The sequence below is a fragment of the Epinephelus lanceolatus genome, chromosome 8 (genome assembly GCF_041903045.1).
Source record: "Epinephelus lanceolatus isolate andai-2023 chromosome 8, ASM4190304v1, whole genome shotgun sequence".
NCBI classification, from domain to species: Eukaryota; Metazoa; Chordata; class Actinopteri; order Perciformes; family Serranidae; genus Epinephelus; species Epinephelus lanceolatus.
Window position 1 is genome coordinate 24,248,056 of NC_135741.1, and position 72,089 is coordinate 24,320,144.

The 72,089-nt window shown below is 40.1% G+C and overlaps 3 protein-coding genes across 3 annotated transcripts; 1 reads left to right on the forward strand and 2 right to left on the reverse strand.

The window, feature by feature from the left end:
• Window positions 1-666: 666 nt before the first annotated feature.
• Window positions 667-28,900, reverse strand: b4galnt1a (beta-1,4-N-acetyl-galactosaminyl transferase 1a). The gene is made up of 11 exons (XM_033630185.2): window positions 28,575-28,900; window positions 19,278-19,486; window positions 19,009-19,191; window positions 14,715-14,821; window positions 14,540-14,577; window positions 14,251-14,431; window positions 10,720-10,812; window positions 10,426-10,613; window positions 10,197-10,337; window positions 6,826-7,063; window positions 667-6,655 (listed from the first exon to the last, which is right to left on the reverse strand). The coding sequence occupies exons 2-11, from the start codon at window positions 19,484-19,486 to the stop codon at window positions 6,444-6,446; spliced, it is 1,590 nt and encodes a 529-aa protein (XP_033486076.2). The 5' UTR covers window positions 28,575-28,900; the 3' UTR covers window positions 667-6,443.
• A 14,131-nt stretch (window positions 28,901-43,031) lies between these two features.
• c1galt1la (core 1 synthase, glycoprotein-N-acetylgalactosamine 3-beta-galactosyltransferase 1, like a) lies at window positions 43,032-52,595 on the forward strand. Its single transcript, XM_033628112.2, has 4 exons — window positions 43,032-43,288; window positions 45,931-46,185; window positions 47,958-48,622; window positions 51,700-52,595. Exons 2-4 carry the CDS (start codon window positions 45,975-45,977, stop codon window positions 52,042-52,044), a joined length of 1,221 nt encoding a protein of 406 aa, XP_033484003.2. The 5' UTR covers window positions 43,032-43,288; window positions 45,931-45,974; the 3' UTR covers window positions 52,045-52,595.
• Window positions 52,596-53,023: 428 nt separating this feature from the next.
• tac3a (tachykinin precursor 3a) lies at window positions 53,024-55,083 on the reverse strand. Its single transcript, XM_033629879.2, has 7 exons — window positions 54,916-55,083; window positions 54,424-54,539; window positions 54,209-54,308; window positions 53,964-53,993; window positions 53,808-53,861; window positions 53,601-53,667; window positions 53,024-53,321 (listed from the first exon to the last, which is right to left on the reverse strand). Exons 2-7 carry the CDS (start codon window positions 54,523-54,525, stop codon window positions 53,303-53,305), a joined length of 372 nt encoding a protein of 123 aa, XP_033485770.1. The 5' UTR covers window positions 54,526-54,539; window positions 54,916-55,083; the 3' UTR covers window positions 53,024-53,302.
• Between the last annotated feature and the right edge of the window lie 17,006 nt (window positions 55,084-72,089).

The window sequence follows — 72,089 nt, forward strand, 5'->3', positions numbered from 1 at the left end:
GAAGTAATGGCAAGACAGATGGGACAGAGATAAAAGCGGAAGGAAATATTATAGTGCTCAAAAAACCATTCCTACACGGGGAGTGTATAGAGGCAATAGAAGGGAGGAGATTGTCCTAACAAGATTAAGATTTGACCAGACAGGTCTAAATAAAACAATGTTTTTGATATTAAAAAGTACTTCAGATGAGTGTTTGGAATGTAAAATAACAGAAGATGTGGAACATATATTGATGCACTATCGAAAGTATAGGGAAGAAAGGACTAGACTAACTCAAAAGATAGGTAAGGCAGGTAGAGAGTGGAGTCTTGAGGGTATTTTGGGAACAACAGGAAATGGGGTACAGGACACACAGAAAGCTATAGTAGAATATCTGAAGGAGACAAGATTATATTATAGAATTTAAGGTTAGTTGAGGGTTTTTGGTTTTTTTTTTAATTAAAAATGAAGGATTATTAGTTAGGCAACCAAAGATGTACAGTAGTTCAGTTCATACTACATACTCTGGTACAGTAGGTGGCGGTATGCACCTAATAAGCGATGGTTGCAACCCGACATGAAACCAAAAGAAGAAGAAGAAGAAGGTTTAATTGCTTTATTTATCCCTGTTAACACCCCAGTTCACTTTCATATAGTGACAGGTCAATACAAAGTCAACAGTCAGTGTGGGTCAAAATGCCATAACAGGCTTTTATTAAATTCAGGGTCTCTCACAGCAATATTATTAAAGCAATTAAAAGTGATCATCATGAACAACGTTCAATACATATCCAATAATTAGACATCACAGGAAACATTTCAAATCATAATCTATATTCAGTCCATGGGCTGACAGGGTTCTCAGACGGTGGATCCAATAGTGTTCTCCCCTGTTACACATCCAAATGACCTGCTCTTGGGGAGAGGGTTACCTTCTCAATTACATATCTTGAAGAGGAAATAGGATGATTAAATTCAACAACATGAGCTGCTACTGGAGAATTCATGTTTTTACATCTAATAGTACTTCAGTGTTCAGTGATACGAGTTTTTAATGCTCTACTGGTCTTTCCATCATGCAATTTAACACATGGGCAAGTAATCAAGTACATAACAGATTTCGTAGAACATGAAATAAGTCCTTTTATTAACCAAGGAGGCCCACAGGACAAACATCATTAAAATAAAAGGAATGCATATGGAGCCAGAGTATGCGACACTTGTTTTCTACAATCAAGTCTACTGCCAGTGATCAGCACCTCATTGGAATTTTTGGTGTGCGTTACATTTATATTTGTAATATTAATAAACATTCATAACTTTCCTCTGTCTCTTCCTCTGGACTGTGAGGACCCTTTACAAAAATAAACAATACGTTGTTGGCAGACCCATATATTGTAGTTGTCATTTTTGCTATTGCAAATACAGCAACTTCGATTTAAAAAAAACAATAACTCAGGGTGCGTTTGCTGCCTTAACAATGAAATCTATTTAAAACACAAGGTTTGTTTGGATTACAGGGCAAGCACATGCACAGGAGCGTTGACAGATGAAGGGTGAGGCTCTTAACAGCTCAGGTGATCTCACCTTGATTGGCCAAATTTCATCTGGATCCCAGTGTCCTCCTGCTTCACGTGTTTGAATGAAATTCATGCACAGAGCACACCATCAGAGAGACATTTAATACCTGTACTTAAGTACAGTGTCACTTAAGTAAAAGTATCAAAACCCCATTGTACAAGGAATTCAAAATCCTACTTGAGCAAAGTAAAGAAATGTTATCAGCAATAATTACTACCAAAGGTATTCCTTAAAAAAGAAAAAAAAAGAAAAAAAAAAGGGTGCATACCATCAAAGTTAACAATGCCTGTAGAGCTTTTTCATTTCATTAAAATATGTTTGGCAATTCACTTTGGCCATTAAAACTGAATATCATTTAATAATCAGGGATACAAAACAAAATCAAAATTCAAACAACAATAAATATCCATCCATTCATCTTCTAACCGCTTCATCCTCTTGAGGGTCGCGGGGGGGGGCTGGAGCCTATCCCAGCTGACATTGGACGAGAGGCAGGGTACACCCTGGCCAGGTCGCCAGACTACCGCAGGGCTGACACATAGACAACCATTCACACCCACATCACACCTACGGACAATTTAGAGCTATCACTTAACCTAGTCCCCAATCTGCATGTCTTTGGACTGTGGGAGGAAGCCAGAGTGCCCGGAGAGAACCCACGCTGACACGGGGAGAACATGCAAACTCTGCACAGAGGGGCTCCCACACCCGGGATCGCACCGGGAACCCTCTTGCTGTGAGGCGACAGTGCTAACCACCACACCACCGTGCCGCCCACAACAATAAATATCTGAAAGTTAAATTATCATTACTGCCTTTGTATTGACACTATCATTCTAAAATATCTTTGGGTGAAGATGATTGAACCATCACCTCCTCTAATGAGACTTACAGTTTTAATGCCAGTAATGAAAGGATAGTGGGGCATGTTTGCAGAGTCCAGATTTTCTGTTCTGATGGCTGTTAATTGATCAGAAATATGGATGTTAAGAGCTCAATTAGTTTGCCCTGTAGAGTCATTTCGGCAAGGATGGGTCAACATATAAACCACAAAATTTCACTTTATAAGCTGTCTAATGGAAATGTTTTTTCCAGATAATGGATGTTTGAAGCTCCCACAGTTATAATAAGTACATCATATTTGGCCTAATGTTCAAATCTTAAGTCACTAGAGAAGTACATCAATGAGTAATTCAGGCTTCTGGACAGATTCTACTCACATTATAAAAGGATAAAGGAGGCTCTTTAGTGATCTCCTGAAACACACATACACTCAGCATGTACGATGGGCTGTTTGAAAGCCAGTGTTTCAATATGTGATGCAAAAACATTGTTTGCGAAAAGTCAAACCGTGTACCCTGCAGTTTAACCACTGCCATTTAACACCGCTGTAATCAACTCAATGAAAATCCCGCTTTTCTGTATGTTGGACCACAAATTTTGAACGGTCCTGATACTGTGTCCTTGACCAGCCTCCAACCAGCCACCTGGACCCAGGCCTGCCCCCCTTACCCTCACCCTCATCCAAAGCCTCTAATACTGTCAGCCCAGGGCGGACCCTGGATGCTGAATCAGCATTCACATCAACAAATATTATGATAACACTTGCAAGAACAATAATGTGAATGCTGAGTGCAGAAGTCAAACCCAAAGGTCATGGTGAGAGAGACAGAGTCAGCGCTAGTGTAAATAATCCTGGCCAAACCTGATCATCAAGTTATATAGCTTTGTACATCTCTACCTGCAGATTCAGAGACCATCACAGTCACCACGACATTTTCCCAGACAACCAAACATAAACAAAAGTATAATAGTAACAGGTTAACAACATTTATCTCTGGTGTGGAGACACCTCAATGGAATGCAGGCACGGTCAAAATACTTGTTTCACCTTGTAACACTGTGTATGTGTGTGTGTGTGTGTGTGTTATCATGAAAAAATGTGGTTCTGTTGACGTGTATTACAGCAGGAATTACCACAAAAGCAGTTTTTTTACCAAGTTTATATGTCTGTCTGTCGGTGGACAGACTTTGTCAACATGATAGCATCACAACTGTGCAAGACACAGTCACGAAAGTTTACAAGTGAGTGTAGTTGAGATGAAAATGAAGGGCAAGTTCGAGGATTGGCTTAAAACACAACCCTACGCATAATCAATCACTGCATTCAGGTCCTTAATAACTGAACCTTTTTTTTGCTACCAAATCCAATTTCTCAAAACTTTCATGGGAGAACACTGAGTTTATATCCGCTTTGCTTAACAACAAAGTGACTACAGCTGTCTAAGAAACATAACACAGTTGTACTTGAGTTATACCATGGAGATGGACACCTTTATTGTTTAGCTGTAATAATTTGCAATCCAAAACCTTTTCATATGTCTTGTTTTTTTAATTACACTGTAGTGTGCAGGAAAAGTCAGTCATAAGAGGAGATATGGCACTGACATGAGGAAGGACTGGGTGAAGTCATTACAGCTACCACAAAGGTACACAAAGACTGAAATGAGTAAAATATTATGTAAGATAAATGTCACAGAGATGGAGAGTGTGCAGAATTTTTAAATGATACATGAACTATAATTGCAAAACAACTAGAAGGTGCAGTGGACATATTACTTTGACTTACTGCACATATGTTCATCTATTTGGCAAAAATGATTTCAATACAGAAGTCAATTACACTGGCCTGATTGGCTTCACTATTTTCTCAAATGTTACATTTAAAGAACTAAGTGCGAGCTTATCAACAGTTCAATAGCTCCATTGTACAACAGCGTAATTAAAGACTCAATTTACAACCTTTATTATCAGTTTACTTGCACAGCAAGGCATGCTCACACCATTTTATCATATTGCACTTTAGAGACAAGTGCACAAACACAGTATCTTTCACAACACATTCAAAGCATGTTACAAGCATAAATGTTACCTGAGTAATAAACCCTGAGAATGCCATTGGCTGTGTTTCCATGCAGACAAAATATATTGAGCCTGGAGCATTAAGGGGCGTTTTGAACTGTTAGAACATGTTTTATATCACAACTCCGCAAATGTAGAGGCTAATTTAAAGTTACACTGGCTGCATCACCAAGTAGTTTTAAATCTAGTCTGTCTGCGAACCTCTTTCTTTAAAGGAACCAATGCAGCAATGTTTTACAATTCAGGAATAGGAAGATGCAGATAAAAAATAAAATCATTACAAAAACAAGGCAATTCATTTCATGTGTCATATAACCCTCCAATTTCTTATGAATATATGTATCATAAATATAAATAATAAATAAATACATAATATACATTTTGCAACAAGGACTACAGATGTAACTGTGACGTGACTTTTTTTATTATGAAGCATAATTGGGTTGTGATGTTATGTTTCAGATAAGATGCATTTACTGCAGTGTTTTGTTTTTTTTTTGGAGGCATATGTGCCCTGCAGTAAAGTATTTTTTTTCTTGCACTTGAATATTTTTGCCTGGATAAGATGCATTCAAGAGCTCTAAATTAACTCTACATAAGTGATTCCCAACAGGGGGGATGAGAGAGCTGATAGAAATTATGATCTTCTAAAGGAAATCTGAAACACATTCACAGTAGTGTTAAGATGAAAAATCAATATGATTTGTTGTCAATATGTATGTTTCCCAGTCAGTATTTGACTCAGTTACAACACCTTAACAACAAGCGGTATAAGTTGCGAAATGAGCAGACAAGTTAAAATAGAACTGCTGCTTTAAGTGGCTGTAGTGCAAACGCAACCTTGAACATACTGGGAAAATAGATCAAGTCTAAACATGAACAATTACTGGAGCACTACTTAAATTTTTTAGCAATTCATGCAACAACAGATATGTTCCACCACCGCTGTCTCTGTGGTGAATTACAAATAGACAGTTCCAGGAAACCCATCTCATCCTTTGAAGTCACAGTACTTATGGAAGTCAACTCAGTGCGATTAAAAACAAAAAGAAACATGATATTTTCAGTGCATTTTGTGAAGGGCAATATTTCATGTCTGCTAGAGAAAGGAGGATAGGATACTTTTTTCTATACTAAAAAATTGTAAACTGTTCATAGAACAAAATCTGTCCACAGTCTGTTTAACAGCAAGTGCTAACAAACTGTAAAATATAACAACATCAATTTCTGCAGTCTTAACCTGAAAACAAAAATTTCTCAAAATTCTCAAATGTCCAGGTAAAGTAAAATCTGAGGTTTCTCTCTAGACAAATTATACATGTTAGAAAATAGTTGTTGAAAATGTGATCGAATTTGAACTATAGAGTGCTGCGTTGAGCTTGAGCCTGAAATCATGGCTCGATGATGTGCTGCCATCTTTAACATGACCCCTCCCCAATATTTAAAAACTATATTTAAAAAATGTTACAGCACATAGCATCAGTGTTGTTTTATTCATCCCCTGTGTGTGAGCGGTGAGTTTGCTACATTCAACAAGCCTTCTTGGCTCTTTCAGTCAAGTACAGTTTTACATGAATAAACATCTTTGTTAAATGCCACAATCTTATATACATAAAAAAAAAATAGCCATCACTAATGTATCTTTCAGTCTTTCAGCCTGAATCAGCAGCCCTGCCTGCTAGCAGTTACTGCTCACTGCTGGAGGTGTGTGCTTAGTGCTAATGCTAGCTGCTGTTAGTTTCTGAACGAGAGTCTGTCGTAACTGCAGTGGCTCTGATTCTTCTGCTTCTTTTTTCATGATTTTGAAACCTAATTTGACATACTTTGAATTTTTTTAATCAATCAAATGTGTCTGGGAGGTTAGTGACACATTTTCTGTGGTGTGACAAACTCATAAAACATATGTATTTTTTCTTTACCTGGACTTTAAGGCAGCAAACAGACATGTGAGGGGCCAAGTTTCAGTGACTTGTTATGCACTTGAACCTGTTCTTGAAGTAGAAGACTTCATTAGAGATGTCATTTTGGGCAGTGGATGATGAATAGCGGAATTTGTCATAGGCCTTTTGTGAGACTGTTTTACTCCAGGGTAGTTTGATCTTTGATGCATGGCTTACGATGATGTCACTACAGGAGCCAACGTGGAGGGAGCCCAGAGCGTCGATGAAAAACTCTGCAATGCCGAAAGAAGATTTTGTTCTGGATTTACCCTCGAGTTGTTTCTTTTATATCTTTCCAGTCTGAACCAACAAAACAGTGTTATGACAGCCGTACTGTATAGAGAAAAGGGCTAACATAGCTGCTATGTTAACATTTGACAGCAGATGTTGCAGTCAGACTCACCCAGATGACCGCGCCGTGCCAGGCGGGGATTAAAGCCCACCTGCTGCACCTTGTCTGTCCTCCCCATGAAGAAGTTGATGCAGGCATCAGCTACCACACAGTTGGGAAATCCCTCGATAACATGGTGGTAACCATTTCTGATATGCAAACAGTCACCGTCCTCTCCTCCTTCCTCCACAGAAATGGTGTGACGGTATGTGGCAGTGTAACCTGTAATCTCTCTCACCGCACCACCCACCTGAAAACATTCAGACAACAAGAAAGACATGGGAGAAAAGCGTGTAGATAAACACTCACAAAGTCATGTCACACAATGAGTAACTATAACACTGTAAAATAAAATGTGAGAAAAGAAAAGAAAAGCAGCCTGTAGCCAAGAAAATGAAAGGGCTCGACACATCACTCCATGCCTGAAATATTTAGGTTGGAACAATCTGTTTGCACAGGTGGCATGGCTCACTCTCTGTATTCACTTTTTTTAATTCAAATAAGAACAGTTGCTGTGACAAGTAAGGCCAATAAGCAGTGACATGTCGAAAACATGCCCAAATTTAAAACCTGGGATCAGTTCATTGACATGTATTCATTTGACAAAATGAACTGACTGATTGATGTATGTTAGGCCACTGAGCCACCCTCTGAAACAAGGCACCACTATGAGTCAACATCAGAGTTTAGTTTCATTTCTAAAGGAAACTTGACCCTTACGTGTGGACACCTTCTTACCAAACACAGAAACAAGAAAGTTGTTGATCCTCACAACACAGACTGTGGCAATGCAGGTGATGGCATGTACAACATTTGAACTTTCTGCTCAGATCATACGTAGCAGGACTCGCTCATATTTCTCTTTTTGGCTCTATACTCCAGCACATGGATTTGAAATGAAACAATGACTGTAAGATGTATGTGCTAACTTTACTGTATAAACATATTATGTGTGTTGGAGCATGTTCTCACCCAGGACACTGATGGCAGGACATTGATCCTAAACATACAGACAAGGCATTTAGAGGACTAAAATAACCCAAACGATTCTTGGCACCTGACAGGGGCTGGGCAATATATCAATATTATGCTGATACCAGACTAGATTTCACCCTGCATTTTGGATATCATAATATTGTAAGTGCTGTCTTTTTCTGGTTTTAAAGGCTGCATTACAGTAAAGTGATATGATTTTCTGAACTTACCAGACTGTTTTCGCTGTTCTATTATTGCACTTTACCCACTTAAGTCATTATATCCATATTACTGATGATTATTTATCAAAAATTTCCTTGTGTGGATATTTTGTGAAAGCACCAATAGTTAACCCTACAATATCATCACAATAATTTGGTCAAAAGCATTATGATATTTAATTTTCTCCATATCGCCCAGCCCTACAACCTAACCCTAGTCCTCTAGAGCATGAGCAACTGAAGGCAACAGCTGTGGCATAAGGCCTGGCAGAGCTTCACCACTGAGGTTCTCAAGAGTGTGCAGATATTAATAGGTTGTAAACCTCAGGCAGTTAAAAAGCAGTTCTCTCTTTTAATGTAAGGTAAAGTTTATCTATATACACCAATCAGCCAGAACATGAAAACCACTGACAGGTGAAGTTAATAGCATCGATCATTTCATTACAATGCAATGTTCTGCAGGGAAACCTATGGTCCTGGCATCCACCAGCAAGGTGAAGCACCATGCCCAACTACAGAAACTGCTCAGGAATGATCCAAGTAACATGACAAAGAGCTCAAAGCATCGATCTAGCTTTCAAATTCCCCAGATCCCAATCTGATCGAGCATCTGTGGGACAAACTGGTACCCCAAGGTCCTTTGTCCAGGCCTTGACGGTTCAGGGCCAAGTCCAATCTACAGTAGAGCTTCTGACCTGTCAAGGCATTGAGACAGGACCTCTGGGGGTGTCCTGTGTTGTTTTGCACCAAGGCGTTGTTGACGGATCCTTTGAGTCCTGTGGGCTGAGAGGTAAAGTACCAGCATGCCCAATGGGTGTTCGATTGGATTGGGATCTGGAGAATTTGGAGGCCAGGTTGATGCCTTTACCTCTTAGTCACATATTCCAGGCCATTCCTGAGCAATTTTTATGGTGTGACATGGTAAATTGTCCTTCCTGGGGGGGGGGGGGGCACACACTGCCATCAGTGCTTGCTATGAGGGGGCATATTGGTCTGTACTGATGTTTGGGTGGGTGGTGTATGTGTCAGGACCCAAGGTTCCTCAGAAGAACATTGCATTGTCACAAAGTTTTAAAATGTTTAAAATTGTCCAAAGAACAGCCAGCAAGCTCAGTCACTTTTGGTTTTCAGTTTTGAGCACAGACTGTACAAAATAATAGATGTAGCTACCATGACACCACCCATACTTTTCAGAGTTTAGCATTTTCACTGTTGCCATCTTGGTATTTTGGAGGCAGAAGTGACCATACTTGGATGACAGGGTGGAGCTGTGTATAGGCGACAGATGGAGCTGATTCATAGACTGTTGCAATGCTGGGCAGACAGCCCATCTCCAGCTGCCACACCTTTATCTTGCTCTGTATGTTATTTTATGCTCTGTAAGGTGACCTCGGGTGACTGAAAGGCACCTTTTTAAATAACATGTATTATCATTATTATTTAAAATGCACAACTTCCAGCCTTTATAAAATGTAAACAGGTGAATTATATAACAATCCACTCCCTGTACAGTTATCATGAATGTTCAGAATGGCTCCAAAGACCAAAACTGTATTTGTACAAGACAGGAAACATATATTTCTGCTGTGAAGTTGGGCATTTTAACATGGGTGTCTTTAGGGACTGACTGGCTTCTGGAGCCAGCTGCAAGTGGCTCTTCAAGGATCTGCAGTTTTTTGCACTTCTATGTTGCCTTCATTTTTTTTTGGCTCTGGAAGGTGCTACTTAGTTTTTTACCAAGGGACAAAAAGCTGCAGCAGACCTTAAAGACCTGTCCTTAGAATAGGAGGTTCATGAATGTATCTGGTAGCTTGTTTATGGAGAACTTTGTAAGTGCTTAAAAGAATCTCAAAATGAATTCTGTATTTTACCGGCAGCAAGTGAAGCACATGCAGGTCTAGGCATGCGTGAGCTCTGTGAGAAGAGTTGCAGAAGAGCTGTGCAGTGGCATTCTGAATTTGTGATGCTATCAGCGTGTGGTAAAAGCTCATCAATGCAGTTATGTGCACATATCCGAGTACACCCTTCACTCTCATTTGTATGGTCAGGTGGGAGGGAGTAGAGGGGAGGGAACTGAATAATTGTGCACTTTTAAGTTAGTATTTATAGATCTAATAATATGCAGTCACTATTAAAGCAGTAGACATCTACCACACACATTAAACTGTCTCTGGGCATGCAACTCACCAGGTCCAGAGTGGTCTTCTCTAAGATGTCCACCATCCTCTCCAACTTGGTGTTTGCAGTGAAAATGAAATCATCATCCACCCAGAGCACATACTTGGTGGTCACTTGAGACACTGCCAGGTTTCTTCCTGCAAACCATCCCTGTGTACAGTAAATCAAGAGGGATGAACATATATAAACATATATAAACTATGTTGGTCAGTCATCACAATGCATAACAATTCTTTACCTTTCCAAAAGGCATGATGTAATGCTCAATGTGAGGCCCAGTCACTGGCTGAGGATGTTCATTATCATCTGCTATCACTATGGTGACAGTGGGATAGTGTTGTCGTATACTGTCAATGAGGTCTTTGAGTTTGTCGTAGCGTAGAAAAGTTTTGGTGGCGATGGTAACAAGAGCACTAATATTGTACTCTAAGTAGAAACAAACAAAAAAAACACATGATCAAAAAAACATTCAATGTGGCATTCAAACATTTTCCATTAAATAAGATTAATAATGATATAACTGCTCACAAACCTCTTTGATATCCTGAGTTGTAAAGGTTAGGTATGATTCCATGTCCAACTTTAATGTTGAAATATGACTGGTGACCTTCAGTTGCAAACTGAACTGCAGAACAAAATTGTGACAAACAGATGAAGCAGTACATATTTTGGTAACACTTTACTTGAAGGTGTCTACATAAGGGTGACATGACACTGTCATAACTATGACATGAAACTGTCATGAGCTTGTCATAAACATTAAGTACATGTCATAAACGTTTATGACTGCTGTCATTAAGTGTCATTTGTTTTTTGTAATGACAAGTTGACATTGTGTGGGTTGTCTTGATTATGACAACTTGACATTAATTAAAGTGACTGTGATGATCCCTGTGTCATCTAGGGGTGTGTCTGCTGTGAGAGTTTGTCAGGCCTGTCTCTCCCAGGCTGACTTGATTGCAACTCAGTGCACCTGGGCCTGGTGCACTGAAAGTGATAAAAGCTGTGCTCACTCATTCACTCACCTTCTGCTTCTCCCTACAGGCAACCACTCTGGTCTGGTTTGGTAATGTTTTAGTTTCTTTGCTTTGATGCACTCTCCAACACTTACACATACACACTCTCCCACACCCATCATTCAATACTCACACATAGCACTGATATCACTGACATTCACACCCCATATGTTATTCTTATTAGTTATTTGTTAATTTGGTCTAATTTGGTTTGATTTGCTTCTAATAAAATATCTGTTGTTAACCGTTCATCATGGTGTGTCTCCCTTTTGTTATGGCCACTTGAGCCGGGTCGTAACAGTGACATTACCAGAAGTTGTCTTTGTCATGACAAGTTGACATTAAATTTGTTATTGTCAGTGTATGTAATGTCACTTTGATTAATGTCAAGTTGTCATAATCAAGACAACCCAAACAATGTCAACTTGTCATTAAAAAAACCGAATGACACTTAATGACAGCAGTCATAAACATTTATGACATGTATATAATGTTCATGACCGTGTCATGTCATAGTTATGATAATGTCATGTCACTCTTACGTAGATACCCTCAAGTAAAGTGTTACCATTTCATGACAAGCTGTAATTACCTATGCACCGCAGTTGATGTCACTACTTTAGTTATGGTAGTTATGTTTCCAGCTAATTCAGAATGCAGCAGCACGTGTACTAACAGGAACTAAGAAACGAGATCATATTTCTCCTGTTTTAGCCTCTCTGCACTGGCTCCCTGTAAAATCCAGAATTGAATTTAAAATCCTATTGTTAACTTATAAAGCTCTAAATGGTCAAGCTCCGTCATATCTTAGAGAGCTCATAGTGCCATATTATCCCACCAGAACACTGCGCTCTGAGAACGCAGGGTTACTCGTGGTCCCTAAAGTCTCCAAAAGCAGATCAGGAGCCAGAGCCTTCAGCTATCAGGCTCCTCTCCTGTGGAATCATCTTCCTGTTACGGTCTGGGAGGCAGACACCGTCTCCACATTTAAGACTAGACTTAAGACTTTCCTCTTTGATAAAGCTTATAGTTAGGGCTGGCTCAGGCTTGCCCTGTACCAGCCCCTAGTTAGGCTGACTTAGGCCTAGTCTGCTGGAGGACCCTCCTATAATACACCGGGCACCTTCTCTCCTTCTCTCCTTCTCTCTCTCTCTCTCTCTCTCCCTCTCTCTCGTGTCCTATTACTGCATCTTGCTAACTCGGCCATTCTGGATGTCACTAACTCGGCTTCTTCTCCAGAGCCTTTGTGCTCCACTGTCTCTCAGGTTAACTCATATCGCAGTGGTGCCTGGATAGCGTGATGTGTGTGGTTGTGCTGCTGCTGTGGTCCTGCCAAATGCCTCCTGCTGCTGCTGCTATCATTAGTCATTAGTCATACTTCTACTGTTATTATACACATATGATTATTGTCACACATGTATACTATCAGATATTAATATATTATTATTAATTATAATATTATTACTTTCATTAATGTTGTTGTAAGCTACTGTCATTACCGTCTGTCCTGCATCTCTCTCTGTCTCTGTCTCTCTGTCTCTCTCTCTCTCTCTCTCTGTCTCATTGTGTCATACGGTTTACTGTTAATTTATTATGCTGATCTGTTCTGTACGACATCTATTGCTTGTCTGTCCGTCCTGGAAGAGGGATTCCTCCTCAGTTGCTCTTCCTGAGGTTTCTACTGTTTTTTTTCCCCGTTAAAGGGTTTTTTTGGGGGGAGAGGACAGAGGGATGTCGTATGCTGTAAAGCCCTGTCAGGCAAATTGTGATTTGTGATATTGGGCTTTATAAATAAAATTGATTGATTGATATATACTAACCAACTAATAGACATAATAGACTGTATCTGCATGTAGAATATTTCACAAATTAAAATATCCCTGTATTGCTTAATGCTTCCTTAAAGGGGACCTACGCTCATATTCTGGTTGTATTTTGGGTTTCTAGTAGAATATGTTTACATACTTTAACACTTTATTTTCCTCACACTATCTGTACTGGAACACTTGTATTCACCCTCTGTCTGAAACACTCTGTCTTACCACCTGTCTCTTTAAGCCACCCTACCAAAAAAGCCCAGTCTGCTCTGATTGGTCAGTGTTTTTGGGTTTTCTGCATCTAACACCAGCACTGCAACGGGGTAATAACTGTAACAAAGTAAAGAGGAACTTTTTGAAAAATTTAGACATGTTCCAGCAGGAAGTTTACAAGTTAGCTTCTACAAACATTTGCAGCAAGATTCTTACAGCAGACAGCCACATACATGAACCACAATCTGATGTCATCTTGTAGCCAAAGTAAAAAACAAACGCTATTGTAAGCAAAGTGTTCAGAGTGGTTTGAGATGTTTGCTGATAGGGATTACTTATACAAACATTTCAACATCCAATGTTGCAACGATATAAATGACAGAAAATGAACACAAGCATAATATGTCCCCTTTAACCCATTACCATAATGTCTGTTGAAGTGGAAGCAGACAATGTTCTTCTGTTTTAGCTTATTATAAAAAAATAAATGTTTATTGCACTATGACGTGGCTATAGAAGAATGATAACATTACCATTTACATTGGTTTCCTGTAAGCTTTGCTTTTAATGCTGTCTGCCGCAGGATCTGAAAATGAAGAAGCTTAGGACGGGCGGATTCACTGCTTAAAGAAAGTGTGACCACTGAGCAACCAAAACAGAAAGACGATAGCACCTTTGTTTTCCCTGGTAGCTCTTGGTTGCTATTCCAAGTAACCATAGAGTAGTATTACTGTAAGTTCTTTGCGGTTACAATCCCATCCCCTGTACCAGAAATGGCGGATGCTGGAACAATCAAGGGAACTGTGGTTTTCCGGGCTCTGATGAAAACAGAAAGTGATGCCAACAATAATACCTCTTGAAATTCTATTGAGATAAAGTTGAAAAATGATCTGTTTCCACTTCAATAAATTGCTTATTGGTCCAATTTGTTGTGTATTACCACTGAACCCAAGGCTTAATAGGTAAACATGACATTTTACTTTTCGTATTGAGATAGTATCCATGTAATGACTTTACCTGTGTCTGCTGTCTTTGGATGGAAAACAGTGTTTGTATAAGTGACAAACTGCAGCTGCCCGTTTAAAGCGGAGAGACTGGGACTCGACAGCGTCATGTGCTTCTCCCCTGCTCCTTTAACAGAGACCTTGTCCACTGTGGCAGCAACATCAAAAGTCCCCAGGATTGCTGTCAAATGCACCTGTTGCAATAATCACATGGTTTTGGGGAAAAAATAAACACAACATTTAACATTTATACAAAAGTGGGTACGTTAACCACAATCAAAACGACAAACTGAAGAAATTACCATATGGTTTGATCCTGTTTTTTCTTTAAGACCCAAACCTATGGAAAGAAAGCAGTTGTTACTGAGGGCATCAAGATGCGATGATGGTGACCAACACACTTAAATGCAAAGCAGGTAAAGATGTTTTGTTTCAGCTCTGATATCATGTGTAGTGTCATGGTAGATATGCTGTTACCAGGAATGATGATCGTTTTGAGGGGTCGCACCTCCACACCCTGGGTAGGATACTGAAGAGGACTGTTGGCCTCAGCAACGATAAGCACATCTGCAGGATTGTACGACCTTTACATACAGAACATGGAGAGAAAAGTACCTGCATTGCTTCGTCACTGTGAAATAAACACCTATTTATTTACTTTGAGTACCTAATTTATGTCAGGATCTCTCACTTTATTAGTGATCTAGAGGTACTGCATTAAAATCAGTATCAAGTAGCTCATATGTTGAATTGATGAAATCTTGTTACCCTTAATTTGTACTGTGAGATTTTCTATGACCTGTATGAGAATAAGCTCTGAAATGTGAAGATTTCCTGCTTTTGTTAGTTCTCTCATTGCGCAGGCCCAAAAACGACTGAACTCATGAGTCCCTGAACTCATCACTTGACACTGTCACTGATCTGTATTCCTTTTTACAGTTAGGTTATTCATTTGCAATTACTGTCTATAGCAAATTTCTGTTACTTTCTTTTATATTTTATTTATGTTACATTTTATCCCAATATTTTAAAGGTCTACAGTGTAAGATTTAGTAGCATGTAGTGGTGAGGTGGCAGAGCTGAAGCTTCTCTGGTGTGCCAAGTGTGTAGGAGAACTACAGTGGCCGGCTCGAGAACGAGAATGGTTCCATCTAGAGCCAGTGCTTGATATGTCCATTCTGGGCCACTGTAATACAACATGGCGGACTCTGTTGGAGAGGCACATACATTCTCTCTCTCTCCCTCATTTTTTTTTAACTCTAGTAATGTCCTTTTCATACATATTTTATCAGCATTGTTGGTAGACGTCTCAGGTCCATGATTAGATGACAGCTTCTCTGTAAAGCCCCTTTTTCCACTGCACAAAAAACTGCTAACATCTGGCTTATTTAATCAGAGAGGTTACAACTGGCATTCACACCCACGGCATTGATAGAAACATATCACATGGGTGAACTTGCTAATTTTAGCCCTGTGATGCAGTAACATGCCACAACAAAATACTGTCTGTCTTAGTTTGATGTTTGAAAGAGAGACTAAATATGAAAGAGATATATAAAAAGTAGTAAGCACCAGTGCTTAATTTGTAAAATTAGAAGTAGGGGAACACTTTGGGCCTCTGAGACAGCAGTGTTCCCCCACTTCCAAAAGTGGAGGAACACTTTTTTAAGCGGCACCCGAGCCGCCTCACTGCGCGATTCCGAATGGAATGGTTGTGACATCTAGTGTTGTCACCGTACCAAAATTGGGACCCACGGTACGATAGCTACCAGTGAAAGTATCATGGTTCTGAATAGTATCAGGATACCACGGCAAAAATGAGGCAGATGTGCCTTTTGTCATTTATAAAAAGATAAATCACTTTTCTATAATACATCAATGATATTTCAATAGAATAAATTACTTATTGACTTATTCATACTTCAAAAACAGCATCAATAAGTGATTAACATAGGGGGGATCAAAATAAAATAAATAAATAAAATAACAATCAACCAGCCACCCTCCTCCCCTGACAAGTAAAGAACAGTCCCTAAAGTGCGGTGAGGTTTGTGGACCATTACCTGCCACAGAGAGAAATGTGAACGGCTCGTTTCTCCTCTGACACATCACATACCTGTGTGCCGCCATGGCTCAGTTGTCCAGGTACTACTGGGCAGTCATGACACCAACAAGAGGAAATTACTGGACCTGGAGTCGGACTCACCGGTAAGCTGTTATGTTGCGGCACGGAGCACTATGAGCCTCCGCCGTATTTGACCACCGTATCCTGTCTGTGACCCCCGTTCAACCCACAACCGGCAGGATTTGATTTTCCTTTCTGCTGCTGAAATCTGTACTCACACAGCAAGCTGAATGATTTAATTTGCGCGCACAAAAATATTTTTAGTCGCAAATGCGAGTAAAATGCTTGCACGTAGAGCTCTGTGGAAAACAAATCATTGCTGACAAGTAAAAATAAATAAATAATAACTTTCACTGCTCAAAGATACTCACATGCCTGGAAAACAAACCACTACAGCAGCATATTGAGTGCCAGGTGGCCGGCGCGCGCTGGTCAATAACGGCGCATGGACACTCACCGTCTTGCGATTGGACTTTGAACTATCATATGTAGGCTACTGTGGAGTTTTAGTACCGCGGTCTACCATTACCAGTATACCCTGCAACACTAGTGTCGTCAGCCAATACTGTATGTAGTTTTTAGATGCGAAAAGTTCTAGACCCATGCAAATTAGTTCCGGAACGCACCAGGGCCTTTTCTGAAAAGATCCTGGTACGCGTTCCAGTACGTACAAATTCAGCACTGGTAAGCACTATAAGGTTTTCACATACATCAATGCTGCTTTCTACTGTTTACTGACCGTGATGTCTAATGTCACACACCAAGGCACCAAGGCATGCTTGTTTGCTTCAGACACTTGTGCACAGCTCTGGTCTACTGGCAATGGTACAGGAGTCTATAGCCTATTTCTTAGCAGGTTTACCTGTGTTTAAATAACCTACGTACACATGCCAATTTCTGTGGTTTAATTGTTGTGCATATGATAATAAAGAAACTGAAACCTGAATACCTTTAGGTTTTGAAGGAAGTGATGGTGTTTGTCTAACTAACTGTCAGTTTTCCAGTCATACGCTTGTTTACATCGTGGCACTTGTGAGTTGGGGTCTTGGGCAACAAACAAGCTTTGTTTAGTAAATTTTGCTGAGTAGATGTCATTTGACTACTCATTGTATTATATAATGACGAAAACTCTGTCTGTGGGCGTGTCTGTCTGTGTCTCTGTTCCACGTGTTTCTCCTCACTGACTTGGTCAATCCATGTGAAATTTGGCACAGTGGTAGAGGGTCATGGGAGGATGCAAATGAAGCAATATTACATCAATTGGCCAAAGGGGGGCGCTATAGCACCTGATTGAAATTGCAAACTTTGAATGGGCATATCTCATGCCCCGTATGTCATAGAGACATGAAACTTTGCACAGAGATGCCTCTCCTCATGAGGAACAAATTTGCTTCAAGAACCCATAACTTCCAGCTATACAGATTTTCCGCCATTTTGAATTTTTTTAAAAACACTTCAAATCGATCTCTTCCTAGGAAGTTTGATCGATCTGCATGAAACTTGGTGAACATAATCTAGGGACCAATATCTAAAGTTCCTTCTTGGCAAAAGTTGGAAAACTTACTAACACTGAGCTTCTATAAGGCAATGAATATTGCGGAGGGCATGGCTCATCACATAAAGGTGTATAACATCTCAAGGGTTTCACCGATCACCACACAACTTTGTAGGCATATGACCACACATAATCTGAGGGGACCTCTCCATTATTGACCCCATCAAACAAAATGGGGGCGCTTGAGAGCTACTTTCTTATCTAGGCCTAACCGCCATATCGATTTTTACTAAACTTGGTAGATATGTAGAACAGGACGCCTCAAGGTGACTGGAGAAATTTAACTCTAATTGGCAACTGGGTGGCGCTATAACAACAGAAAAATGCTTAAAAATGGCTAAAATGCGACCGATCGCTGTGGCTCCCCCTGTGGCCAAATGTTGTTGTTTTTTTATTCTAATTTTTGGTATGACTAAGTCATGGTATGGTATGCTGTACATAATCACGGAAACTGTCAGTGTGTCATTCTGTCAGTCAGTCATTCTGTCTGTCCCACATTTTTCTACTCACTGACGTGGTCAATCTATGTGAAACTGCACATAGGCATTGAGGAGTGGCATAGGTAGAAGGTGACAAAGCTACCAATGGGTATGGACTAGTCTAACTTAATTTTGTAACTCTGATTAAAAGTTGAGAGCAACCAGTTTACTTAAGTCCATGCACAGCATCCACTGGATACCTATTATGCAAAGAGCATTGCAAATAACCTCTCAGTGTGGATTAACTTAGAAATATAGACCAGCAAGTGCGCAGGCAAAAGATTCAAATCAGGTGGAGACTAGGATAAGGGACAGTAACAACAGCAAAGCACATGTCAGTGTACAACTAAAAAGTGAGTGAGGCCTTTAAATAGACTGTTATGTCAGTGTATTGAAATGATAGCTGTGTGGTAGGTTAACTGTCAACTGATACTGCACAGCATGACTCAAAGGGTCTTGCCAAATTTATGTTATCCATGAGAAAGTCCATATCCTGTAAAGTAGTTAATCATTGCATTGAAGGCAAAAGTTTTATGTGGTGAGGCAGACAGTTACATGAGTAAACAAGGGGATTTTCACTAAAAGTCAATTGTATCATCATTTGAACTTTACCTCCTCTGAAAACTTCTGTACTCCTGAGCTCTGTGATGCTTTACGCCCTCTGGGTCAGGATGGGACTCTAAGAACGCAAGGTCAACGTTGTGGGCCCACACATGTGGAAATAGTAGATTGGCTAACGGCAGGTGAAAGGTCTCCTCATCAGCCAGACACACACATGTATTTTGAGCCAGATGACTGTAAAAAAAATGGCACTGAGTGAGGTGGTATAGATAAAAATGAGAATTCAGAGCAGAAGTTAGACATGTTGAAGAATAACACACCGTGCCACATCATCCTTCAAATGGTAGGCAATGTCGTGATAGTCACTGATGGTGTCTCGAATTTTCTCTTCGAGAAGTTTTTCTATGTGACCCCTCTGTCCTGGCCGTATGTCAACGCCTGAGCTGGTCCCAGGGCTCCAGGCACAAAACAGGGCAAAAGACAGAAGCCCAGTGACCAAAATCACACACTTCTTCTTGGTGACACGCATCTGGAATGGAGAGTAAAGGAGATGTCAAAATAGTACACATGGTTAAGTAAAACCAAGGTGGGGGGTTCCTTCCTGGTGGAGCAAAAGACATAGCTGAGGACTCTAAAATCCTGGAGCCAACTCATTAGACTGCCATGTCATGTGGGGGATTTAGGTTTAGTTAGTTTTAAATTGGGTTTAGTTGCAGTTGTTGTCCATTTTGGTTACCCCTTGTGTATTACTACTCCCTCGTGCGTCATTTTGACAGGTCAGATTGTTCAGTAAACACAGACAGGGGAAGTAGAGATTAACTGTCCAACGGTGATTTTTTTAAAACAAAAAAATTGATAGGTCAGCAGGTTCGGATCAGCAGTCAGAGACCCTTCAGTCAGCTGAAATTCTTCAAGTTGAGGAGTCTTTTTTTGTGTCTGACAGTGTGCGCCTGTACGGTGTACATCTGGGGACGATTTGGTCCCAGCTGCAGGTGAGCGCTCCTTGCTTTCATGCTGCTCCTGTACAGGCAGCAACGGACCCAAACCAAGGGCTGAGTCAGAGTGAGACAGAGGCAGCTTCCTGGAAGAAGAGGAGTTTGTTGCTCAGAATCCTCTGTCTTCTGCTCAGAAGTGGTGAATTTACAGCTCACAGCAACTTTATATGACACAGTCTCTGGCTTTTGCTTGATAAATAGTGTTGGCAAAAAATGGTGCTGCTCTAAACTGCACATGCAGCCACCATCTGGTACGGAGTGGGGCTGACCAAATGACAGCCGGCTCCACCTCTGCTCAGTCCCTTCCTGCTTTCTGTGATCATTTACTGTGTTGCAATTCATTCAAATATAGTTGTTATGGTTCACCACCAGCCTGTTCACGTTTCCAACCGCTTTTCCCCACTCAGCGACACACCCGCTGAGGATAAAACTCTGGTTATTGGCAGCTCTATTCTGAGGAACGTGAAGTTAGCAACACCAGCGGCCATAGTCAAATGTATCCCTGGGGCCAGAGCGGGCGACATTGAATCAAATTTAAAACTGCTGGCTAAAGCTAAACGTAGATTCAGTAAGATTGTTATTCACGTCGGCGGCAATGACACCCGGTTACGCCAATCGGAGGTCACTAAAATTAATATTGCCTCGGTGTGTGAATATGCAAAAACGATGTCGGACTCCGTAGTTTTCTCTGGACCCCTCCCAAATCTGACCAGTGATGACATGTTTAGCCGTATGTCATCATTTAACCGCTGGCTGTCCAGGTGGTGTCCAGCAAACGATGTGGGTTTTGTTAATAATTGGCAAACTTTCTGGGGAAAACCTGGTCTTATTAGGAGAGACGGCATTCACCCCACTTTGGATGGAGCTGCTCTCATTTCTAGGAACCTGGCAAATTTTATTAGTAATTTAAATCCCTGACAACCCAGAGTTGAGACCAGGACAGAGAGTTGCAGTCCTAAACGCCTCTCTGAGCTTCTAGTTCAGTTACCCAGCCATAGTTTTCATAGTTTTATACAAACGGTGTCTGTCCCCCAACCACCTAAATTATTTAAATCTAAAATTAAACAAAGAGGAGTTGTGCATAACAACCTCATAAAAATTAAAACCTCTTCTGTGACAGAAAGACAAAACAGGAGAATTAAATGCGGACTGTTAAATATCAGGTCTCTATCGTCTAAAGCAGTGTTAGTAAACGAATTAATATCAGATAATCATATTGATTTACTCAGTCTCACTGAAACCTGGCTGTGTCAAGATGAATATGTTAGTCTAAATGAGTCCACTCCTCCCAGTCATAATAATACCCACATTCCTCGAGGCAGCGGCCGAGGAGGGGGAGTTGCAGCCATTTTTAACTCTAGTCTGTTAATCAGCCCTAAACCTAAACTAGATTATAATTCATTTGAAAGCCTCGTTCTTAGTCTTTTACATCCGACCTGGAAAACCTCGCAGCCACTTTTATTTGTTATAGTGTACCGTGCTCCTGGCCCGTATTCTGAATTTGTATCTGAATTCTCAGAGTTTTTATCCAGTTTAGTTCTTAAATCAGATAAAGTTATTATTGTAGGCGATTTTAACATTCATGTCGACGTTGATAATGACTCCCTGGCTACCGTGTTTATCTCATTATTAGATTCCATTGGCTTCAGTCAGGGTGTACATGAACCCACTCACTGTTTTAACCATACCCTCGATCTAGTTCTGACGTATGGAATTGAAATTGATAACCTAAAAGTCTTTCCACAGAATCCCTTGCTATCAGATCATTATCTGATTACTTTTGATTTCTTTTTACTCGATTACACACCACTCAGCAACAGTTACTATACTAGATGTTTATCAGATAGTGCTGTCACAAAATTTAAGGAAAAGATTACTTCGTCGTTAGATTCAATACCAATACCTTCAGTAACAGAGGTTTCCCGTGCCGACTTTAACCTCTCCCAAATTGATCATTTTGTTGATAGCGCCGTAGGCTCGCTGCGAACAACGCTCGACTCTGTAGCTCCTCTTAAAAAGAAGTTAACAAAGCAAAGAAAGTTTGCTCCTTGGTATAACTCTCAAACCCGTAGGTTAAAACAAATATCGCGAAAATTTGAAAGGAATTGGCGATTAACCAAACTGGAAGAATCTCGTTTAATCTGGACAGACAGTCTCAAAACTTATAAGAGGGGCCTCCGCAATGCCAGAGCAAACTATTACTCAGCATTAATAGAAGAAAACAAGAACAACCCCAGGTTTCTTTTCAGCACTGTAGCCAGGCTGACTGAGAGTCAAAGCTCTATTGAGCCTTGTATTCCTTTAGCCCTTAGCAGTAATGATTTTATGAGCTTTTTTAATGACAAAATTCTAACTATTAGAGGCAAAATTCATGACCTCCTGCCCTCAGATGGTAGGCCTACCTATCTAACCTCAAACACAGCTGTAGAATCTAATATATATTTAGATTGCTTCTCCCCAATTTCTCTTCAAGAATTGACCGCAGTGATTTCTTCATCTAAATCATCAACATGTCTCTTAGACCCCATCCCAACTAGGCTACTTAAGGAGGTCTTTCCTTTAGTTAATACTCATATATTAGATATGATCAATATATCCCTATTAACAGGCTATGTACCACAGTCTTTTAAGGTAGCTGTAATTAAACCTCTCCTAAAAAAGCCCACCCTGGATCCAGAGGTGTTAGCCAACTATAGACCAATATCTAATCTTCCCTTTATGTCAAAGATCCTTGAGAAAGTAGTCGCAGACCAGCTGTGTGATTTTCTCCAGGATAATAATTTATTTGAGGAATTTCAGTCAGGATTTAGAGTGCATCATAGCACTGAGACAGCACTAGTTAAAATTACAAATGACCTTCTGATTGCTTCAGACAAAGGACTCGTCTCTGTTCTTGTTTTATTAGATCTTAGTGCGGCGTTTGACACAATTGACCATCAAATTCTACTGCAGAGACTGGATCACTTAATTGGCCTAAAAGGTTCAGCACTAAGCTGGTTTAAATCTTATTTATCTGATCGTTTTCAATTTGTTGACGTTCGTAATGAATCATCCTTACGTACCAAAGTTTGTTTTGGAGTTCCGCAAGGTTCTGTGCTCGGACCAATCCTATTTACTCTATATATGCTTCCTTTAGGTAACATCATTAGAAATCACTCTATAAATTTCCATTGTTATGCGGATGATACACAGTTGTATTTATCGATGAAGCCTGAAGAAAGTAATCAATTAACTAAACTCCATAACTGCCTTAAAGACATAAAAAATTGGATGAGCACCAATTTCCTGATGTTAAATTCAGACAAAACTGAAGTTATTGTTCTTGGCCCCAAACAACTCAGAGACTCTTTATCTGATGACATAGTTTCTCCAGATGGCATTGCTCTGGCCTCTAGCACTACCGTAAGAAACCTCGGAGTAATATTTGATCAAGATTTGTCTTTTAATTCTCATTTAAAGCAAACCTCACGGACTGCATTTTTTCATCTGCGTAATATTGCGAAAATTAGGCCTATCCTGACCCGAAAAGATGCAGAAAAATTGGTCCACGCTTTTGTTACCTCAAGGCTGGATTACTGTAACTCTCTATTATCAGGTAGCTCTAGTAAGTCCTTAAAAACTCTCCAGCTAATTCAGAATGCAGCAGCTCGTGTACTAACAGGAACTAAGAAACGAGATCATATTTCTCCTGTTTTAGCTTCTCTGCACTGGCTCCCTGTAAAATCCAGAATTGAATTTAAAATCCTATTGTTAACTTATAAAGCTCTAAATGGTCAAGCTCCGTCATATCTTAGAGAGCTCATAGTGCCATATTATCCCACCAGAACACTGCGCTCTGAGAACGCAGGGTTACTCGTGGTCCCTAAAGTCTCCAAAAGCAGATCAGGAGCCAGAGCCTTCAGCTATCAGGCTCCTCTCCTGTGGAATCATCTTCCTGTTACGGTCCGGGAGGCAGACACCGTCTCCACATTTAAGACTAGACTTAAGACTTTCCTCTTTGATAAAGCTTATAGTTAGGGCTGGCTCAGGCTTGCCCTGTACCAGCCCCTAGTTAGGCTGACTTAGGCCTAGTCTGCCGGAGGACCCCCTATAATACACCGGGCTCTCTCTCTCTCTCTCTCTCTCTCTCTCTCTCTCTCTCTCTCTCACTCTCATCCTATTACTGCATCTTGCTAACTCGGCCATTCTGGATGTCACTAACTCGGCTTCTTCTCCGGAGCCTTTGTGCTCCGCTGTCTCTCAGAATAACTCATACCGCAGCGGTGCCTGGACAGTGTGACGTGTGTGGTTGTGCTGCTGCCGTGGTCCTGCCAGATGCCTCCTGCTGCTGCTGCCATCATTAGTCATTAGTCATACTTCTACTGTTATTATACACATATGACTATTGTCACACAAGTATACTGTCAGATATTAATACATACTTTCAACATATTGTACCACAGTAGCCAGAACTATAACTATAATATTATTACTTTCATTAATGTTGTTGTAAGCTACTGTCATTACCTGCATCTCTCTCTCTCTCTCTCTCTCTCTCTCTCATTGTGTCATATGGATTACTGTTAATTTATTATGCTGATCTGTTCTGTACGACATCTATTGCACGTCTGTCCGTCCTGGAAGAGGGATCCCTCCTCAGTTGCTCTTCCTGAGGTTTCTACCGTTTTTTTTTCCCCGTTAAAGGGGTTTTTTTTGGGGAGTTTTTCCTTATCCGCTGTGAGGGTCTTAAGGACAGAGGGATGTCGTATGCTGTAAAGCCCTGTGAGGCAAATTGTGATTTGTGATATTGGGCTTTATAAATAAAATTGAAATTGAATTGAATTATGATTTACATATCTTTCTGTTTCTCATATGAGACAACAGAGCAAGTATGGTGCTTCCCCTTACAGGTGTGCACATGTGGCAAGGCTTCTTTAAATCGCAGTACTTTGCCAGTTGAGCAATTTGCTGCAACCTCCGTTTTTTTACTGGGTTGTGATGAAAGTCTAAATGACAGCTAAGCCTCAACAGAGCTTAAACCTCACTTTTTCATCATTACTTTGAAGTTTTGTTTTTTTTTTGTAACTTCACACAGGAAACACATACATTATAGTGACTATCCTGATTTGCATGAGCCACTCAGCTGGGGTGAAAACCTGTTTTAAATTAAATTGAAATGGATGCTAAGACAGTATTTACTGTTGGGTGAGGTTCCTGTTTAATTAAGAATTCATGTTAGAACTGAATTATTATAAACTGCAAATAACACTTGCGTGGTGATATAAAAACTGGCTTGGCTCTCTGGTGTGCTGTGCGAGTGATAAAAATCATGTGAACTCCCTTCACTCATGCACCTTTGCCTCACATACGTTTCCTCTGCCACACTAAACTCAGTTGCCATGCCCTATTGATTTAACTTGATTTAGGCTGGGCAAGTATAAGCAGACATAAATACAAAGACATAATTAATGGCTCCTACTGTGTTGATGTGTTATCTGATTGTTGAGTTGCTACATCTGTCAAGCTGAGCATACAGTGTATAAGTTGAAACCTTTTTTGAGCTGCACGACTCATTTTTGAGTTGAGCCAAATTTCAGCTGTGTCGAGTTTTGTTTTGCTGTGCAGGGTACAGGGGAGAGCAACAACCATTCATGGCCCACTTAACTGCTCCCGACCAGCCAGCGGACGTTGAGGTGCATTTCCGACATGTCTGCTGGCATCAGGTTTTCACACAGTTGAAGCACAGCCATGAGTCAGTGCCTTTTACTTTTTCTCAATTAATCGTGACACACAGACCTGCAGCTCGCATCCACAGGGCAGAGGAGAGAGATCGAGAGAACAATGTAACCTGGTCACTACTTTTTTATAGAGTCCCAACCTCGTGCTGCTAATGGCCTGAGGCTACACACCATTATCCAAAGCTTGACACGCAGAAACATCCCAAAATACTAAGAAAATAATTAAAAACAGGAAGAGGGCAGTGTCTCTGCAGATACAGACACTGCCGCACAATGCTACTGGGTCTTGTGGTACTTTTGTGTTTGTCTATACACTCGCTAGCCACTTTATTAGGTACCCCTGTTCAACTGCTCATTAACGCAAACAGCTAATCAGCCAATCATGTGGCAGCAACTCAGTGCATCTAGGCATGTAGACATGGTCAAGATGACCTGCTGAAGTTCAAACTGAGCATCAGATTGGGGAAGAAAGGTGATTTAAGTGACTTTGAACATGGTTGTTGGTGCCAGACGGGCTTGTCTGAGTGTTTCAGAAACTGCTGATCTACTGGGATTTTCACACACAACCATCTCTAGGGTTTACAGAGGATGGTCTGAAAAAGAGAAAATATCCAGTGAGCAGCAGTCCTCTGGGTGAAAATGCCTTGTTGATGCCAGAGGTCAGAGGAGAATGGCCAGACTGGTTCAAGATGATAGAAAGGCAACAGTAACCCAAATAATACCTCATTACAACCAAGGTATGCAGAGGACCACACTGGACGCCACTCCTGTCAGCTAAGAACAGGAAACTGAGGCTGTGATTCACACAGGCTCACCAAAACTGGACAATAGAAGATTGGAAAATGTTGCCTGGTCTGACGAGTCTCAATTTCTGCTGCAACATTCAGATGGTAGGGTCAGAATTTGGTGTAAACAACATGAAAGCCACTTGGCCAAAGCAGACGAAATAACGGATTTCGGGTGGCTGGGCTCAGCCTTAGAAATAGGGTAAAAAGCTCGGACATCTGGAGCTCGGAGTACAGCCGCTGATCCTTCCTGTCAAAAGGGGTCATTTGAGGTGGTGTAGGCATCTGATCAGGATGCCTCCTGGGTGCCTCCTGTTGGAGGTGTCCTGGGCGCATCCCACTGGTAGGAGACCCCAGGGCAGAGCTAGAGTATTCTGGAGGGATTACGTATGTCACATGGCCTGGGAACGCCTTGGGGTCCCCCAGGAGGAGCTGGAAAGCGTTGCTGGGGAGAGGGTGTGGATGAAAGTGGATGGATGGATGGATGGATGGAACATAAAAGCATGGATCCATCCTGCCTTGTATCAACGGTTCAGGCTGGTTGTGGTATTATGGTGTGGGGGATATTTTCTTGGCACACTTTGGGCCCCTAAGTACCAACTAAACATCATTTAAACACCACAGTCTCCCTGAGTATTGTTGCTGACTGTGTCCATCCCTGACCACAATGTACCCATCTACCTCAGTGAGGTGCAAAGCAAACTTGACCCACTGCAATTTGCATACACAAGGGGTAGAGGGACAGAAGATGCTCTTTTGTATGTGTTATATATAATCTACTGCCATCTTGACCAACCAAAACGATATGCCCGTGCTATGTTTATGGACTTTTCATCCGCATTTAATACCATAAGGCCGCATATTCTAATGGAAAGACTGTCAGAGTTAGAGGTGAACAGCAGGATCATCAGATGGGTGGAGTCTTTCCTCACTGATCGATCACAATGTGTACGAGTAAACAATGCAGTGTCCTGCCCTATTACTACCAACACTGGGGCTCCTCAATGGAGTGTCATTTCTCCAGTCTTATTTACTCTATATACGAATGAATGCAGGGCGAACTCATCTCAAGTTTTCAATGTTAAATTTGCTGACGATACAGTGATTGTTGGTTTGATAACTGAGGATGAAACAGGTTATCGGGGATGTGTGATTTTTTTATTTTTTTTTTATTTTTATCTATTTGTTTTTTTAAACTTGGGCCATTCAGTGACCTAGTGGTCTGTTTTACTGGACTGTGCATAACATAGAAAATTGTATGTTGTTGTGGTCGATGCTTGGGATGAGTATGCTACAAATGAATTGCCTCATGTGGGATCAATAAAGTTGTCTGAATCTAAATCTGAATCAATAAATAATATTTTAGGGTAGCCTACACCAAATTGTGAGAAAACAAGCACACATTTGCAGTAGCTGTGACCAAATTTGCTACTATCACGCTATCAATGGATGAATCATGATTCTTCTTTCTTCTTTTTGAGTTATTCACAAAAAGATTTGAATTGGTTAGTATAGGGCCACCTATGGACGAATCGTGGGCATTCTTTCTGAAATAGTTACTCATGGTCTCTAGTTGCAGTATGCAAATTTTGAGTTATTCACGAAAAGCTTTGTGGACCAACCTACCGATAGAATGACCTATAGAGCTGCGGGTCGCTGCTAAAAAGAAAAAAGAAAAAAACTGTATTTCTGTATTTAAAAAAACAAAATACTTGTATTTTATTTTGACACATGTATTTGAGGGGTATTTTGTATCAAAATACATTTTGATGTATTTTTGCCCATCTCTGGTAGGGACTACTATTTAATATATTTTGGCTGATAGAATGACTAGTTCTCAAACTTACTGGCTGACACCCTGTATATCCTAGACCTTACATTTATGCACCAAACTGTACCCCTTGAGCCACTTGAAACCCTTCCCATTCTTCAAAAATAGCGGATAATAGCCAATTTGTCAAGAATATGACGAAAAAAAACGATGAAACCAGAATTATAACGCGATATGTCAAACAGTCACAGCATTTCTTTTCATAGCGCGCGCGCGCGCGCACTCACACACACACACACACACACACACACACACACACAAACAGACAGACAGAAGAGACATTTCTTACCTTTGTTGTTTCCCGTGGGATAAATATTTCCTGCGCCTTCAAGTCAACTTTTGTTCGGTTTTTCAACTGTCTTGTGACAGCTGTGTGTGTGACACTAGACAGGCGTGTTCCAGTGGGTTCCTCTGGGTCCGGAGAGCTGAGGCGGCTCAGAGCCACTCCTTCTGTGCCACGCGTTAACACTGTCACTGGCGGAATCAGAGACCAATTGTTGCGTGTTGAAGTGATATTTGTGTTACCAGTGGAAGTAGCTATAGATTCATAGTTTAGCCAGTTTTACCGGCTGACACGGAGGGCTAATTTAGCTATCAACACAGACCCTCCCAGCAAAACCAGACTTGTTAGGGACTGCGGATGTGGTGCGGATGCAGCATCACATGCCATCAGGTGTCTATGGTGCGTTTTGCGTCGTAGGTGTGGACAGTTTAGACCTGTTTAGAAATGTGTGGAGGCCTTAGAGGCTCAAAAGGCGTGCAAGTTGAAAGCCCCCTCGACTCTAACAATTAATACTTTTAGGTATTTAGTCGGAAGTTTTACCCTTTGACATTCATATGGTCTTAAATTGTGTACCTACAAACATAATTTTGCAGCTACTCTTAGTCAAGATAAAAAATACCTATTCAGAATCTTGAGAATCACATCACTGAAACATATCTCCAAAGATGGAAAAAACTATCCCCAAGATTTAATAAAACAGAATAGTATGGCTGAAGAAGTTAATTTCATGTAGAAAGTGACTCACAAAATAAAGAATAGGGAAGATGTGTTTGAGAAAAGGTGGCTTATAGAATATGGGAGACCATAACTATACTGTTATGTAATGTATAAAAATGTGTACAGTTATGAGCTATTAGAATTTATTAGTTATTTTATGTTATTAGTTAACCTACATCTCTTCAACTGTTTAGCTATTATTATTTTTTCCTTTTTTTCCTCTATCATTATTATACTGTGAATTTATTGGTTGTTTAGATCTTTTATATTTTTCTTAATTTATTTTCCCATTAACTCTGATGGAAAATTTTCTTTGTAATGAACTGGAAACTAAAACGCAAATAAGCTGTATATATGAAAGCAGGCTTGAAAAAAAAACCCCATACAAAAGTATAATTTTGTGGCATCACAAACAGTTTGAAAGCCAATCATGGTCCAGTTTGCAATGTGGAAACCTCCAGTGCAGATGCACTTTTTAGTGAAGTAAGAGACACCCTGTAGTGGCTAAACTTAAGAATAAACAAAATTTGCATGCTCATAGATTCACTATTTTTTTTTAACTAGTCAAAGATCCACTGTGGAAAAAATATAATATAATATAATAAGTATGATTTTTGTGAACACTCACCTGAAAGTAAGAACTGTCATGTTTTTGCATTTTTTAGAATGAGCCTTTAATATCTCACAGATAGCAGGTCCTCGTCCTCAGAGATTGCCATGTTGCACTGCCATGTTTCTACAGTAGCCCATAACAGACAAACCAAACACTGGCCCTAGAGAGGAACATTTGTTCAAAGTTGGATTTTCTAATACAGAAGAGGTATTATTTAGAACATTATTTCATATTATTTGTCCATTAAGACTTGAAAAGATAGCTATTATTTATATATTTATATTTATTAGGGTTCTAACCCCGAAGGGGTAGAACCCTTCTAAGATTGTAGCGGTTTATTATTATTATTATTATTAGGGTTCTAACCCCGAAGGGGTAGAACCCTTCTAAGATTGTACTGGTTTATTATTATTATTATTATTATTATTATTATTATTATTTTTTGTTGTCTGCTGCTTGAGCTCAAATTCCCGTGAGCTGGAATGAGCCAGAAACCTGAAACTTTGCCCAATGATTGGAAATGATGTGCATCAACTTTTATTAAAATATGAGCCCAGTCGGCCACATGGCGGCGCTGTAATTAAGGCTTAAAAATGACTTTTTTGGGAGGCCACGCCCCTCACACCATAAGTCTGATTGACTTGAAATTTGACACACAGGTCCAGCTCAATGTGCTCTACAAAAAAGCCTCTGGGACCATTAAGCTCCGTCTTACTAGATTTTTTGCTAATTTGCATAATTTGAAAAACAGTAAAGTGACATAAACTTTTACAATTTTGACTCCATCAACACCAAATTTGGTACACGGCTTTGGGGGATGACAAGACACATTTCTATTATAAATGAGCCAGATTGGTCAAAAAACATGGCCGCCACGGACCAATGAATCTTTGCTGTGGGCGGAGCTTAGAATTGATTGGCCATAACTCCCACACCCTTTGACCTATCATCACCAAACTTGGTGGGTAGGTCCACAATGAGACTTGGAAGCTGCCTACCAAAGCATTTTGAGCTCAGCCTATAGGGGGCGCTATAAATGCCACACATCTGTATCTCAAAGACCATTGGATGGAATTTCACCAAATTTGGTATGCATGCTCTAGGGGTGGCTATTAACTCATATCTTGAGTGCCATGTTGATAGGTGAAAGTGGGCGTGGCCTATTCGTCATTAACCATCATAATTTGCGTTTTATTAATTTATGACCAGCTGGAAGGACCTAGGGACATGAAACGTGGTACATGGACTATAAATGACATCCAAATACTGCTCAAAAAATTTGGTCCCAATCGGCCTTATGGGGGCGCTATAACATAGAGTGTAAAGCTTGAAAGGCTCTGCCCGCCGCACCACAAGTGCTATTGACTTGAAATTTTACACACACATCCTCCTGATAGTCCTCTACAAAAAAGCCTCTTGCACCCTGAATGCCACCCTTACAGAATTTTTGCTAATTTTAATAATGTTAAAAACAGTAAAATGAATAAGCTTTTGAAATATTTGTGCTATCAACACCAAACTTGGTATGAGTCATCGGGGGACCGAGACACTCATTTCTATTATAAATGAGCAAGATCGGACGAAAAACACGGCTGCCGTCAAGCAAAGTGTCCTTGGAAAGGGCGGGGCTTAGCGAATATCGGCTGTAAAATGTTAACCGTTTTTCCGATCGTCACAAAACTGGGTAAATATCATCAGAAGGGGACCAAGAACACACCCAAAAAACGATTTTGAGATTGGCACATAGGGGGCGCCACCGTTTTCTCCATTGAAAATGAATTACGGAATCTTCAAAAATCACAAAATTTCAAACTGTAACTACGGATTCATACTTTCAGCTAGAAACTCCATTCAAACTGGAAAATATTCACCAATTCCTTGACTTTTTACATATGATTCAACTTTTCAATCCCATTCAAACTTTCCAAAATATTCAGCGTTTTCTGAAACTTGGTTATAATGGAAGTCAATAAGAAAATCCTTCAAACTCACTCATCTTCACCCACACTTCACGAACTCATACATTCACGTAGAAACTCCATTCCAACTCTGAAATGTTGACATTGCCATCAACTTTCAGTGACTGATTCATATTTTCCATATCTCTTTTAGTTTTTCTACACCAGCTGTTTAAAAATCATGAAATTTTCAGCCCTTCTCAGAATTTATAATGGGTGTGTATTGCGTGGAATGTTGAGAGTTAGAGTGGGTGATGTCATCGCTAGAGTGCACAACACCTCTGAAATCATCAAGAAATTTTCTCTTAAACTCGCTGGTGCGGCCACATCGTTCACTCTACATACACAAATTGTACACCAAATTGTAGGAAAAGCCGTTCCGGTCGCAGAGGTGTGACCGCTGAAGAAAATGGATTTAGGGTTTTGGCTGCAGGTGGTCTAAAAGGACAACAAGTCCAAGCAACTGCCCCATTCACTCCCATGTTAAGTGAGAGCCCAAATTTCTGGAAGAAAGCAGACCATTCCACTTATGTCCATCATGGCTCTGGCCTCATTTTTCACACCACAGAAATGAAATTTACACCTTTGTGATCCGCATCCTGTCCTCTCGCTCACGGTGTGCTTTTTGTAGCTGTAGCACTTACGGTTTTTCATTAAACAGTTGGAGTTTGAGAGGAACTTTTGGCTCAGTTTCTGCCTTTTCTTGGTGTATTTAAATTTGACTGTGCCATTGCCAACTGGTGATTGGCTGAATCAACTCCAGCCGTTCGGCCAATCGTCTGTGTGTCACAGCACAGTCAAATTTGAATATTTCAGCAACCTGACTTCTTTGCAGTTAAAGCCTCATCATACAGAGGTAATTACATATGTGTCAGTCTGCCTGTCTGGGTCTGTCTGTCTCTGTCTTTCTGTGTCCATCTTGGACATTTTAGACTGCAGTCTTTTTTAGCTGTTAAGTTAAGCTGTTTTTTCTATCTGTAAGTGGACATACACACAGACAGACAAACAGACTCACACATACACAAACGCGGCAACAGCACGTGAACATACACACATTCAGGCATGCACACACACACAGACACACAGTGATACATTTACTGCTATTAATAATTAGCATATTGCTATGGGGATACTAGTTGGCAGCGAGCATCAGGCACACTCAAAATTTCATGTGAAATTTTCTAGTTCATTCATTCACTCATTCATTCATTCTTGAAAATGAAAATTTCATTCATGAAAATTTCAAATGCTCTGCAGAGATCAGATGAAGGCCACAGGATTTGTTTAAAGCCAATTTCCCAATTGCATATTTGAACCTAGCAACAGCTTTCTTTTTAATTTCACTCTCAGGTCCATGCCTTGATTTACCAGCGATAACCCAATTTTTAAAAGCTTCTCTGGCTTGCTGGTGGAGTTCATCCACATACTCATTCCAGCCTGGCCTGAAGCTGTACTTCTTTGCTTTTCTCTGAATGAGTGGTTTACTAGCCTCATTCAGACCCTGCACAATTCTGTCATATATTACACATACAGTGCCCTCCAAAAGTATTGGAACAGTGAGGCCAATTCCTTTATTTTCGTTGTAGACTGAAAATATTTGGTTTTGACATCAAAAGATGAATATGGGACAAGAGATCAACGTTTCAGCTTTTATTTCCAGGTATTTACATCTGGATCTGATACACAACTTAGAAGATAGCACCTTTTGTTTGAACCCACCCATTTTTCATGACAGCAAAAGTATTGGAACATGTGACTGACAGGTGTGTTTTGTTGCCCAGGTGTCTCCCAATTACATTGATTATTCAAACAATAAATAGCACTGGATGTCTGAGCTCAGTTTCAGATTGGGTACGATAGGTTTTGCCTGTGCAGACTGCATTTAGAGGTGGAACCAACATGAAAACCAGAGAGCTGTCTATGGGTGAAAAAGAAGCAATTGTGAATCTGAGAGAAGATGGACAATCAATCAGAGCCATTGCACAAACATTGGCCATAGCCAGTACAACCATTTGGAATGTCCTGAAGAAGCAAAAAAACACTGGTGTACTAAGCAACAGACGTCGAACAGGTACACCAAGGAAAACATCAGCAGTTGATGACAGAAACATTGTGAGAGCTGTAAAGAAAGACCCTAAAACAACTGTTAGTGACATCAGCAACAACCTCCAGAGGGCAGGAGTGAAGGTATCACAATCTACTGTTCGCAGAAGACTTCATGAACAAAAGTACAGAGGCTACACCAGAAGATGCAAACCACTCATTAGCAAGAAGAATAGGAAGGCCAGGCTGGAATTTGCCATAAGGTACAGAGATGAGCCTCAAAAATTCTGGGAAAAAGTTTTATGGACTGATGAGAAAAAGATTAACTTTTTCCAAAGTGATGGTAAGGTGAAAGTTTGGAGAAAGAAAGGATCTGCTCATGATCCCAAACATACAAGCTCATCTGTGAAACACGGTGGCGGTAATGTCATGGCTTGGGCTTGCATGGCTTCTTCTGGGACGGACTCTTTCATCTTCATTGATGATGTAACACATGATGGCAGCAGCAAAATGAACTCAGAAGTCTACAGAAACATTTTGTCTGCTAATTTAAAGAAAGATCCAACCAAACTGATTGGGAGATCCTTCATCATGCAGCAAGATAACGACCCAAAACACACTGCCAAAACAACAAAGGAGTTCATCAGGTGCAAGAAGTGGAAGGTTTTAGACTGGCCAAGTCAGTCTCCAGACTTAAACCCAATAGAGCATGCATTTTACCTGCTGAAGAGGAGACTGAAGGGAGTAACCCCCCAAAACAAACAACAACTGAAAGAGGCTGTGGTGAAAGCCTAGAAAAGCATCACAAAAGAAGAATGCAAAAGTTTGGTGATGTCAGTGGGTCACAGGCTTGATGCAGTTATTGAAAGCAAAGGATTTGCAACTAAATATTAAGTCTCATTCACTTTAATCTATTTTAAGTTTATATGTTCCAATACTTTTGGTCACCTAAAAATTTTGTGTTCCATTACAAATAATGCTATCTTCTAAGTTGTGTATCAGATCCAGATGTAAATACCTGGAAATAAAAGCTGAAATGTTGATCTCTTGTCTCATATTCATCTTTTGATGTCAAACCCAAATGTTTTCAGTCTACAACAAAAGTAAACGAATTGGACTGACTGTTCCAATACTTTTGGAGGGCACTGTAGCTCTTCTTTCTGATTTGGCATACCACAGTTGAAATTATCACACATTATAGCATCATATGGAATTTCAGTGTTACCTATGGTCTTCTCAGTCAAGTCATGATAATGTAGCAGGTCGTTCTCTGAGAGTTTAGCCCACTCAATTTTCCCACCATGATTAACCTGATTATCATCCGTGGTCATTGTAGGTAGGTTTTCTACATTGTGCATAATGGAGACAGGCATGTGGTCCATTGTTGCAAACCCATACAAAATCTCAACTTTATCCACACATTCATGGGCATCAGCTGTGCTTACACAATGATCTAGCCAGGATGTTGTATTCCAAGCCTCACTGACATATGTATAGCTATCTGTTGGCAAATGGATCTTACTTGTTAACAAGAGCTTATTATCATGACAAAATTCAACTAGGTATCGGCCAAACACAGACTTCCTATCAGAGATATCTGCATTCAAATCACCCATTACATAAATACGGGTACATTCATTTTCCTCAATAAAAGAGCCAATAAAAGCAAGCTTTTGAAGATATTCGTCCTCGTTACTGGAACATTCATAAGGTGTGTAAACATTCAAAATGATAAGAACATTACCATTATAAGAAACTTTTATTGCAACACACCAGTCTACTCTCAATCTAATCACACTGATCAGAGGGTCATATTTTTTATGCCACATAATGGCCACACCTCCAGGTATTCTGCCTTGAACCAACCCCAAGCTCAAATCTGTGGTTGACTCCCCCACCCCATGGAAGTTACTATGAACAGAGTTAAGCTTGTCCAGGTCCTGTAGACAAAGAATGTCAGTTTCCTCAAGGAAACTGACATTCTTTGTCTACAAGAAACTTTTCTTGTAGACAAAGAATGTCAGTTTCCTCAAGGAGTTTGTCAACAACAAGTCGCCGTGCCCTTTCCGCTGCATTGTGTCCTAGACGCAGGCCGCGTGTGTTATATGACACAATTCTCATGAGAAGTAGACAAATCTTATGCATGTCACCCAAGTAAGCAGCGATGGATGAAATGATTACTGCATGTCATTTACCCAAGCTTTCTCTTTACATCATGTTTCTCTCCACTCTCCTTTCTGCTTACATGTATAACTCCTTGTATGTTCACACAGTTGATCCTGGGTTCCAACTCCAATGTAGTTACTCAGTCTTGTTAATCATTAATGATATGGTGCAGATTTTAAGTTTAATACTATTATGGCCAGGACAGTCTGACAGACTGACAAACAGACATTGCAGGTCTCTCTCACTCTGTGAGTTTTGCTAATATTTGATGACTTCCCATCCTACAACATAAGTGAAACAAACATGATGTCAGGACATTTTTTACCCTTGAAGAGGGCGGCACATGTAGGCCTATTTTAGATTTAGTAAAATGCCACAGATTAGCCTATGTTTTTGGAACTTCACCTGGTTGAACAATATGGTAAATAGGCCTACTATCATTTTGATTTCATTTGATTTGGAAACATAAAACATTACATAACATTTTTATAGACTAGTGGTTGTTCAGGTGGGGTTAAGAAAGATAAACACAAAAAGCAATGTTGTAGGAATTGAGCAGAGAGAAAACAATGACATAGAGTACTGGGCCTATCCTATTTGTACCTAGCTAATGCATCTGGGTCTCGTTTCAATTTGGTTTTTCCGTAATTTGGTTTTGAAAGAGAAAACGGGAAAACGGAAGCACTTGCGTTATTTCGTTTTGTGTCTCAAAACGGAATAACGGGAAAACGGCCATATTTCCGTAAATCCGTTTCATTTTGAAAACAAAATATCAAACTATCAAAAGGTACACGGACCCTCACTACCACATAATACCACTTCATGCAAATGAAGCTATTATGTCATGTTTGAATAAAAAAGCCTGCATGTGCACATGTTGCTATAGTTATGTGACTTTTGAGGTCACATGAATATATTTAGAATGGTTTGATAATTTGCCACTTAGACCATGGGGAGGAGACCAGCTGAGTAAACTGATCTGTGGATGAGAAACTTGCAACTGAAGAAGTTACCCCCACCCCTCGGCCTAGACACTGGGGAAGGTAGGGAATCTTGAGGTCACCGGATGAGGGAACTTCTCGGTTGAAGATCCAGATTAAGATGGTCTGTATCTTGATGGAGGTGGTGCAGGGGTGGAGGTGGGCTGGGAGTTTTGCTGAAATGACAGCTGGATGACAGCAGAGAGAGAAATTTGACAGCTAATGACGGATTGGTAGAGAACAGGGAGAGGCTGGCAGACTGTGACTTGTTGAAATATGTGAAGAAGGGTGGAGCAAGAGGATAGTGGGAAAACAGAGAAGTGGCTTTGAGGTATACTTACGTAAAGAGATGATCTTCCTGTCTGAACTTTCACTTACCTTCATTTAGGTAAAATCATAATAGTACACTCACATCTGTGTCTTTAGCCTTACAGAATATTTTACAGCCTCTCCCATACACATCCATTATTATCTCCAGATTTCTCCCAAAATTATCATGATCATGGAACAGTGATTGCTTAAATATTAAAATACCTATTGAAACTTTGAAATACGCATCAATAGGTAAAATTTCAATTTATATTTTGATGTTCAAATGGAGTCTCTATGTGAAAGTATACCACAAATGTTATTAGCATGTAGGCTAGCTGAAAACCCGATTTCAAGAAATGTGTGACTTGGAAAGAGTATGTATTGCTTGGAGCTTTCAGGGACAGAGTGGGGAACGTCTTGCACTACGGCAGATGAGGGTCACGGTGAGTGGTGAGGGTCACGGTGGCTGGTTTGGGGCAGAACAGGTTAGAACCCGCAGATTGCCGCTCGCGGCTATATTTATTAAGTTGATTTTTCTAATACAGAAGAGACATTATTTCCATCATTATTTCATTTCATTTATTTTACATTTATATTTATTTTTGTACAATTGAAACTTGTAAAAAGATTATTATTTTAGGCATAATAAAAGCAAGTTGAGTAACCTCTGAGAAGCCTATCTAAATTTCTGTCTTTGAGAGATATTATTTTGTAATATAACTGAATTTTCTATCCATACATATAAACTTTAAATATATTAAAATTATAAGGCATCTTTGAGTAAACTGCGAGTATCATTTAAGTAGGCTATCGTGACTGGGGCAAGTGTCCTCTTTTTTGGAAATCAAAATATGGTCACCCTATAATTAGGTGTGTAAGAGCCAAATATGTCTTTTCACTCAGCAGACATTAATTGTTTTTACCACCACTGGGTGGCGCTCTATTGGTATTTTGGGCTTAGTGTATCAAGGTAGGAAGGACATTGTAGCTGTCAGGTGTTTGACCCCAGAAGGGCAAATGGTTTTTTGACCGCTGTGGCGTGGAACAGTGTTCGACATGCTGAAAGTTGTGTGTTCGGTTTTGGCGGACAAATGAACAAATGGACATTTATTCACCTTATTGCATGCTGGTATGAATAAATGCAATAATTGTTTTGCAAATGGACCCTGCAGTTCAGTCTCTGAACACAACACAACCAAGGAAGCTGTGGCATCAGCTGAGGCAGGCGCGTCAACCAGGTCAGGCCGGGTTAAATATATCAGTAGCTGCAAGTAATAGACTGCTCCTACAGGGGGTTTTTACTGTGGTGGTACAGTGGTCAGTATTGTCGCCTCACAGCAAGAGGGTTGCTGGTTCAAACCTAGGGTGGGGGGTTTGCAGAGATGCATGTTCTCCCCATGTCAGCATGGGTTTTCTCCGGGTACTCCTGCTTCCTCCCACAATCCAAAGACATGCAAGTTAGGTTAAGAGGTGACTGTAGAATTGCCCGTAGAGGCACCATGGAGCATTTTTAGTGAATGTGAGTGTGAATGGTTGTCTGTCTCTATGTGTCAGCCATGTGATAGTCTGGGGACCTGTCCAGGATGTACCCTGCCTCTCGTCCAGTGTCAGCTGGGACAGGCTCCAGCACACCTGTGACCCCTAAAAGGATAAGCGATTACAGACAATGAAACAAAAAAAGAGACCTCTGTGAATAATTTGGCTCCCGGTACAACTTCCTGAATAATGAACACTGAAGGAATCCTAACTAGAGTTCACACTTGGGACATGGGAGAAGTTTCAGGTTGCAATCTGCAGTCCTCACCAAATAAAGCAAAATCAAATCAGACACAACATATTATTCCAATCAAAGTATCTTCTTATGTCTGAAAACATGTCAGGAGGTGATCTTTTGAAAAAAATTGAAAGATTTCATAATCACACAATGATTAGGCCAAACACACAGGCGTCCTGCAAATTAGTGTGGGTTTGTTACAAAATCCACTTTCACTTTAGTTTTTATACTGCAGTTGTGGCTGTTATGACAAAATCAAGAGGGTTGCATTTAAGAGACAGCTTGCATTGATACTCTCCTCTAAGGCAGTGTAGTTACTGTACAACATTGTGAAACTTCAGTTGCAGTCAGGATTCAACCACACTTTCAAAAGATTTTTTTTCACTTTTACCAGTGCAGCTTTCAGAACAATAATGCAGTTTCTGTATCAGTGTTTAAATCAAGAGACAGTCCCTTTGGATGGGAAATTCTCTCTTCTGTTGCTTTGGGTGATTAAACGGATGCAGTCTTCCTGTTGTTGATTTTGGCCTGTATCTTGCTCTTTTTGACTCTGCAGTTGGCCACAAACTGTGTGTGTGCCTGCCCATCCTGTCCATGTGGCTTCCTGAAAATCTGACTACATCTCTCCTATCAGAACCATGTCGGTCAGTTCCACTACTTAACGCTGAGCTCTTTCATTTTGTGCCAGTAGTTCAGATTCAGATTCAGAATCAGATTCAGAATACTTTATTAATCCCCGGGGGGAAATTGTTTTTTGTTCCAATGCTCCATGCAAAGTAGAAATAGAAATACAGCATGAATGGAAACAAGAGATAAAGATGAAGATATAAATAAATACTAAAATAGACAATGAAATAAATAAAATAAAATATTAAAGTAGACATTAAAATAAAATAAAATAAGATAAAATATTAAAGTAGACAATCTAAAATATATACAATATACAATGAAATGGTTGTTATAAATGAATTCATCTTCATGTTAGCGTTGAGATGAGCCATTTGGAATCTGTCTGTGTTTTATTATTGTTTTATTTTGCTGGTTATTTTCCAGCTCAGTCTGTGTTTTATTATGGACTCAATAAACATGAATCCTGTCTTTAGTTGACTCTGTTGTCTTGACTGTGTTTGTGTGCCAGATTGATTGATTGGTAAATATAAATCCTGCCTGCTGTGTGTACTCTATGTAAACATCCAAAAATGCCTGAAAACAGATTTTTACAATCTGGAGAAATTGTATTCACAATAATAGATGGGTACAGTAAATTCTAACTGTCTAATGCACTTTATTTCATAATTAAGTTATAGAAAATTGTTAAAATGCAAATGTTGTTTTGAAGCAACACTGAACATTTTGGGTATTGTGTATTTAGGTTTATATACTGTTCAAATGCATAATTAATGGTTGGAATTTTCTTTTTTATCTCTACAAAATAACCTAGACATGTTTATAATGTTAGTCGCAATAAAGTTCAGACTATTGCACTGTATAGTTTATTATAATTGTGCACTTTGCACATCCTCTCTGTAGAGCAAACACAGTATGCTTGTATTTTACAGACGTTTTTCTTCCATTTACAGAATAATGCAATATTATTCCATGACTCTTCAAAGATGAAGAGGGTAAAATTAACTCTCCCAGTAGGTGCCAGTGAATATTAATCAGAATTTAGTAGTTTGGAAGACAACATGCTGCTCGCAACCCAGCAGAAACAGAGCAAATGGTGGTGACATACAGTATGTCAGGAAAGATACACACCAGTAAACTAAAAGAACCCAGTCAGTTATTCATCCATTTTTGTAACAGCTTATCCTCTTGAGGGTCACGAGGGGCTGGACTCTATCCCAACTGACACTGGGCGAGAGGCAGGGTACATCCTGGACAGGTCACCAGACTATCACAGGGCTGACACATAGAGACAAACAACCATTCACACTCACATTCACACCTACGGCCAATTAGGAGTCACCAATTAAGCCTGCATGTCTTTGGACTGTGGGAGGAAGCAGGAGTGCCTGGAAAAAAAAACACGCTGACATGAGGAGAACATGCAGGCTCCGCACAGTGGGGCTCCCTCCTGGGATTGAACCAGGAACCCTCTTGCTGTGAGGTTACAATGCTGGCCACTGCACCACAGTGCCACCCCCAGCCACTTATGTGTAAAACAAATAATCGAACACTGAAATGTAACTATGATAGTTGGATAGTTGGATTTGTGTAATGTTTGCTGAAACATGCTTACTCTCTTACATGCATTCATGGGTTGTTCCACAATGGTACAAAGTTGCTGTTCAGACAAACAAAGTTATGATTTTATTTATGTTTTTCACTTTCAAATGGCATGAATTTGAAACTTAAAAATTTTAGAATATTTTCTAGGGGTACTGGATGAAATTTTATTTAAATTTAAAATTTAGATTTTGAACAGTAACCCTCTTTTTCTTACCTTTATGATATGGTGTTGCTTTAAGGTTATACAAAAAAATATATATATATTTTGAAAGTTTCTTTAAATTATGTTTACATAGTCTATTTTATTACAGAAAAATTACAAACATTTTTTCAGAAACTGGCATCATAATGTGTACCATAAAGAGATATTTACATCAGCCATTCACCATCTATCCATTCAATATATCATTCCTTTGCACTATTTGTATGTGTTTACAGTTCACAGACACACAACTTATATACAGATATATGTTGTTGTTGTTTTATGTATAACCTATATTTATATATACACCTATTTATAGCATACTTTTATGTACATAATAGTTCTATGTTTGTTTTTTCATCCTTGTTCAGCTTTGTTTTTAGCTTATTTAGCTATTTCTATTGTATCTTGCTGTAAATTGTTCTTGGATCTGTGCATCAATAGCAGTTTAAAACCTGAGTCAAATTCCTTGTGTGTGTGTATGTACACATAGGCTACTGGGCCAGTAAAGCTGATCCTGATTTAGATTGATGCATGTGTTTAGTGCTTGTGTTATAGTTTATATGGTGTCTGACTGGCATACACCCCCTAAGGTCAGGAAATAAGCACATAACATCACAGCAGACCCTTTACACCCTGGTCATAACCTGTTTCTATTTTTCCCCTCTGGTAGGCACTACAACACACTGTCCCCCAGAACAACCAGACCGAACCAGACACAGAAACAGTTGATGATGAACAGTTAAATCAGTCATACTCTGCCGCCGTCATCACCCTGTAACAACACACATGTAGACCCATTATAGACTGTTATAAATTGTAATGTTATTGTAGGCAGCTTCTGCCACTTTCAATATAAATCCTGCATACTGTGTAAACATGTACACATGCAGGTATTGCACATTATCATCCACTTCATACAGTACATCATTCACTAGGCCTATTTATCTATTGGCACTAATTATATGCTTTGCAACATAAAGAACACCTGACTAGTATTTAGACATTTTTTATTTTTTTATTTTTATAGTTGGTCTTTAATGCTTTTTATATAGCCTATATTTATATAATATTTATAGATTTATTATTATTATTATTATTATTATTATTATTATTATTATTTTACATAATAGTGCTGTCTATGTTCTCCTTTTATGTGTCCAGCGTTGGTGTCCTTGTTCCTGGCTGTTGCAAGTGCATGTGAAGGTGTACAGGTGCAGATATAAATTTTGTAGGCGTTGTTAGGGTGACATCTAGTGGCCAAGATTAACAAAGCAACAGCATTTCCTCTCTTTCTTTAGCTCTGTCTCTCAGCATGTTTAAATCACATATTTTTTTATAATAATAATAACAACTACTAGTATAAATCAAACTATCAGTTAACTGCCGTTAATGCATTAGATTAAAAGAGGTGAATGGCTACTTCCGTATTACGTCACCGGCAGCCAGCCAATGAGAGCCCGCGTTTCCAGAGCTTAGCCCGTGATGCCGAGTAATGTAAAGCAGTACAGTGGCTTTCCTCTCACTAATCATGTCATTTGCTGACGTAAAATCGGGACGACTTCAATCGGCAACAACACAGCGGATCAGTGTGACCAGCATGTAACGACATGACTGACAGGTTTAACGCGTTTGTGCGGGTTTTTCAGAAACAGGAAATATTTCGCTTCTAAACCGAGGTGCAAGCATATCGTGCCCACAAATGACTGATGTCCCAGCAAAGGTAAATGACACACACATACGAGTGTAGATCTTCACCATAATTTTGCAGGCGGACAGCTGCGTGTGTGTGTGTGTGTATTGGCACCAGCTGTATAGACAAAGGTCTGTGTTGCACATGGCCTTAATTCGCTGTCGCAGCACACTCAGTCATGTGTCTCTGGTATAAATGGATGTTATGGCTTGACTAGGGCGACTGGATTGTCGCCTTTTTTTTATTTATCGTCAGGATAATGAAGGGAAGCATAAACTATGTAGAGTATATTTCTGTCAAAAACATCTGTTGTTATGTTAATCGTTAATATATGTCTCAGGGTTGGGGTCTTTAACCTCATCGTGAGGCAACAGTTAGATGAGATGAGGCAGTGACACACTGACACAGTGTCAAGTGTGAAGTCCATGTCCACAAAGGACTTATCTTAAGTCCTCGTGCTAAACTAAAATAAAGTGTGGTCACGTGTTATAATATGGCTTAGTTTAAATATATTTCAAGGTACACTATGAAGGACTTTATTAAAAAAATATATTGACTCATTAAAAAGTAGGCCTAATCCCTCTTAATCAAGTGTGCCATCTGCCTATAGGTGTAGATTTTAGGGGGTGCAGAGGACACATCCCCCCTAATATTTAGAACATGTGCATTTGCCCCCTGCAAATAAAAAACACAAAAGAAGCAGAGGACTTTTATTCTGACAAAATGAAAGGCTTTTACATCTTGGATTGGTGCAGAAAAGGCACAAAATGGTGCGTGCAATTTAACCAGGATGGAGAAAATCAGGGGTCTCCTTTATAAACATTGCCTAAGCACAAAGCAAGGCCTGAAAGAGGCATACGCCACTTCACATGCAAAGTTTGTGATCTATAAAACCAGAATTGCTGGGAGAAACTTTGACCCACACTTACAAACATTTTTGTGACAAGAAGTTGGGCAATGCAGATGGTGAGGTGGAAGCCTGACTGTCGAAATTGTTGAATATTTACACCATTTCTGCGTTTTGTTCATACATACATTTTTTAAAGCTCTTTTTTTTCATCAGCATTCTATACAAGCAATACAGTTGTTACATAGCTCACACTGTACATATTACTTTGACCATTGTACAAAGTTTTAAGCTGCTGTAACATCTATTCAGGTTTAAGACAAGTCCAGTGAAGTGTTCAAGTGCGATAAGATGCACATCAGATTCAAACTTGCAAGAAAACAGAAAGAAATAAGATACCAATAATAATGCTAAATAAATAAATGTGTGTGTGTGTGTACATACAAACATACCTGTTTGACTACATGTGCACTCACGAGTAAAGAGAAAAAGGAGGATATTGATGTTAGAGTTCCCTTACTGCATTAACAAACTCATCACAGGACTCCACCTCATTACAAATTTTGCTCTTTGCAACCTCAGTGCACATGTGATTTGTTCCATCTCATACAGTCCCCATATTTTTTTAATCCAGATGTTGTACATTGGAGTTTTAGAATTCAATTATTTAATTGTGATATATTTAATTGCAGCCCCCAAGATGATTTGTAATAGATTCATTTTTGCTCTCCCCTTAAACCCTTCAGGGATTGCTCCGAGGAGAGTCACCCTTGGATCTCTGGGAATATTTTGTTGAAACACTGCTCTCAGGCCATCTAACACATCCTTTGGACCAAAAATATGAATGTGGTTTCCAGTTTGTGGGCCACATTTTCTCCAACACTTGTCTGAATTGGAGGAGCCCCTTTAGCTGTTACTTGTGGGGTCCAGAAATATCTTGTTATACAGATATTGGAATTAGTTGTCAACTGTGCGTCACTACAAATTTCCCTCCAAGTGTCTCATATGTACATTTATAGTATGGATCCTACGCATTGTTTTATAAATGAGACCCCAGGTGTTTGATGCTCAAAATTTTCCAACCCCTGTTTCATATGGTCCTCCTCAACGTTGAAATGAACCTATGTGTTTTCTTATTTCTTCCTTTATTTGGTGTGTTCGGGATATTACTTAGTACAGCGTGCAGATGAGGTTGGGACTTCATATTTAGGTAGCGACCAGTCAACCAGCACTTAGAGGAAGCTACAAAAATTGCAGATATTCATTAATGTGGTAAATCACTGTTAGAACACCATTTTACTGGAGGACACTTTCTGATTTACAGTAAGTCAAGTCAAAGTAATTTAGGCTGGGAACAGAAATTCATATTCACATTAATAGAATCAGTCACTAGCTCAGTGTCCATGTATTGACTCTAACACTCTTCAGTTGAGACACTTTCCATCTTGGTGACACAGTTGTCTGTTGTTTTAGATTTTCCTGTCCAAATGTATTTCAATAATGCACTTTAGTTTGTTTAAAGGCAACATGTCTGTCTGAATATGAGAGGGCGAGATTAGGCTCCAGGGGGCAATGCTTGAAACATGTTGAAGTCTGGGTTTAAAAAGTGCATCCAATATCATTTGAGTGAAGTCGAACCACATCAAGTCTTTTCATTCTTTATGCACACATGAAAAACATGTCTCATTGTGGCAGCACCATTAGAGTTTATTGTCTTTTCTGACTCGATGATTTGTAAAATAATATTAATGCTACATTAAGAGACACATTTCGGGTTTGTCAGTCCATCATATCGATCCTGTTGTGTTGTTGTGTTCCCATGTAGACATGCTGTAACTGGGACATCACGGTGCTGGAGACAGTCTCACAATGAAGGGCTCCAGCTCCAGATGGGCCTTCTCCCTGGGCTTCTTGGTGGGGGGCTGCAGCATCTACTTCTTCCTGCGCCAGGTGTGGTTTGAGAGGAGCTACCCCTTGCTGTCAGAGACTCAGGGAAAAGCCACAGCGGTGTCGGAGAGAACAACCATCTGGAGGAAGGAGGGAGGTGCTCTAATCAGCCTGCTCCACCCTCACCATGCAGGTGCTTTACACTCCCTCACACTGGGACTCTGCAGATAAAATAATTAAATACATATGAGGTGACAAATAGAGTTTATTGAGCGTATATACTGTATGTACGGTCTTTCTATGTTAGATAGACAAACAGACAGACAGATAGATAGACAGACAGATACTATATTCATTCCTAGGGGAACATTTGCATGTCAGGTTGGCTGAACTCATGGGATTTGATATCAAAGCCAGAGGTGGGACCAAGTTATTGTTCTGCAAGTCACAAGTTGTCTCAAGTCTTTGCAATCAAGTCCCAAGTCAAGACAGGCAAGTCTCAAGTGATGTCCTAAATTAAGACTGACAAGTCCCAAGTGACGTCTTGTGTGTTTTTGTATACAAACAAAATTATCTTTTGTCATTTTTCTAACTGGCACTCAGTAAGGCAAAGTTAGTTCTTCTTGGTTCTCCTCCACAACTTGATTGGATGGTGTCGGATAGGTTCAAAAATGTCAAGAAATGAAGGGAAATTAATTGACTTTTAAAATAATTAATAATTGAAATAATATTCTTTTTAATCTGTGGGCTTGGGGGAAAAATATCACGTATTTTCAAGTTCAAGTGAAGTCCCCAGTCATTGGTGTTAAAGTCTAAGTCGAGTTGCAAGTCTGATTTTGTCAAGTCTAAAGTCATCAAATCTGTGACTCGTGTCTGCCTCGATTCCAAGTCATGTCACTCATGAGTCGTGAGTCCACACTTCTGATCAAAGCTGTATTACATCTAAGCTAATTCCCTCTCAATTAAAACCTTGTACCCATCATAGCTGGATGTAAGATCCATCTAATCTTGTTGTCAACCGATGACTGAGCCATTTGAGTTCCTGGATGCTCACGATGATGGCGGTGGGGAAGTGGAGAAAAGACACTAATAGACACTGACAGAGAAGATAGGGTGTATATTATTGGCATGGATGCTTTGATTGATTTGGAAGTAGCCTTGGCAGAAGATGAAAATGTACACGGAGGCCAAAAAGAGAGGGGTCTTGACTGATCCTTGCCCATTCTTAGTTACTCTTATACTGTTAAAGAGATACTTGCAGGTTTTCAACCAGTTTTAAATCAAAAACAATGTGGGTAGTATGTGTCAATGAACTGTGGTAAAACTTCCCTTCATCTTACCAGTGTTGAGATCTCCCTGCTCATCTCACCGCTCAAATCTGATAACAGCATCTAGCAGATTTTTGCCGGCTCTCGGGCTGTTGTTTGAAATACAGATTGTACCTCCACATTCTTGTACGCCTGCTACCTTGGACACAAAGAGTATAGAAGGGGATTAAGAGAGAGAGATGTCCTCTTCTCTCTCAAACTCAAACCAAAATGAGATCCAACTGTAAAACTAGGCAGCGCTGATTAAAAAAAAAACTAATTCTGTTACTGTATTGCCTTTTTCTTACCAAAGATATCTTCAGAAACATATTTTAGTGCACTGTTCGTTTGTAAAAATTGAGACTGAAATACTGAGATTAAATTATAAAACTATGCAGCGCTGATCAAATATGAACTAAGATTCTGACTTGACCTGACTTGACAAGGTTATCAGAGTTTTTTTTTTCAACTTTCATACCTGTTTCAAAATGCAATGAAAGGGAAAAAAAACACAGGATGAATGTGGGGTACACTGGATGGACATGGAGAAGTCATGCTGATGTGTGAGGTGTGCCATACCTGATAAAACTACACATACAATCGGTCCCCTGCACACCAGTTAACATTATGTATTGTTCTGTCTGCTTTGTCCCTCCAGATGAAGACAGCCGGGCGGCAGATCTGTTGTATCAGAAGGTACGTGTTCTCTGTTGGGTGATGACAGCGCCGTATAACCTGCAGAGCAGGGCCCGCCATGTCAGGGCTACCTGGAGTCGCCATTGCAACATGGTGGTGTTCATGAGCTCTGAGGAGGACCCAGACTTCCCCGCTGTGGGCCTGGGCACCAAGGAGGGCCGTGACCAGCTCTACTGGAAGACCATTCGAGCCTTCCATTATGTTTACGAGCACCATGCGAGTGAAGCAGATTGGTTCCTTAAAGCAGACGATGACACCTTTGTAGTGGTGGACAACCTGCGTTGGATTCTCTCCAACCACACCCCCGAAGAGCCCATCTACTTCGGCAAACGCTTCAAGCCTTACACCAAGCAAGGCTACATGAGTGGAGGGGCAGGCTATGTGCTGAGCAGAGAGGCCCTCAAGAGGTTTGTGGAAGGTTTTCGGACCAAAGTGTGTTCACACACCACACCTGTGGAGGACCTAGCGCTGGGGCAGTGTTTGGAGAAGATGGGCGTTCTGGCGGGGGACTCCAGGGACACTTTGCAGCGAGAAACATTCCACCCGTTTGTGCCAGAGCACCATCTGACTGGCAAGTTCTCCAAGAGCTTCTGGTACTGGAGCTATTGTTACTACCCCATTGTTGAGGCAAGTCTTTTCACTTGTGTTTTATTTGTGAGCTATAGTGCTGTGAGATGGCACTACAGTATGAGTTGATAGAGATGGTAAAAGCAAACAAATAATATCATACCTTTGCTTCAAATGCTTTAGAATGAGGCGCTCAGGGGAGTAAAGCTGCTTTCACACTGCGACGCAGTAACTTGTCACCTCGAGTTATTTCAATGAGGAGAAGGCAGCAGAGGGGAGGCTGTTTCCAACACAGCAGTAGGGGTATGAAGCGGCTGCTGCCCACATGCACATGCACAGATTTTGCTCTGCCATGCTGAGTTCACCGTGTTGAACTTCTGCCGGTTGCTGTGGCTTTGGCTGACCAAATAGCGGGTGTCATGATAGCAGAAAGAAAACAAAATGGAGGAGCTGATGATGTTGGTGTCTGAATACCCAGAGTTACAGTGCCAGCAATTTATGAGGACAACCAGAAGAAAAATAGCACCTGGGTTAACCTTTCCACCAAACGACAGATGACTGGTAAATTGCCCAAATATGTATTTCAGTGACACCTTCCAGCATTGACCAAGGCACCTGCCTGTCATCACAGCCAGGGACTGAAGTGGCAGCAGCCAATTTAAAAAATACTTTGCTCCTTGAAGAATCTCCCTTGCAGGTTGGCGGTTGTCAGGGCGGTTACCACACCGCAGTGTGAAAGCAGCTTAATGGTTAAGATGCATACCACATAGCCGCAGCATGACTAGTGCGAGGGAACTTTTGTTGCATCTCATACCACTGTCTTTCCCCATATTTCTTATGGTGTTGTATTGTAACAATGTGGGAAGTATGTGTCAGTGAGCTGCGACAAACTTCCCTCCATCTCATAGCGCCCAGATCTCCCTGCTCACCTCTCAGTTCAAATTTTCTGGCTCTAGGCCCGTTGTTCAAACCAGATTTTACTTTACCTTACAGCATTTTCATATGCCTGCCTCCAAGGACACAAAGAGTACAGAAGCCATTTGAGAGAGCCACCTCCCCCTCTCTCTCAAATGCTGTCCAAACTAAGATCAAACTGTAAAACTAAGCAATGCTGATCAAATATAAACTGAGATTATGCTACTGTATTGCCTATTTCTTGCCTAAAATGTGTTCAGAACCATATTTTAGTGCACTTTTTTCTGTTGTAGGTTTTCTACCTCGTGTAGCACCAATGTCAACATTATTCGCATCTTTCTACTGCATACACAGCCCAGTTTTATGAACAAAAGACCATCTCCCCAGCAGTGAAATACTTCTTTAAAGCACAAGGTGGTTCACAAATAGCTCCGTGATAAGACAGACATCCTGTGGAGTGGATTAGCCTCATTAGAAAGGTACAAGTCAGGTTAGCCAGACATGCTACAGGGGGGGTGAACCTTTTAGTTGAAAATCCTTTAATATAATTAGTGTACATCTGCACAAGTGAGACAAATTATTCTTTTATTTTGAAATGTACAGCAGGGCCCTATTCACTAACTGAAAATGAATATTGTGCAATTCACTGCTTATTTAGCTTTTGAAGACTTAAACAAGATGTAGGTGTTTGTATACCCGACTCATCACAGGGATAATAACCAAATAAATTAATATGTGATTATCTCACATAGTCGAAGAGAGTGAGTGAATTGAAACAGAAATGAGTATGTTTTAAAGTAGATGATTGCAGCAGAGACAATGTCCTGTCAACAAAGGGAAAATTGGTCAATTTGTTGCAGATTATGCAACTAATTTATTGTACTTTGCAATTAAAATGAGACAGGTTCATTACTGATCCTGTCACATACTGACTGTCAGTGTATGGAGCGTCTTTGTGTTCTGTCTGTGAAAGAGAAACAAGAAAACAAATTGTTTTTTGATACTAAAGTAATTAGTTTTTTTATCAGACTGTACAAATGGAAATTTGTGTTTTTAGCAATGTCAGCATGTGACAGTTTATAAGGACTTGAAGGCTGTGGTGGTTCAGGAGGTAGAGCAGGTCGTCCACTAATTGGCAGATCAGTGGTTCGATCCCCAGCTCCTTGTGTGTCCACGGGCAAAATACTGAAAATGTACCGTCTGTGTATTATTGTGTGTGAATGATTAGCCAGCGGCACCTTGCACGGCAGCCTTGGCCACCAATGCATAAATGTGTGTGGGAAGACGAGAAAGGAGCTGTATAAAAGCGGTCCATTTACCATAAGGCTGCTGATGTTATATATTCCTCTCATTGTGATCAAAATCAAAAAGACCAAAGCAATAACTTTGTGTCACAAAAACAAAGAACTTAAAAATGAGTCACACTGTTTCACTGGGTAACAGCCTTCATCAGGGTGAACGTCGCCACTTTAAACTTACATATTTGGTCCTGCTACTGTCGCGTGTATCATCCCTTGGCTGAAAATAGTTCCCAACAAATTGTTGTTTGCATAACATTTGCTAAAAACCTCAGTGCCCAAATGTTTTTGGAAAATTACACTGTATTTAGCCATATTTAGTCAGGTGTGCTGCAGGCTTAAAGCTGAGTGAACTAATATATTATTGGTTTTGTTTTTGATTTCTAGAATGATCTCAGTCTTATTCATTAAACCAATGCTAATGGCAAATGCAGTCATGTGAGAGGTGCTACATAGAATAGATAATAATAATTATCATTATTTTTTACATGGATTTGCATAGTAATTGCAACAATTTAGGGAATTGTTAGACTTCTCATGCCAGTGGAATTGTTAGCACTTCATAAAATGGAGACCATATTTACTTACAACAATGTTCTTGAATCTCTCCCTCGGGTTACATTGGTTTGAAGTTGTCAGTGGGACTGTTCACTTTACAGGCAGCTTCTTTGTAGTGTATTATTGCTTAATTTCTTTTTGTGCTGGAAAGTAATGTCAGTAAAATCAGTGAAATCTGATTGCAGTTTGTCGGATGTCTCGGATGTCTAAATGTCTCATGATTATTATTGCCAAACTGCACCATGTAGCATATGTGGCAATCAGATCTTGTTTTAAACTTGTATCTTTACATGTGTGTGTGTCTGTGTGCCATCCTGTGTGCTCACATGTGTTTTTCTGTGTGTTTGCACGTGTGTTATTCCTCAGGGTCCACAGTGCTGCTCTGATCTAGCAGTATCTTTCCATTATGTCGAAGCAGAGCTGATGTACACACTGGAGTACTACACTTATCACCTGAGAGCGTACGGCTACAGGCCGCGCTACCAGCCCCCCTTACGCCCGGGTCTGAGCCTCGGCCCACTGGCAAAGACAGCTGTGACGGTGGGACCTAAACGAGTCCAGGAGGTGACAGACGGAAGGAATCGCTCATCTCCAGCAATCTCTGGTGGTGGAAACCAAACTAAAGCAAAGACTGAGCCAGTGAAAGTGGCGAATGTGAGCTCTCTCATCACTGAGAACAGGACGGCAGTCACTCAAGGCAGGCACCGCTGACTCTGTGTTTCAGTTGGGGTTGATTGTACATGATTGTGCCAGAGAGGTGTAACCTATTGCCCTGCACATCATGTCAGCTAGTGTTTTCTTCTGACAGGTCTTACTTGATCCGATCATGATATTTTCCAGCCAGTTTGACACTGTCAGCACTCACAGTGAGAGTTCGAGAATGATTCAGTGGCAGCTCTGTATGGCTTCGCTATTTTCAACCAAGGTAAACTTTTGGTTTAATTGTGTTTGACATAACCAGCATTTTAATGTGTGAATTTATGATGTTACACAGTCACAGATGTGTGTTTGAAGAGAAGCAGGAGGAGGCACATAGAATTTTATTTTGATGTATTTTACCAGCACCTGGTCTGAGCCAATAGATTTTATCATTTTTAATTCATTGTTTTATTTTTCTTGAAATGGAAAGCAGCAACAAATGTCAGTGTGTGTGTGTGTGTCAAAACTGAGCCCCTTTTCTTCATGGCCTCTTTGCTTCTCGGGTGTTAAATCTGATGTTCTGGTTTTCAACATTTGAAATTAATAAATTTAATTAGTTGAAATTAAAAGTTCATTGTTTTTTTTTCCCTTTGTGACTGTTTGCATATTTCCTTTTTGATTTCCTTTTAAACCCTCTGCGGTTAAATAGAGCAGACTCTAAATCCACAGCAAGCAGTGAGACATACTTTTTTTAAAAAGAGAAATGCAACAACTGTGCTTTGAAAAATGTCTCTTATTTTTACTTTTGAGTGATGTGCGATGCTCTAATGTAGAAGTGCGCACTTGAAACCACCTGTAGTTCTTTCTGAGAGCCCTGTTGCTTCTGATGAACACAGTATTGTACAAAACTACAATGAATCCCTCCTGTCAAGTGATTTTATATAACTCAAAAATAAACATTGTAGCAGGTGTGATTAAACGTCACCGTCAAGCTTGATGAATCACTCATGAACAGCTGCAGGAAAATGCACCGACATTTGAAATGAGTAGATGATGTATAAAAAATTATGTTTATTTTGAACGTTTGAAGAAAAGAGAATAAGATGATCAACAAACAGAATGTATCGGCTGTCACTACTAATCAGGTTTGTCAGTGAAAAACAAAATACAATCTGTGTAGTTTATGGTCACTTTCATTAAGCCAGCTGGCAGGTTTACAGTGTGAATCACGCCATGTAGTCGTTTCCATCAGACATGTAGTTCACTGTGTGTGTTCGCTGTGATCTTCTGTCAGTATAACCAGATGAGAGAGTTGCTTTGGTATGAATGTCTACAGCCCCTGAAGAAACCTGCAACAAAACACATCACATTTGTATGTAAGTATTATGCCTGCACTCATGCATTATGTGAAACAACACGGCAAAAACCAGGCCAACTGGAGCGTCACCTTTTAGTAATGAAAATCATGTAGTGGAAATATATAAAAAAAAATGTAATATGAGTGAGCAGTGCTTTTAAGACCTGAACACTTGTGGTTTCATTCTTTAGTAGCCAGGTTAAGTGTTAACTTTATTTTTCCAAGTAGTGGAGGTTTTCCTTATACTCAGTGAAAAAGAAGAGGCACTCACCTCAGCCTGCACTTGTTGAGAAAAATGCCTCTCCTTTCTGGATACTCTCTCCTCCAGGGACCATTATCTGTGAGAGCAGACATAATATAGCCCCATGAAGACATTTTCTCTGCACGATGAATACCAGGGTAAACCTTGAATCTGAATGCCCACAAAAGCCGAAAGGGCTACTATGGACACTTGATGTTTGTAAATTACCACACTCACCAGACTCTGAGTTTCTCCTTCCCATTAGACCAACAAAAATGTCATGCATTTCCCCTAAAAAGAAGAATGAGATCCATTCAGTCTTATGTTTTATGATTTTAGGTCATTTAAAGTAAGCAAGCATTTCATATCATCACTAAATCACAGAGCTCTTACTTTTTTGTGGCGACTCTACTTCATTTGCATCTGATAAAAAAAAATGGAAAAGAAAAAAGAAAACAAAGCTTTGGTGATCATAAATTACTAAGTCCAAAAAGATAGAGCATTTACAAGACAAAGTCAATTGCATTTTTAATCTTATTTTTATTTTTCCATTGTATGTTAATTGTTCCCGTTAATTGTAGTTTGTTTTATTATAATTACTATTATAAACTTCTAAATGTAGTCAGTGGGAGACTCACCGGCATTTCTTCTTCCCATCAGACCCACAAAGCTGTCATAATCCAAATCGCTATACCTCTTCAGAATGTTCCGCTTGAGGTTATCCAAGCCTGTGGTCTGCTGCAATTATGAGAAGCGAAAATAAACACATAAATTAACACACAAATAAATAATCAGTTTATGTTAATAGATGCTGTGAAAATCAACTCTGTCATTACGCGCCAGAAAAACCTACATCTGATGATGATCTGCGCGATGCGGGCTCCTCGCATCTGGACTGGCTGCATCGAAGTTTCATGATGAGGAACAGAGTCACCAGCAGCAAACCTCTCCTCATTTTCTAAGCAGTACCTGTGTGAGAAAATGTACAGTTATTCTGTTTTAACCATACAGGCAAAAATATCGCTGAACATCAGGACCCAGTTGTACCTGTTGCGCACAGCTCACTGCGTAATTGGTGCGTAAAAGCGCGCGGTTGCTAAAGATAGTTCATGAAACGCATTTCTAATGTAAGTAGTAAATGAGTCTTTTGATTCTCTTTATGTATTCAGCCAATATAGGAAAAAACATGACAATTATGTCACGCAGTCCCCTTGTGTTTCCTCTCCAAAAAGTCATGATAAAACCCTTAAATCCACTTCGTCATGACAGAAAAAGAAAACTGTTGAAACTAGAATAAATCTAACATTTTACCTTAAGTATTTTTGAAAAAGTATTTTTTCTTTACCTGTTTTCTGTCGAGCAGATAGTTTGGTAAGAGAGTCAGCTGCGTGCGCCCTGGTGCAGAGGAAAGTGGGAACGGATAGATCCTGCACTGAGATCCGGTCAGTATAAATGAGGCGTCCACGCTTTGGGCTAATAAATGATAGCTGGATACCTACGTAACGCCAATCAGCAACTGGAGCGTAGGTGGAGTATCAGGGCTTATATCACGTTGTGCTGAAGGCTACGTAGAATACTCATTGATGGTCATGATGCTGCTGAGAGCTGTTGCCTCCTCACCAAACGCACGCACACACCATAAAAAACGACTGGGCAACGTCACGAGGACAAAGGTTCGTGGTCCCCAGCCCATCTATAAACATATTTCGGAATTTTCTTAAACATTAGGCTCCAAAGGCAGAGGGCTTTGGCAAAGAGGGGAACAAAGAGACATGACAATAATGACAACTAATGATATTGTTTGACTTAATACCTCAACTTGTATGTTCAAAGAACAGCAGTCTGATTTATCCACCTCTTTGTCACTGTATGCTGTAGTTTATCGACACAAATAAGATAGGGTCAAATAGCAAACCAGCCTATAAAGCCACAAATGTATGAGCACTGCATCTTTAAGCTTCCCTTTTTTTCTTTTTACATCTATCTGTATGCTGAACAAGGGTGTAGGTTTCATTTCAAATTGGGCTGGACACATTAAAGTGGGATTTTGGAGTCCTCCCCCAGGAAATTAGAGCATCAAAAGATTAATTTTCTGCATTCTGGTGAATTTTAATGCATCAATTTGTGCCTTTTCCTGGATCAATTCATGTTGGAAATGTCTTTAATTTTGTCAAAGTTAAACTCCGCTGCCACTTTCATGTTTTTATTGGGGGAGACGATTTCACATGTTTTAAATCTAAAGTGGGATTCTGGTGATTTAGTGCGCACACTGAGTGGAACAATAAGAAAGTTCTCTTTTCTGATCTTAGAGTTAAAGTGAGTCAGGTTTATGACATTGCTCCAAGATGCTTTGATGGTGATGGCAAGAATAACCTGCATGCCAGTATCTTTAAAGTCAATCACCCTCATACATGAATTATACACTAATAATTTTACGCATGATCCATGATGATGAGGATACAGAAAAATAGAGGTCCATGACAAAAATAGCAAATTTTCAATCTGATTTACAAAGCATGTTTTCAGGGGAGCTCATGTCTTATGAAGAGGAGCCAAGCTTCCCCTGGCTCCCCTGTAGTTGACATCATCCTCACATGCTCCTTTAGGTGCCTTCCGCTCCATTGACCAGTCAACGTGGTCACTGTCAAGATACTGATCTTTTTAGGAAGCAATTATATAGACAGCAGCTGCCTCTGCATGTCGCTATAGATGACGGTGATGTATGTGACTAGATAGGCTGTGTGTGTTTGAAGTGGACTGGTCAATACCCGTTCATACAGATAATGTGAAATGAAACATTTGTCATCAACATCTGGGCAGGTTTTGGTTAGTTAATGGAATAACAGGCTCGTTTGTCACAATGCTATCTGAATTGAAATGAATTAAAATGAAAATTAAAATGTGTTTGAGACAACATTGAAGAGCATGACTCAGTATGTGGTGTGTTTTTATAATAATTTTATTACTTACAAAATAAAACATCATTGTGAGCTAAGGACACAAATCAACAAGTGAATATTATCAGGACAGATAGACAGGCTGAGTTGTCACTTATGACTAAAATGTAGATGTGATGTTTGGACTGACGCATCATCATCATCATCATCATCATCATCATCATCATCATCATACCAGCACTGACACAATGAGTAACACGAGATTCAGAGGGTCACTTGAAATCGTTTTCATGGCTGCTAAATTCTCCGCTAAACAGCTCTGACAAGTGATGAGATGACATGTCTGTTTTGTTGTTGAGTGTGTGACACTTCTTTGAAATACATTTACCTCCGAGCAGCACAACATGATTTAGCTGCTCTGGCATTGTACGAAGGTACTGTATCATAAACACAGGCTGGAGAATGACATTTAGTATTCATCTAAATCCTGAAAAGATGTTTCTGTGTGTCATGAAAAAAGTATTTTCCCTACATCATTAACAACTGGAAACAACTCAAATTTAATGCTCCTACCAAAACCTATCATTTTTTATTGCAATTACACAAGCAATTACTCTTGTGCTTGTGTTTGCACACACGTTCAGAATGCAAAGAAGCATGAATATTTCAGCAAAGCAAAGTTTGAGATCATAGCTGTAAAACAGGCATGGGGAACTACTGCAGATATCAATGGCTGGTGGCCTCTGGAGCCTGAGGCCTGATAGAAGAGGGTATGTCACCAACAACAAAGCACCAGGCATGAATCCAAACAGTGCATTTCACAAAAGGTTAACACTGCTATGTTTTAATAATGACTTCCCATTTCTATATTTGTCCTGTTCCTGTATGTAGTAGCGTGGGGGCTGCAACAGTGCAGGGGTTCGGGTTGGGAGATCTGACAGAGGTGGGGGAAGTCATTAATTGCATTTTTACATTATTGATGAGTGTTTTTTAAATCCCAGTTGGTAATCAAAGCGACCCTGTTTTTGGACTAACAGAGAGCACATGGAAAGAGTGCCAGGGGCTGTTTATCCACAACGTGCCATGACAGGGGAAGCTTCTTGTCCAACCCGAAAGGCGAATGCATATTGGGTCGGATGTGCTGCAGGGTCAGATGGACGTCCTGCCATACATCACAGGTAACCACATGCCTTACGCACTGCTGAACAATATGACATGCACCCTCTAGTGTATTGCATTTGCATGTCATTCATTACCTGGACACTGCACAATGAAAGCTCTCACTTCTTATGGCCCCCCCTCAGAGCTGTGGGCAGCTGTGTAGGTGCTGACAGGTCAGCAGCATGTTCACGGTTGGCTTATGCACAGCAGGTAGACCATGGTGGCTATAGGTAGACCAGTATGAGACAAGACAAAAATAAAAAAGACACAGCTCAGCCTCGAGCTAAGATGATTTCAAATGAAGGAACACTGCTGCTGATGGGTGACCAACACATTCTCACCCCAAATCATTATGCTATATATTGCTGCTTTATCAGCGACCTTTCACATCTACATATTACACGCTAGGTTCCTCTCTGCACCTGCTGTTGGTGTTTCGGGATCCCACAACCAACAGTGGGACATCAACAGAGGCACATAGTTAAGTTTAGCAATAAACATCATGGTTTGGATCTATATTCATACGAGCCCAGTGTCACTTTGAAGTCGTCGAAATCTGGCACTTGAGCAGTAACTTGTGGCGTCAGAAACCAACGAAAAAAGGCGTCCTTTGACGTTGGCATGATACATGGCCAGTTGCCATTATAGTTTAACGGACTAAAGTTAAGGCGGCAAATGTCCGAGTCAGGCGGGATTGATGGTGGATGGGTCCAACAAACCACGACTTTCCCCTGAGAGAGTGGTGATTGCGTCCTGTGAGATTATAAAGCCAAACCCTGTTCTTGTTTTCTAAACCTAATCACCTGCTTTTGCTGCCTAAACCCTCTGTGTGTTTGTCGCTGAAGAAAAAAAACGTCATTTTGCAGTGTTAAACCGACGTAGTGTGTTTATTTTGAAAGAGACTGTATGTAAACGTTAAATTTCCTGTGAAAACTGAAGTGTATTTTGAAAGAAGACAATGCATGTAACAGGAAGAACTTGACACAGTGTCCCAGAATGTCGTCATATGTGAATGTGGAAACCAAAGATCAATATGTGACGAGGTCGGAGTGAGAATGTGTTTGTTCATATGGGGAGCAAACACTGGGCTCCCAGGTCATAGTCTGGGGTTTGTTGGACCCATCCACCATCTCTCCCCCCTGCCCTTTCCAGCTTCTTACTGTATATTACATCAGCCCCTTTTACCCTGCCAGATTTTTGGCGAATGTTGGGCTGTTTTGCAGACAAGCTGCGAGTGTTTAGACACACAGAGCTGGATTGGCGAATTGATCCGAGGTGCCTAATTTTCTGCCTTGCAGGGTAGACATATTGGCAGAACCTTTACCCAGGTACTGCCCTTCAAAATATGAACTGACGCTGCCCGTCTGCGTGTCATACTGCCACAATTGCCATCCAGCTGACCAGCAGTGTATCATAACACTGATACACTGTAACACAAAAGGTTACGTCTGGCCATGTTACAAACTGATGCCACCTGGCAACATCTGACGCTGACATCACTGATAAAGCAGCAGTATCCGACAACTTCGGAATGGGAACGGGCTGGTGTGACATAATGCAGCTTGGCTGTGTTTGACACAGGAAACAATATAGCGACTGACTGGTACAAATGATCTCAAAATACAGTTTAATTGTAAGTGAAGATATGTTTCAGATGTTTGTTTTTAAGTGAGAAAAAGCCAACACAGTAACAGAATCTTGATTCACATTTTATCACTGCTGCTTAGTTTTAATGTTTGATCTCAGTTTTTTAAGCCTCTGTTCGTCTGTTACAATACAGGAAACAGTATGGCACCCACTTCCTGTTCACAGATTGTCATATTCCAGCTAAACAGGGCACTGAAATATATTTCTGAAGACATTTTAGGCAAGAAATAGGCAACACAGTAACTGAATTTTGGTTTATGTTTGATCAGCACTGCATAGTGTTACTGTTTGATCAGAGTTTGGTCGGAGTTAAGAGACAGTGAGAGAGGGACGGGTCTCTTTCTTAATCCGCTTCCATGTGCCTCGTGTCTGTGATGGCAGGCATCGAAAAATGTGGAAATAAAATATGTAGTCCGAAGAACAGCCCTAGAGCCAGTAAAAATTGTTTGAGTTGGGAGACAAGCAGGGAGATCTGGGTGCTGGCAAGATAGAGGGAAGTTTACCACAGTTTATTTACACATACTACCCACACTGTGATGATACAAAGCTGGTTAAAAACATCAGTGTGTCTCTTTTAATGTTGTAAAAATGTCAAATAATGTCATTCGACAATTCAGATGTTTCTCAAACATTTATCTGCATGTGTGTAAAGAGCAGGCTGTCTGAATATCAGCATCATATAATATTTCCTCTGGTTTGACTCCTACTTATTTATACTGCTTCATTAAATCAATTTGCCCATTAATCCTCTTATTCCTGTGGTTGCTTATTGAATTAGCTGGCTCAGTAGATTAAAATAACCTTGCCTGGAAAACATATGAGAGAGAAATAAAAAGGACCCAGACTGAGGCAGAAGGATATATTTTCTCTCTGTGTGTCTTTATGGACACATCATGTTTGTTTATCTTACATCATTCATTTATTTCCCCAACATGGCTGTGACTGTAGAGGCCCACAAAAACAGAAATCCAGTTTGTTTACTGTCCATGTAAGGGCATGAGAATGCAGATTAATTATTCTGTGTATATGTGTGTCTGATGGAGGAGAGCAGCAGATAAAGCCTGAAGTACAGTCACACTGTTATCCCTCTCCTATCTCTCTAATGGAGCTGCCAATCATCCATTTGTGCAGGCTTTCATGGCCTGAGAGGGAGAAGACAAAGTAAGTTCCACCCTGGAGTTGAGAGGGGACAATGACGCGACCACCCTTATATGGAAGAGATGTTATGAAAGAAAAAGCGACCAGAGGGAGACGACAAAGGAGAGTGTGCGAGGGTGAGAGAAGAGAGTGAGATCGCAATTACGTGTGAGAAATTGCAGGGTGTAGATTTAGCTATATTTATATACAGGCTGGGGTCGGATGCACAGCTTGCAATCTCTGGCCAAAAAGTCCAAAGGGGATTCTGCATGTGTGAACACAGTAACAAGGAAACAGTGCTTCACACCGTCAGCGGCCGTCCCTGCTGTTCACTGTTGCTTGTGGCGACATGAGGACTAAAATAAGCAGATCTAGACGATTCCAGGCCTCTCCACGGTAGATCATGAGATGTACCTGTCAATAATTGAGTTAATGGGCTCTAATCTAATGGGGGAATTTAAGTTAGAGTCCACTCTATACTTCTCCTTGGGGCGTGCAAAATGACTTTGATGGATGCAGTTTTTTTATTCCACCCACTCCTCCCTGATCTCTGACTCGCCAGGTCCTGAAGTGTCACTTCCATCTAAATGTTAATTTGAAGTCTGTTTCTTTAAGACTGGCATGGATGCTGACATGCTTTGAAAGTCTATTTGCATTAGACCACGTTGGGTGTGTGAAACTGTGAGTTGTGTTGCTGCTAAACCAAAACACATTCTTTTTTTTCAGTGTTTTCAAAAGAGCTCCTAAAAGTGTTTTTTTCTGCTCCCTCCTTGTCAAAAGCTTTTTGTCCCCTTTAATCTTCTCTCTGTGACGATGGTTGGCACTGAGGATCATGGGAGAAAAAAGACTCTGATGCTGTTTAGGCTCTTGAATCTCTGTTCTGGCCTGTCTTATAACAGTATTGCCTATTTTCTACTCCTCATGCAGTGAGAATACTCTAAAAGATACATTAGCATCCTGTTCATCACAGAGGCAATCACTCTGTTACACTGTGTCCTGCCTACATCCTTTTATTTGCACTGTAGCTGATCAAAATGGGCGCAATCAGATGCTTCGGTTGTGTTTTCAGCACTAGAGATGTGATCTGTATCCTGAGAAGGTGCCATTCTGAGTTTGTTGAAAAATTTCTGATTGTTGCCAAAAGTTTTTGCTTTTTAATTTGACAGTTTATTATGAAACAACGATCAAAATGTTTCCTTTGCAGAGGGGTGCTAAATGCTGTGGTGACTGCTTCATGCAAATTTATTTTCTCTGCCATTTGGTCATTACTCTACTGCCCACTTTTTAATCTTGAATACTGAATTTATATATGTATACATATATATATATATATATGTATATATATATATAGTGAACAAAATGAAATGCAAACAGTGGTGACACTGGTACGAAGGACTAAGGCAGAATTCACTTTAATGACAGCCATAACAGGTAAGTAATCACAAACAGATCAATGACTGACAGAGAAGTCCTCAAACATATCCTTACAAGCTGACTGGATGATCATTGAGAGGGACAGATTTGCTGTTGTTGCTGAAGAAATACATTTTACATTTTTCCTGCTTGAACTTTAAAATGTTATTTTTATGTTTATGTCTGAATGCAGTGCTAACAACCAATGCTTAATGTGCAGTCCTCCCACTTAGTTGTGTTACATGGTCAAGAGAAAATAATTTGGTTGTAGAGATGTTCAGTACCTGTACAATGAAGTGTTTTACACGGAATCCATCACCGCCTGTTCAGCACATTTATTTGTTATATTGCCTTTGTTTTTATAGATTGCATGTTTTATTGTTTGATTGCTTGCTTGTATTTTGTGAAGCACTTTGTGAATTTCATTTCTGTGAAAGCTGCTATATCAAATAAATGTTGGACTTTCACACAGGAGCCTGCTGTTTGTTTCCCGTGTGATTTATAAGCCAAACCGTGATGTTTCTTTTTCAAACCTAACCACGTGCTTGTGTTGCCTGTCCCTAACCTAAAATAAACCTAAAAACAAAGTGTTTGACCTATGTGGTAATTTTATTTTAAAAAGGGCTGTATGCATGAAACTATACATTTCCTGTGAAAACACAATTGTATTTTGAAAAGACACCATGCATGTAACATGCGTAAAATGACACGCTGTCCCTGAACTTCCAAAACAGACCCATGAGGGTACCCAGCACATCATATTAAGATGTGTAAGTTCACTATCAAAGCAGTGATATTTGACAAGTTGGAATGGGAGTGTGCTGGACTGCTGCATTACCTCATGTTACCTGTGTCTCGGCCAAAAGGTTGCACCTGAACACACCACAAAGACTACAGCCATTTCGGTGCCTGCATGACAGGAAATAACTCTCCATACTAGCAGGCGGCGGTAGTCTGTATTTGTCAGTCAGAAAGGGAAAAATAGGAAATTTAACGGGATGCATTTAAGATGCTAGTTAGCCAGTTAGCACACTAATAACACAAACTGATGTTGAAAGAACAAAATATATTTAATGCACACTAGTGAAGGATAACACAAACAATTATGGACCATTCTGCTTAAGAGCTCAACATGTAAAGAAAAATAATCTTACCTTATATAAGATTGTTTTGATCTCCTCTCGACTTTAGCCTGTTGTTTGCTTTCCTCACTTCCGTTTCTTTTCTGTGGCACTGAACTGAACAGCCAATGAGAGAGATTTCATTCTTTGACAGGCTCTGCCATCTCTGACAACAAGAAAAAAAGTCGACAAGGACCAACAAGGGCCGACTCGTTCCAACGGTGCAGGACACACTGCCAAAACTGGGGCAATGGACTGTCACCAACGGCCCGACACTGACCAACGGCCGACTAACATCTTGGTGTATCAGGGCTCTTTGAGCTGAACTGAATAAAACAATTTGAATCAAAAGTGATTTGTCATTTCCACCTGTTGTGTTGATCTGTTTAGCAGCAGCTGCAGGGTTGCAACTTGACCATCTGTGTGTTCATCTGTGTACTGAGCTGCCAAACAAGCCAATCAGAAGCTTTGTTATTACATCTGAAATGTTGCAGTAGAAGTCACTGAAAAATGAGTGCTTCTCAAGGAGTCATGACCGTCTTAAGAGACCAGGCACTTAATTGGTATTTTGTATTAAATCCATGTTGGAGGTGTCTATTCTTGGATCTCAGGATGGATGATGGAAATGTAAAGTAGGCTTGTGACTCATTACTGTGGTGTCAATGAGAGCCGGCAGTATTGCGATTGAGCTTCTGTGACACCTGAATATTGCACTGACGGACCGTGCCCGGACTTGACCTCTCTGTGCTGCTTATTTCATTCTGTCCCGCCTGCTCATAAGATTGTGTCAAGGGAAATTATGGAATCATGAGATCAAAGTGTGTTACATAGTGACTGAGACAGAAATTGGAAACCATGAAACACTTCATGGTCACATTATTCACCCTCTGATTGAATTTGCACATTTGATATTAGGAATTTTGTGATTTCCTCCTTCCTGCTTTGTGCGCGCAAGTGCTCTTCTGTTTCTGCATGGGTGTGAGTGCACAGCATACCTTCATAGAAGAAGTAAACATTTTAAAGAGAGAGCACCGCCACACATAAACATACAAACCAGGGCTGTGATCACCTATTTTACTTTTACCATTTTCAATTATTTTAATGTTAATATGTTTTATTCAGTGTCTGGATCAGAAAAAAGGTGCTCAAACGTTAGCAGGTGCTAGACTAGCGTGCTAACGGCACCAGAAAAACAGTCATTTGTAATGTGAAACTACTTTATTCAGTGTTTTTTCTGGTTTTAATCACTGGGTCTGTTCTTTTTTAGAGAGAGGACGACATCAGCGGATAATTCAGTGTCTGGTAAAAACCTCCTTAACAATGAACACTGAAGGAATTCTTATTTGCAGTTCATGCTCGGCGTGTGGGTGAAGTGTCAGTTGTTTGCAATCTGCAATCATCGCTGTTCCTTTAAGGTTATTTATGATCATGATTACATTTGCTGATTACCTGCAATGGCGGTACCTGGTTGCCTGTTTTAGTGTTGCTGGTTATTTTTGTTTTATTTTCAGCAATATGTTGGGGGATGTGGAAGGATGTGTCCCCCACAGTATATATATCATAATTACAGCCTAGATACAAACACCTAACAACCTGCACATGTTTTATTCAGCTGGGATGTGACCAATACCGGTGAGACAATGTGGAAAATTTCCCATGACAGTGCTGGAAATACGAAGGGCCACACTGATCGTAGCTCTTTTCTATTTCAATAACATCAACCAGTTCCTGAGGGGGTTGGATTAGTCCTTTGTTCTTTATCTGCTAATATTGTCAAAAGGTTCAATGATGCATGGTGAGCTTAACGAGGTTTCACTGTATGATCGTCCACTGGCTGCAGCCCACTGTACGCTTATGATTGCTGTATTTCAAAACAGAATTCATATTACAGATTGCTTCAATGATAGGACAGGACCAAAGGTGAGTCCTGCATAAAGGTAATTTCAAAGGCAATGAAAAACTTGCCTATGAATGACCGCTGGCATTTTTGTGCTCCACTTTGTCTCCTCTCACAGGAGACCAAGTCAATGAAACACATTATTCATGGAGCGCTCACCTAATTTACTGGCCGTATTACCTTCAAGAAACAGCTGTTATTGCTTTCATGGCTGGTATGAGGGGTCAGCTATTGATCAACTCTGACACACCATGACACTTTTGTTGTTCTTGAAGGCAAAGCTGCGGCAGCTATTGTCAGCAGCAGCTCATGTTATCAGTGACTCAGAGGTCTCCTTGCTGGGGTGACATCAGAATAGCTTCAGGTTTTGTAAGTTTGATTTGACGTAGTAGTAGATACTTAAATGTTATGGATTTTAAAAAGGCATAATAAATAAGAGATACACGAGGTGTAGACAAAATTATAAAAGGACTTTATTACTTATCAGTATCAGCAATAAATCAGTCATGTTAGAGTCAAAGGGGTCATTTGTAGTGATAAACCAAGGAAATCATTTCTATTGGTAAGGTTATTGTGCAAACTGAGTCTGTATGACTGTTATATAAGACAGATAACAAAAGACAAGCTCAGAAACCACCCTGATGAAGGCAAAAGTGCTGATACTGTACAGTGATTTAACATATGCAGAGACCAAAAAATAAGGTAAAAGGGAAAAAAAATAAATATACATACATAAAACATAATCAAACAAAAGCACGATATCAGGAAATAAGCAATAATTTAATGATAATAAATTAAAAAAGCAAAAAAAAAACAAAGCAAATTACTTATACATTATTTCATAGGATGTAGCTAGATACACTTATAAATTTAAGTTTACATTATATAACAGCTAGGTATACCATAGGTACACACAGATATCAACACACATGATACCCACATGCCTAATCATACATGCTTGTACCCATGAATGTGTGTGTACCCAAACATAGACACATAGTTACCCACGTATTTATGTCAACGAGTACAAGAAAACACTTGGTATCAGTCTTATTACCTCAGCTGTCATATAATCAAAGATCCTTGGGAACATCTTCTTGTATACATCTCAGCCATTTTCCCATCTTTCTTCAAAAATATCACTCAATTTCCAACTCTCATGGGGATTTTTTCCATTTCGAATATCTCCTTCACAAGATCCTTCCATTTAACATTGGTTAAGTTATCTACAGCCAGTTCCTTGTAATTTGTTTATTAGTTGCTACCCTAATTGGGTACTGGAGATTAGTTGAGCAACGTGTGTTAATTTTGTTGGTTTTATAGCCCACAACTTTACTTTTTAGTTCTCGTCTTTCTTAAAACTTAGAATATATAAATATAAACTTCATATCTGAAACTCACTCGCAGAGGAGTCCTTACATGTAAACGAACATTTGTACACATTAGCCCGGTACTGATATCACTTCATTGGCTCTCATTACAATCCTGAATCACATTCAAAGTCCTGCAAATAGAGTGGTGCATGAATCCTAAAAACCCAGAAAGGAGTTGGCATTTTAGCCCTCCTGGTTCCTTCGTCTTAAAGCCAATGGATTTTTTGAGAGTTATTGATTTGGTGTCTTAGGTCTGTGGTTAAGAGACTTTCACTTTTTGTTCTACAACTGCTGTGGAATAAAGAGACTCAAAACACAGGATTGGACATTTGAGGGTCTACTCACAAGAAAGACAAAGAATTGGTACATCATGACAAATTATAGTGTCTGACAAACAAGCCGTATCGGTTGGCACACCTACAAGCTTTTCTATACACACATTAAAAGGTTTTTCCTGTCACTTAAGCTGCTGTTTCCTGTTATTTAGATGACCAGTTATGGCAACAATTGCCTCTATCCACCTACCCAAATTTGGTCAGGTCATCTACACTATACAACAAAAACATGGCAGTAAATACTCCATTGTGAATTTTGAAGAAATGGTTGCTCACAAGTTGCTAAATTAAACTACAGAACATCATCAACAGCTTTACAGCCCTGTTGTTGTGGCGTCATTAAGTCAAGTGACTGTTGTGTGGTTCATTCATAGCCTAACATTAGCTTTTTACATCTGTTGATTGCATTTATGCTTTAAAAATTGTAAGGGTGGTGTTTATTTGAACAAATTATGTAAGTATCATAAACTTTTGTTTGCCACAGAGCTTTCTGCAATAGTCCAAAACCTAACCCTAACCCAATGAAAAAATCCCATTGGCTTTTTGTCTAGGGAACCAGGCGATACTAACTTCTGAGTTGGCCTACAAAAACCATAATCACGGCAGCACCCTGTAGTCTATAAAGCACATAGTGATTTGGCTCCTCAGTACATTTCTGAGTCACTTATTGTGTATAACCCAATCAGGCCTCTCAAGTCATCAGGCAGAGGTTGTCTAGCTGAACCCAGAATTAGATCCCATTCCGGTGAGGGTGCATTCAGTTACTGTGATCCTGCTCTCTGGAACAAGCTGCCCGATGACTTGAGATCCATCACAACTTTGTTCAAATTCAAAAGCAAGCTTAAAATGTTTCTATTGTCCCAGGGTAATGCCTAATTTGTGTGTGTGGTGTGTGTGTGTATGTGCTCACATTTTGTGATAGAGCAGCAGTTTCTATTTCATTGTGTTGATGGGAATGACTCACGCTCATACTTAATTTTTATTTGTGTGCTGTTTATGCTACTTCTGTTCTCACATTTTTTTTAGTATTTTGTCTTTAAATGTGACTTTATGTGTAACGACTTGTGCCTTATAAACAAAATTGCCATGGCTGTCACCATCCTTTGTTTTTAGCCGCAGTATGCTACATGCACAGCACCAAACAACAAAAATGAGTTAGGGACAAGCTGGTGAACATAGTGGAGCATTTGGCAGCCATATGTTTCCCACAGGAGTTGATGGAGAGACATGTGGCTCCAAATAAATGCTAATTTTGCCCTGTGTTTGCTGGATGTATGAAAAGCCAATTGTTTCTTGACAGGTTCACCATAACAACTTCACAAGGTGATAGTACATCAGCATTGTGCACAACTTGTTTTGCTGACCTCAAGTGTCAAGTCACAGGCCTGTCGAAAACCTAATTCTCTGGTGACATGTGGACTAATGTTAGCTGAAGAAACACAGCCCCCTCATTCATCTAAATGGGACCGCTTCACTGACGCAGCATGGGCACCAATGCAGAAGGCTCCAGCAAAAGGAAGTTGAGCCTGGCTCATCTGTTCCAGAATGTTAAGTGATATCATCCTGCAACATAATGTGTTGGCCAATGGAATACATACAAGTGTGCACTCCTGGTAGATTACTTTGTAACTTGAAAGCCATATTTCTACTGTTTACCCTGCAATCATTTCTCCTGATGGTAAAATAATTGAAACTGTTATAACTTTACAGAGTGGTCCTGTCTCCTAATATAAACACTGTTGGTGTCTGATAAGCCTTCAGACCAGACTGGATCAGATTTTGTTATCTTACACTAACACACTCGCAACACACCTTTGATCTTATTGCAATCTCTTCCAACACATTGGAAGACGTGGAGTTAACCTCAAAGACCATGGATAGTCTCAGTTCTTTCTTTAATTTTAATATGCTCGTAGTTAATTGGAGGATTTTACTAATGATTACAGGAAGGCAGACTCTGGTGGCCATTGGAGGAACTGCAGCTTAAGGTGCCTCCATGCTGGTTTCCTCTTGGATTTGTCTCGTGTTTGGTGTACTTGTCATGATCCTTGTTACTGTTATTCAGCGGCAGACCAAGCTTTTGGCTTTACTAGCCGTCTGTTTGTGGACTGATTTTATCAAGATTTTGTGCAAGATGCAGTCATGAAACTTTACAGGTGAGTAGTTGAAGTCAAAATGAAGGCAGAGTTTGAGGATGGGTGTAAGCCGAGCAAGGAGGGGTAGGCAGTAGGGAAAATTTCCACTTTATGCTCCTGGTCCACATTTGTTCTAAGTCGTGGATCGCTATATTGCTGCTGGAGTGATCCAATCACAAATCATCTGTAATTTTAAAACTGTGTTTGTTGTTTTATGTTTCAAACACACACCAAAAGTCTCTATAGTCGACTGCCGTTAATTAACATTTATATGAGCCTATACTTTTGTAAGTTTTTGTAGTTGTGACTGAATTATTCAACATCCCTTTTCATGAGGTTTTCAAATTATTTTGTCTAGTCCCTGTAGTTGTTATGGAGTACAGTATATGCAGTAGTGTCAAGCTTGTGTGTTGATATTGAAATGAGCAGCATCAAGATCACAGCTTTGTGTTAAGTTGAGTACTTTAGGTTTTGAAGATACTGCAGCCAGTCACAACTGAGAACCGTTTTGTGTATGTTTCATATGTAATTGACCGTTCACGTGTACTTGTCTGTGTAATCGTGCATGCTCCCTCTACAGCATTTTCATTGTTTCTCCTCAGTGATTATATGCGAGGAGCTTTTACTGTGTCGTCTTCCGTGGAGCCAAAGACAGATAAAAGCCCCAACAACTCCACCCACTCAGCACACACACACACACACACACACACACACACACACACACACTTGCACATACTGATGACTGATGGCCCTGGGCTCTCCCCTGTAAATGACAAGTGCCATCCATAACAGGCAGGCAGGGGCTGGTAAAGTGATTAGGTTCATAACACACGGTGTCTTGGTAAACACAGCTGGCACCACGTCTGTCACGCTAGACATGAAGGCAAATTGCTCAGTCCATGCAAAATTATGGATCGTGTTTTAGGTTTGTCTTAACAGAGGGTTGCTGTCAACACGGCAGATGGATGGACTGCACCTTTGTTCCACCTCACTTACTGTAGAAACTGGGACTGTCTGAGCCAGAGGATGTCAGAGACGGCCAAGTATGATAAAAACTGATAAGATTCTCGGAGGAGGACACTTAATGTCTATTGTGAGCATAGGGAGCACATTATAAACTCGTTATACATCGCTATCTGATAATTACACGCTCTATAATTCATTATAAATCTGACTGACTCTGTAATGAGATTCTTATCTGACAGTGTCATGTCCTGTTTATAGAAAATGTACTTTGATTTGCTTATGATATAGAATGAAGTCATACAGAGTCAAATGCAGCTTGACTCATAGTTTGAAACTGATGAATCCTTTTAGATTACTGCCAAATATATATTTGACTTATCAGTAGGAACATCAAAATAAGAAAATATTATGTAATAATAATGTAATATATAATAACACTATTACCTATACCTGTGCTTTTCCTGCCTTTACAGGCCAAAATGTTTGCTGTGACAAAGGTCGTTTTTCTTTATCATTTAAACATCTACACACCCATGGTACACCCACACAATAATGTCACTTCTTTGCCTAATTGGACTACGTGATCACATCCTTACTTGTCATATTTTGCCACTAGGGCGGAAGCCCCAGTCGTGACTACGATGATGCTGGAGGCAGCCTATTGTGTTGTTTGATGACGTAGAAGGGGTCAGCAGTAAGACAGATTCAGCTGTTGGAGCTGGGCAACAAATGTACTTGGTTATGGTTAGGAAAAGGTCACAAGTGTTGCTAAAGAACACTTTGAGAGTTCTCTGAGTGGCACAAATGCAGCAGTAAGAAGTGGGTTGACATTTAGGTTATGGCAATAGAATTTTAGGGTTATAGTTAGAAAAAGACAGTGGTTGATGTTTGTGTCAGCAGTTAAGTTTAGGCTACAAAACCTCTTGGTTATGGTTTGGAAAATATTGTGTATGTCACTGAAAAACACCCGGCTTTGAGTGGCACAAACGCTGCAACTAACATTGATGTTTGTTGGTCTTGAGCACCAGTCTCCAGGGGCAAAGTCAGGTGTTTGTTGGACCCCATGCTCTTTAAACTGCGTCCGTTGCTCTGGGCATCTAATAATTACATGGACAGGTTTACATTGGAGTGGGTGCATCTCACACAGACACCAAAAGGTGCCCCAAGTGTTATTATAGTGCTGAAGACACCTCCCAAGCAGTGTTTTGATGCCCTGGGATTGAGACCAGGCTGCATTAGACCTCTTTTAAGGATCTTGCCCCCTAATCTTTTCACATTTAAAAGAAACTAAGCAGTTTGTCAGCCAACTTTGAAATGTCACAGCCATTTAAATTTCACAAGGAGAAAATAAGCTGTCTCACCTCCATCCTTAGTATTTTTTAGTGTTTTTGCAACTGTGAGTAGCTCCTTCATTTCCTTCGTAATTTAAATTGCGATACAACAGGGTACATCAACGGCACAAACAAAAATCTTTTTAATCTACCTTTTCATGGCAGACATTTTTTGGGGTTAAAGTGTGATTTATTAATTACATTAAAGTAAAAATGATGAATTAATTCCAGGGCTTTGGTGTTGTTCATGCTGGCCTACTAGGATACATAATGGAATGTGCATTATTAATAATGAAAGCTCATTTCCATTAAGTGTCTCAGTATATCTCTGCTCAACTTCAGCCTGAGCAGAGGGCAGATCAGCTAGAATAATGTAAAACACCTGTGTAGGTGTGGTAGTTTAAAAAATATGGAAAGAAGGGAAGTGAGAAATATATTATGATGACATTCACAAAGATACAACTGTGAAGTGAACACGACAGTGATTATTGTATCTTTTGTTGACACTGAAAGGTGTAACTCTGATCAATTGGAGTTTGTTTCAGCTGAGTGAAACATGTCTGACAATATGGCAATAGGGAAATTAACCTTACAGCTGAGGTTTGCCCTCCTGAGACACAGCAATTCCTTTTTGTCTTCTGTGGCATGACACTAAGGGCTTTATTCCAAACACCATACATGCAAGTCCTGATTTAAAAAACATATCCTGGGCTTTGTAGTGTTGTAACACACATGGGGGTATGACCAGCAGAGCACACATCCTCTCACAATGGGGGGAATTGCAGCCAACTACGGCAGTTATGGAAATAAGTGATCAAATTTATGAAGACATATTGTTTCTGTTATTCATTGGGAACAATGTTTTATATTTATAAGAGTCTTAAATATATGATATTATGATTTTGGCAGAGTACTTAAACCCCTGTCCTTTGTGAAGGACAGTGGGACTTGCCTAATATTGAGGAAGAGTCAGATATAGATTATTGTCTTGCAGACACACACATATGCACACACTCTTTGTATAACCAGCTAAAAACATGCACCATGCCTTTAATATTACATTTCTTAAAAACTAATTTAATTATGTATTGAAATAAATGTTATGT

Bases quoted from the DNA above. Each gene is read 5' to 3' on its own strand.
- b4galnt1a (XM_033630185.2), bottom strand. From the start codon at position 19,486: ATGCGTGTCACCAAGAAGAAGTGTGTGATTTTGGTCACTGGGCTTCTG. The intron at 10,614-10,719 runs GTTTGTGAGCAG...GTTTCTACTTAG, and splicing joins CAACTCAGGATATCAAAGAG to AGTACAATATTAGTGCTCTT. The intron at 10,338-10,425 runs GTAAAGAATTGT...TACTGTACACAG, and splicing joins ACATCATGCCTTTTGGAAAG to GGATGGTTTGCAGGAAGAAA.
- c1galt1la (XM_033628112.2), top strand. From the start codon at position 45,975: ATGAAGGGCTCCAGCTCCAGATGGGCCTTCTCCCTGGGCTTCTTGGTG. The intron at 46,186-47,957 runs GTGCTTTACACT...TTGTCCCTCCAG, and splicing joins GCTCCACCCTCACCATGCAG to ATGAAGACAGCCGGGCGGCA. The intron at 48,623-51,699 runs GCAAGTCTTTTC...GTTATTCCTCAG, and splicing joins GTTACTACCCCATTGTTGAG to GGTCCACAGTGCTGCTCTGA.
- tac3a (XM_033629879.2), bottom strand. From the start codon at position 54,525: ATGAGGAGAGGTTTGCTGCTGGTGACTCTGTTCCTCATCATGAAACTT. The intron at 53,862-53,963 runs GTAAGAGCTCTG...TCTTCTTTTTAG, and splicing joins AGTAGAGTCGCCACAAAAAA to GGGAAATGCATGACATTTTT. The intron at 53,668-53,807 runs GTGAGTGTGGTA...CTGCTCTCACAG, and splicing joins AAGGAGAAACTCAGAGTCTG to ATAATGGTCCCTGGAGGAGA.